Below are 72,089 nucleotides of genomic sequence, written 5' to 3' on the forward strand. Positions count from 1 at the left end.
CAGTTGCTGGCTTCTCTGGCATGATTTCTGTTGTCCATTCCCTTAGAACTGAAATCTTTTAAGAAACGTCTCCCTTTTTCTTCTTTTTTTTCCTTCCAACTATTCTCATTGGGAAACGGAGTCTTTACAACATAAAAAATAAACCTAGGACTGCCATAGACTAAGCTTTGGCTCTCTCCTTTTTTTCTGTGAGGTTTTTCTTTGGTGTTGGTGATGATAAAATACATTTGGTCATGTGCAATTACTCCTTTTCCTGAATTTATCTGGAGCTGCAGGGAATTTACTGGATTTCCCTGTGTCCCTGCAGGCATGCTAAACCTTATTTACTAGTTTCATCCTATATAACAGAAAACATGTGTTATCTCTTTAGACACCATAAAGTTCAGTTATATTTTTAATTTTGGGTGTGATAAATTCTTTCTTTCTTGATTGTTTCTCTTTTTTTTTTCCTTTCTTTGTCTTATAGTATTTTTTGGGGTGTGTGTGTTAAGTCATTGATAAAATTTTAATTTTTTTTACAATTCTGATACATTTTTGTCATTGCCTGGAATATGGTACCATTTACATTCCTTAAAATATCTAAAATATGAATCCATAAGTGAACTTTAAGAAAAAAAAAAAAAAAGACACAAACTAAAAAAAAAAAAAGACACAAAGCACAATCAATAATACGAGGGTGAAAAAAGGGGTAAAACAATTCCATAGAAATTCAGACTGGAATGTGAGTGCTAAGAAAAGTCTTTGGACAAATTCAACACAGATTTGGCCTCCAGGTCTGAGCTGGCAATTCCAGTAGAAGACCAGACCTCTACCCTGTGGTAAGGAGGTACAGAATAATGCCTCTTTGAATTAGTTTCAAAACGTTGCTGTGATGCAGACGAATTGCTCCTCAATGCTGGAGTGCAGTGCACCAACATAATAGCATATTGTTAAGTCACACTGCCATTAAAGGATATAGTTATTAATCAAATTAAGTCAAAACACAAAGCAAGTACAAATTAGTATCAGATGACACGTCTCACTGTGAGCAGAGGAGAAGGAATGGAGGGGACCTGCCATTTTAAAAGAAAACAATCTTTCATAAAACTAAAACAGAAGGTGAGGGAATATCCCACCATGCAGAAACTGGCAGCTGGTATGTGCTGTCTGGACAGTATTTGTCTTTAAATTTACATGACAGTCCTAAAATTCCACAGTGTAATTGGTGTCTTTTAGAAGCTTTGGCTGAACTCTGAATAGTGTTTGTTCCTGGAGATGTGGAAAGTGTTTACCAAGAAAGATAAAAGTACTTGAAATTTAAGGCATTCAATATTTTGTTCCTGCTGCAGATTTTGTCAGTGTAAATTTTAGCTTCAGAAGAAATGTTAATTCTCATTGAAAGATGATGTGGGGCTGGAGGGGATTTAGTTTACTATTTCCATAAATTTTGTAGAAATGTCTCATTTGTGGCTTGTGAAACTGATCCAAATATTGTGATTTGTGCATGATCTAGATAGCCTTTCCCAAAAAGAAGCAATGCACTTGTTCTGTGCAGCTCTGATAAGTGATTTCACATGAGCACATGGATTTACCCATCATTACATGTGTGTGGGTGTTCCCAAGAACCATAATATGCTTCAGCACTCCAAATTCTTCCAAGGACAGTTAAAATTGCTGAGTAGCTTATTGAAAACAGTGATACTTAGGGTGCCTAAAGGTAAGGTAACAACATTCAGGAGTGTATTGGATTAGGATTCTGCATTATGATGTTCAACCTTGCAGTAAATTTAGTTTCTCTATGGATCATCAGAAACAGACACAAAATGGAAGAGCAGCCTTCCACACAGGAGGAAAAGAGGCCTTTTCCTGCTCTATTTAGATGTTGTGTCTGCTGGGGCATTATTTACTTGGCCATCACAGCATAAGCTAACTTCAGAATGACTCTAAATTTTGCTTACACATAGGTTTGCATTTTTTCTCTCTGCTGTTTCGGTTTGGCACAGGACTGGTAGGTGGCTTTGTGAGTTACCTGTCAGTGCTGAAGTGTGTTTACCTCATTAACGATTCCTGAGTGTGAAAGTTTGTTTCCCTTCTGCTCTTGCTTCCTGAGTCTATGGTTTCCTCATCATCGTGACATTGCCAAGTGTGGTGCTAACGTAGTTCTTCTGCACCAGAGAATGTCATCACATGGGATTACAACCTTAAACAAAAGTCACAGCGGCGAGGCACTCAATCTCAGGTGGATTGCTTAAACAGTGCGTGTTTGTATTAGCTCAAATGTTAATATAGGCTGCTCTCTGCCATTATGTATTTGTTATGGGTGACAACACCTGGAGAATGTATCTTTCAGGACTGGGTGAAGAATAAACATGGGTCTGACTCAGTTCCATGCTAATAAATGCACTGGGATGCCACAGGGTTTGTAATTAGTCTGCTCACAAGGTAGATCCTGGTAGATGAAAGGGGTCTGCAAACAGGGACACAGCAGAAATTCTGGAGGGATATTTGTACATGATGATAACTGTTCCACTGAGTTGAACAGACTTTGTTCAATCACTAATGAATAACAAACCATCTCCTTCATGGGTTTTTGGTGATAACAAGGTAAAAGGGTGTATGTGTCATGATGCATGGAAACAAAAAAAGAGGATGGGGTTTCAGGGAGATTTGAAATCTTGGAAAGACACAATTCTAATAGGCTAAGATCTAGTAATCTTTGATCACACTGCTTTATGTCCTACAAAGGTCAGGACATCACTTACTTATACTATGGCTAAAATACAATGCAATGAGAAGGACTGGAAAGATGTTTCAAGGGTGTTATGTTGACAGCAAAGATTTGGAAATCTGAAGAAACAAAGGGCAGAAGGCTCCTGTCAGATAGATGTAGATTTCAACACATCGAGAGGCTGCTGTGCTGGTGGCTTTGAAACAGACTGAAACCCAACATGTGTACTTCAATCTTTGCTCAGTAGGAACGGGCTTAAAAAAACCCTTAAATTATTTTGCTTGTTTGAGGCTTGTATGGGAGAGAAATCCAGCAATTATTATAGGGTGTTAAACACAAATCAGCCCTCATGTAAACCCCCCTGAAGCAAGTAGAGCTGCACCTGTTTCAATCAGGGCTTCATCTGGTCTGTTGAAGGTGAATTTGAGGCCCACCAACACCTTTCAGATGGATCTACCATAAGTCAACAACAGATGATAACAACCTTCAACCCCACCAGCAAACAATCCACATTCCAGAAGTGTTCAGAGAGCCACACGGGAATACTGGGGAATAAAGCTGTTTTGAGAAAGAATGGGCTTTCCACAAGTAGCTGTGATTAGTTCTGAATGTTCACCCCATCAGTGAGCACAGTAATGCAGACATCTTTTCTATTGTATCTACAGAGATATGGGGGAGATACCAGAAGATTATACAAATTAAGGAGAATGAATGTGTGGTCACATATTAAGGCGATAATAGATTCAAAGAGCTGTTCCTGACTGTGTCTAGATGAAGCAATTCTGATGATGAACCTTAGTTAAAAACAGTTATCGAGATACAATCAGCTTTACACATTAAATATTCCAACCCCAAAAAGGAAACAAAACAGAATCAAAGCTTCTAATCAGTTTATGATCCAGAGATTTTGCCAACCAAACTTATTGGAAGAAGTAATGTAAACAGAAAGATGCAAGCAAAGTCAGTTAAGTGGAATTTAAGCTGTCAAGCTACACTGTAGAACTCCATTACCATATCTCCTCGCTTTTTTTTAATAGTATTCTCTGAAAAGCACTAGATGTAATAAAGTCAATTTAAAATTTGTTCTACCAATCTTTTGCATCTGTAATTTTCCCATTAAATGTAAATGCCCATGAGGCATGCTATTTGCATTACATTGCATTTACAGTCTTTAAAACAAACTATAAATCCCCTCCTTGTTTCATGTGATTGATGCTGTGTGTATAAATACCACCATAAACCTCAAAGGGGGCTAACAGTGACAGTAAATTAAAGTTTTCAAGTCTGGCAGCATCTCAGCACTTCAGCCCTTGATCTTCAGCAGCGTTGTTAACCCCCACCTCATTGCCCTCCTGAACTCACCTTTTCCCTCCCCCTCTCCTTTTTTCCCACCCCTTTTTCCCTATGCTGTCCTTACTCTGATTTCCTTGGGAAACACCTTTCCATCCATGCAGGCTGAACAGAATCAGGAATATGCTGTTAATTAAAAAGAGGCTGCAGCTGTTTACCAGATAGAGCCAGGTCTGAACTTTGCTGTCTTGGTGTATCTGGGCTTGAGACTCTCAGGCCATCTTGGCTTTGTAAACAATAGTCAGCCACAGCTCTTCTGATCATCCAGCACCATTCCAATAATTAACTGGCTTTTTGGGTGCTTTTTTCCCCCCTTCCCTTTCTCATTTCTGCTTTCCTTTCTCTGATGTGCTCTCAGACCACATGCAGAAGAAATTAAGAATTGAGAGAAATCTTCACCAAGATGGAGGAATGCATCATGTCACTATTCAGTTTTCTGCTTATATAGATAACCCCACTATTCCATATCAATTTTGCAATAAAATTGACCTTGATTTGATCCTGTTGAATCTTGTCTTTGAAAGATATCACCTTCTCTGATGGTATCTGCCAGTGTTAAGTAGGAGACACAATTTATGCCAAAATTATCTGAAAAACTTCATAGTGGGCCAAACCAAACATTATTACAGGTAAAATGCTTGCCTACCACCTCTATGGGTCTAGCTCTCCTTTTTTTCCTACCAGACCAAGAATTAACTCCTCAGCACTCCATACTGTAGTGACGGAAAAAATATTGCTTTTTTCTTAGAAAGAAAAGATATTTATGAGAGAATACTGGTGCTACCATAGAACATGTGCTTAGATCTCCATGGCAGAGGGAATTCTTCCCCAACTAGTGAAATGTTTTTGGCAAGACTTTAAAAGATTATGCTCAAAGTGGAAAGGGGAGGGGGAAAATAAAACAGGTAAAATCTGAATGGCAATGAGGATATTTAATTATTTTAGGTTACTAATCTCCACAAGAACCTCTGAGCATCCAGGAGCAGGTAGAGTGTTGCAGGTGGGTACTCTGTGGGATTTGCATAAATCTCAGGGGAAGGGAAGGCAGCTCTCCTATCACTTTTTTCTCCTACCCTTCACACTCAAGTGGCTCTTCCACTTAGGTGTGAGATTTCTATCCTGTCTATGGCTTTGTGAGGTGTTCTCTTCTGTAAGCCTCTCTATGCTATGACCTTTAGAAGTCAATGATATCCAAAGCCCTAACAGGCTTTATGAAATGGAGAGAATTACAACCAAAATGCTTTTCCTGTAGTGTTTCTGAAGACCATTAGGATTTGGTAAAAATTAGGAATGTGAATGATCATTTGGGTCACTAAAATGGCTGGGATACATATGGATATAAAGGGAATAGAAATTAACTGGAAGTTAATTTCTAAATTTGAGACCTGGAAGAGAAGAAGAGATGCATTTGTACTGAATTCCCATTAAAGCATATTTAACAGCTACAGAGGGTATATGTAATTTGTATTTTTCCTCAGGAAAAGTATGACATGCATGTCTTGAACATGGATAATGGTATTCAACAGTCTGCATCAAGCTGTGCAGAGCAATGACACAACAGGTGAAAAGTGATGGCTCTTCAGCTTCCTATAAACTGGATCTTCTTGGGCTTTATCTTGGAATTCAGTTATCCACAAGTCTGACAGCACCCAAAGGAAGCCACAGTGTTTCATGTCTTTGGACATGAAAGGGGTTTGGAGGTGTCCAGATCACATTAAACAAACCCAGGTTTATTCATGCTTTTGTCTGATATTAACATTTCACTAAACTTTGCCAAGTCTGGATTTGTAATAAGCCACCAAAGCAAGCCTGCCTGCCACAGCTTGGTCTTGAGAGCCATCTCTTCTCAATAACATCTTGGGAATGTTTTCTTTGGGTTGATAATTATCAGTTTGGTTTTCCCATGGTTTTGCTTTGAAGGAATTCCATTTAGCAGCATCCTGAGTGCAAGGGACCCTGCACAAGTCGGGGTATGTGTGGAACACCCTGGCAGAGGAGCTGGCCAGGAGCCTGGACACAGTGAGGTGTCAGTCTGTGGATCTTTATATATATGTGAAAAAATTATATCATTTATTGTTATATAATAACTATTTATTATAATTTTTTTATATATGGAAGGGTTGTTTTGATTGAGTCTCCTTCTAAAAATGTTAGAGTACTGGTCAGATATTAAAAATTGTTAAAAATACCATTGTTTTCATTCTGAATCACCCCCCTTTTAACCCTTTATGAGGGATCCCTGTGTCCCCTCTGCCTGTTTTGCCCTTTACTGTTCCTTCAAGTTACTTGGACACCCTGTTCTTTCAAAGTTATTACAGCAATTTGATTGCAGTCAGCTGTGTGATGCCTTCTGCAGTGGTCTGGGGACATGGTCCCTAATCTTATGAGGAAGTCACTGAATGGGTCTTTCAAACATCCCTTGATTTCCTTATTAGAGGGAGTTCACTCAAAGGCAGAAGCTCAGTGTGTGTCTTGCAGGTCATAGAAATAACTCAGGACATTCCTTCACCTAGAAATGAATCTCTTGAGAGCTCAGTTTACTGCAATCAGATTCAGATTTACAAAGCAAAATGAATAAAGCCCAATTTTGATACTACTAATATATAAACAATCACGCATCTATATATTTTAAATACACTTAAATTTCATTAGCAATGATTGTTTAGAGAAATATCATTACATTCCTGGGCTTGGGAGCCTTCTCCAGGGTTGTGAACAATCAAAGATTTATTTGAGCTTTCTGCACACTGGGAAATGAAGACACAGAATCTCATTATCATGTCTATTAAAAGGCAGAATCTGGGGTACATCTAAGAAAAGATGTATTACTTTTTAAACTGCACTGCAAACTGTGAAGTACTACAGGGACTTGAACTATTTAAAAATACTCTGGGCTTATGAGTAAGAAAAAATAGGGTCTCTTTCCCAAACAGTATAAAAATATCACACCATTAAATTCTGCTGTTATTACAGTCTTGGAAATATGATTGTATCTACTTTTGCTTGAAGCTGGTTTATCCCTGAGCTTGATGCTGGGGTCGAGGGACCGTGGAGGGCTACCAGAATGAGTTACTTAGGGGACAGTGCAGTGGGGGGGTATGAACAATGACCAGTTAAATTCTAGTTAACCCCAATTATAAACCTTCACCTTTGTTAATTAGATTAATTCATCAGCAGGCACTGTGCTTACAGTGTCTTGGAGGTGTGTGATCCAACATTTTCTCCATTCAGTAAGAGTTAAAATCTTTCATGTCACCAGTCTGTTGCACACAAATGGCCACACAATATATTACTGTAAAGGTAAAACTGGGTTAAGTTTACCTATAAATTAGAAGGTAACATTTATCCTAAGGATCCTTCTTAGAAGTGAAAAATTTGCCTTGCAAGCACTTTCTGTAGTTATTAAAGATCTCCAAGCTATGAATCTGAGAGCTTAATTAAAAGCAACAAAGACATGTCCAAGGAAGGAAAGAAAAGGGCTGAACAGCAGTATAGGCAACTCTCTTAGATTTTCAATTCTCAGTCTTTCCTTGATCAGTGCCCAATATTTTGCAAGCATTGATGCAGTGTCTTAACACACTGACCTCTGGAGACCTGAGTCCAGCCCAGGCCCCAGCTGATGGTAAATGGGTGGCCTTCCAGAGCTGAAAGGGTGCTTATATCTTTTGGTGCCCTGGTGGTCAAACTTCCATGTGGACTTCCCATCAGAGAAGCAAAGTTTATTTTACTGCAGGTGTGGAAAGCAAAGGGCAGCCTTGAACAGCACCTGCTTGGTCTGTGTTGGCTTGATAAATCTTTTTCACAAATGTGAGAGTGACTGACCATTTTTCACGCTAGCAAACACCACACAGTTAGTTTGCATAAACAGAGATGAGTTTTGCTCTCAGTCCCACATGTACAGTAAATTTACACTGATCCTAGTAAATACAGTGGGGGTAATTTCTAATTTGTATTTGTGAGCGGGTTGCATTTTGTCCAAGAAATACTTCCAACAGAATGACTTGATGTCATTTGCAGCTCTTTGTAAACTCTGTAACATCCCTATGAGGCAGATATATATCTAGAATATATGTAGAATGCTGCATATACAAAATATATATGCAATGTCATCATTTATCTTCCCATTTGAGAGAAAAATCTGTAGTGATAATATTCAAAGGAGCCCACAAGAAAACTATTTACCAAAAGAAGGATTTTTTTTTTTTTAAATCTTGAGAAATATTTAAGAACTGGCTACAAAAGAGTACAAAAGAGCACTGTGGATTATAAAACTGCTTTGCACTCTCCAGCAACGTCCAGGCACTTCCCTGTGTCTGCAAAGCAGGAGATTCTTTTAACTCTGGTTCTTCCTTTCTAATTGTGTGCATCAGTGTTGGATGGAGGTTTGCATTTTGGGGGAAGATCTTTTCTTGTCTCACCACCTGGGTGAAAGAATGTAGAAATCGCTGAGATTTGTACAAGAAGCCACATTTTGTGTTTGAAAGAGGGTTTGAAATGCAAAATGTTTTGGTATATGTCTATGAAAATGTGTATTTGCTTAAGAGATTGCTGCAGCACATTTCTGGCACTTTATTTCTCTACATTTCAACAGTTACTTGGTTTGGAATGTCTGGACTAAATTGAAATTAAAGGAAAGAATATCATCCTCACTTCACCTGAGAGGCAGGGAGCAGCTGAACTGGAATAAATGCAGGAAGAACATCTTAAAATTGTTACTCAAGGTAAACAGGAAATGGGTTTAGTCTTAATTAAGAACTATGTGTTTGTAGCTGTTGCAATTGCTCTGTATCAAATATCCAGAACACTGCCCCCTTTTTCAGACGCTAAGTAGTGATATTGTTCTGCTACCCTCTCCTTGAAAACCAAAAAGATCTTATGAGGCAAGCAAACAGAAATTCCAGATTATGGAAATTAATTAAAGCACACAATGCTGCCTTTCTCAACGTTCAGGCTCAACTAATTAGGGATTAGATTATTCAAGAGCAGCAGATCAATTAGGATTGCTTTCTATATAAAAAAAAAACAAACCACAAAAAAACCCTCTCAGTGAAATATAGTTACCTGTTGAAAAGTGAAAGAAATTGTGCCCAAGCACAATGCAGGGATCAAGGCACAATACTGCACGTTGACAAAATAAATTATGAAAACAATAATCATGTTTATCCAATCTCTTTGTGCAAAACTGTTATTTTGATTCTAGTGCCAGCTGTCTGAAACTTTAATTTAAGTGCTTGCTTGAGGCAAGACATTTGGGATACTAGTTTAGAATGTTTTATAGCCTAAGCAATATGTTTTACTAACATCAAATCCTATGATGATGATTTTAATGGTAACTATAATATGTTCAAGTGGGTTCCAGAGTGATCTTTGATTTTACCAGAATGCTTGCATGCCTAATGAACCCCGATATTTTTTGGCTTCATTAGCTGCCAGCTCCCCAGGAGACTTCTCTGCAGGAGGTGAGTACTTTGTATTTTAAAGGGAGACATACCAAGTAACACACTGCACTTTGCATTAGTGTCAAATGTATGTGTGTGCAATCTGGGGAAATGGTTACTGAAAGAATTCTCTCCACATTTCAGCAGTACAGAAAGACTGATAAAAATAAATACTTTGTAACGCTCTAAACTATCCCTTTCAGTGGCTGGTGCCTGTTTATGTGCATAGGAAGAGTACGTTATCCCTTGACTTGTGGTCTGAGACTCTTCTCCAAAATTCTGGGCTTTTTCCTACTTGTTCCAGAGGCATCAGGATTGCTGCAAGGGAGAATCCCACTGAACTCGATGGATAACCAGGATTCAATTACTTGTTCTCTGTGAGATGTCATTGCTCTTGAAACTCAGGCTCTTGAATTGCCCCCTCATCCCTCAACCCTTGTGCCTCAGTTTCCAGCAACACAACAGGGCTGAGCACACTGCAGGGGACCTGGGACCCCTGTAACCACTGGGCTCGTTGCCAGCACTGAGCACTTCCCAAAAGATTTGCTGCAAATAAAGGTTTGGAGGTTCTGCCCAGAGCAGCTGTGGCTGCCCCTGGATCCCTGGAAGTGTCCAAGGCCAGGATGGACAGGGCTTGGAGCCACCTGGGCTAGTGGAAGGTGTCCCTGCCCATGGCAGGGGGTGGGATGAGATGATCTTTAAGGTCCTTTCCAACCCAAACCATTCTGTGATTCCATGATTTTTTAATTTTTCATATATTCAGAGTGTTTTCTGAACCCACTCAAGTAGATGATGGAAATATTCTCAGTGGGTTTGTCTGCTCTCTACTAAAAAGCAACATGCTGGGTAAAAAAATATTGATGTATACTTTTTAACTAAAGGGATTCCAATCTAAAGGGATTTCCAAATCAAAAGGTTTCTTCAGGCTAAAGGTAGCATTCTGTGCTTTCTTTAGTTTTCATTCTTTTTTTTTTTTCTTCTAAGTTTACTTGTTTTGAATGAAATATATCCTTTTCAATGAGTTTTTTTGGCACTTTAACACATAGCCTAACCCAGAAATTAATGGCTTATAGAAATAACAGCTTTGAAAGGGATTTTTTTCAAGGAAGGAGAAGGATTTAATTTGCTACATGTTAACACTGATTCATTCATCTTTTATCAGAGCAAAACAACTATTTGTACTAATGTATATATTATATATGATTACACTGCACAGTATTTTTTCCCTTAACAGATCACATAATCTCACCGGTTCAAATATAAAACTATTTAATTCAAAATAATCAGTCCTGGATTTTTCTTTTTCTTTTTTTTTTTTTTTTTAATGAATATCCAGTTTGAAAAACTGTACTCTTAAATCATTTTAAATGCAAAGCAATTCTGGGTAAGTCTTAATAAGAGGAAAGTTTGGGCCTAGATCTCCTGGGTCTAATGCATTACCTGCACATGTAGCCTTCATGAAGCCATTAAGTTTTAAACTAATATTACATTCCACAACCTACAGCCTCTGGGCCATTTGCAACACTCTGGGATGATTTTTCTGGCCCATGACTTTCCTCTTCCTCTGTTTTTCCTGATGGCTCCTCACAGATCAGCTCAGAGCTACATGCATTGTTCAATAGAATTAGCAATTGGATCTCTGTTCCCAGCCTTTTATCTGTTTAACTGTTCCACTTTCTGACTAGATTTTTAACAGTTTCTTTCTAGTATTGCTCTTGAAACCAATTTTTCACTCTAAAAAATATTTGTCTTCTTCATCTTTTACATGTACAATATTTCATAGATTATTTACTCATTGCATATTCCTTTTACTGGTGGAAATTCTCTAGGAGAATTAAAACACGGACTTTACAATGCAGGTTATGTGGCTGTAACAGAATAATCCTAATTTGGAGTTAGATCATGTAATTTTCTTTTTTTTAATTGATTTATTTTCTTCTTTCTGATTTTGAGCAATGGACCTGAAACATGATCACACAGTTGGATGATTTCATTTGGAGAAAGTTAGGAAAGTGGTTTTGTACTGTTTTATTTATTTATTTTTACTGCTGATGACAAAAATATAGAACTGAATGAGAGGTTATTTCATTCAGCCAATTTGTTTTCTCTGATGGAAACCGAATGGTTCTAAGTCATCCTGGACTCCCTAGGTTTGACATCCATTGGACAACGTGGGTCATTTTTATTCCATTAGTGTTTGTTTCCATTGCAAAGAATCCTTTTCCTGCTCAAATTTATGTCAGAGATAATAATCTATGTCTTGTCACTTTTCACTATTAAGGGGCTGAACCAGTTGTGATATTAGTAAACATTTGATGTTCTTGTGGTTGCAACAAAGAAAGAGTTTATTCTATTTCCATCTAAGATTAGCGGATGCCATGTGGTTTTGAATATTTACTCTAAGTGGATTGACATGGCTTTTACAGCTGTAACTCCCAACTCATGAACTGTGATAAGGAGAAAATCTGTGAGGTCACCAGAAAATCACCACAGTCAAGATTTTTTCCACATCTAAGGCAAGGATGCTCTATACCAAGAAGAGACAATGGAGATGTGTTCACAGGGGATGTGGTTTAGTGGTGGGCTGGGCAGGGTCAGAATAATGGTTTAACTCAGTGACCTAAAAGGTCTGGTCCAACCTAAAGGATTCTATGACACTCTATATTTTGGGACAAAGCAAAGGAATTTGATGTAGCATAGAAAAGCTGTGCATGACAAGACCTGACAAAATGAGACAAAAAGCTCTAGCTGGATGTGATGCACTGGAGTTTAGACCCAAGTGTAGCAGCTCAGACCAGAACACCTCTAGGTCTTCTGTGCAAGGATGAAATTTTCCTTCTGTCTAGAAAAAAAATAAGCAAAGAAGTCCCATCAGGACTGGAAATCAGAAAATGGAAATGGAAAATCAGCTTACATGGAGAAAAAAATCTGGAAAGGTCCAGAATCAATGCTGCCAATGAGCAGAATTGTTTGGACAGTTGTATTTGGCCTTAAAATTATGACTTCAATTGAAGGCATCAAAAGCAGCAAAAAACCCTGCAACACCATACTCATTAGCTAGAAAAACTCCATTTGTGAACCTCTTGGTGAACACCAAAGGGAGTGCTGTAATTCTAGAAGATACCTCTTATTAAAATTTGTTTCAATACGTTTAAAATCCGTGTGAGTAAATGACACAGGAAGAACTAATTGAGGTTCTGCACTATACAAGAAGAGAAATCCCATTGCATTTTTATCCAGTATTCACTATGTGCTGAGCAGGACTTTGAGCACTGAATGCTGGCTGGGGATGCCTGGCAGCACAGACATTATTAACAAGGGTGAAATCCATGTGCAGTATTTCCTATTGCTTCTCAATTACCGGATTTAGTGAGCATCCAGAATACAGGACAAGAAGAGCAATAACTTTACAGGAAGTAAGGTGCAGATGTACCTGGAAATCCAAACAGTTCAATGCTGATCTGAGGTACAAGATCACCCATAAGCACTTGAGTACATATCCATCAGTACAGTACAAGTTCCTCATTACCCAATAAGATTTCTTCTTTTTGTTCCACTCCTGTAGATTCAGTAACTGCTTTTACAGTTTGCTTCACTGAACAGTGACAACAAATGTGTTGATTGTTGCAAAAAACATATATCTTAATATGCATTTTGTTCTTTTGCCTATATATTTCTGCTGAAAATCCATAACAGATAATAAAGAATGCTTTTTAAGCAAAAACACATCTTAAAGGCACCCTGTGAGCACAATTAGAAACATTTCCCATCATACAGCAAAGATAATGTATCCTAAATGCTCTTAATTTCATACATCTGTTATGCTCTGTCATGAAATTTTTTTCCCCTCCCAGGACAATTTTTGAAGGTTTCTGCCAATTTAATTCAATTTAAAGCTTTTAATGTCAGCTCAGCAGGTCATGCCACTTTCTCCACATTTGTATAAGGCTTAGGGAAGTCAGAAATATGACAAACACTTTTCATCAGTACCCTATATTCATGACAAATAGCCATTGCATCTTCCCCCACTGTTTGTTGAATAAATTTTGCAATTGTTGCTAATTTTGTGTCTCTTTAACATATACACAACACATGTGCATGTGCACACGTATGCAGCATCATTTTATCTGGTATTTTCTTAGGCCACAAGTCTTTCATATTGTTTTCAACACTGCAAAGTGTCTTCCTAATTCCCCTTCTTTCAAAATAGTTCTACAACTATTTTTTGAATTATTATTGAACAATAACTATAGATTAGTTTTGGACATTGTCTTGTAACTGTGCTCAAAGGATCTGACTGGATATTATTATTCATTTTTTTAAGAGTTATCAATTCTGCTTGCTGAACAATTTTCAAGTTCTGGAGCAAGTTAGATGGCTTAGAGTTATATGTGTCAGAAATCCATAATAACCAGGATATTACTATATTTTGTTCTGCTTCTATTACATTGCTACTGTGAAATTTGAACTCATTCACTGTATCTGTATCTGAGTAGTTGCACTGTCACTCAATAGCAGGAAAACACCCAAAATATTTCTTTTTTTGTCTTTGTGTGGAAAGAGTGGAAGGATGGGCATGCATATATGAGAAAAAATGCACTATTTGTAAATATGTGTATATATTACTATCGCTCTGTTTTTAATTTGAGAGAAGTTGTGTGATGTTCAGTATTTCACATGAAAAGAAAATTACCTGTCCTGTGGGGTGATATATTTAAAGAGACACTGCACTCTGACAGACCAGCTCCTGATTGTACACAAAATCAAAGAGTTTTTGGGTATTCCAGGCCTGGGAGAAGATGTTTATTCCAAGGAGGTGGTGATTCAGGGTTCCCTGCTGCTGAGAAGCCAGGTTTCCTCAGAGTGGTCACCACTGTCTGCTGAGACACCAGAACTGCTCCACTGGAAACTCTTTGCAGCCTTTGCTGACCAAAATTGCACGAACACGAGGAGCTTTCCTTTGCTAAGCCCCTGGTTTAGGATCACCACCTGACTGCAGAGAACCTTCCCCATCATCCTCACTGGCACCACCAGAGCCAAGCTGCTGCAATTCACAATAACATGCCCTCCAAGATCATATTTCTCTCTTGACCATGGGGATAAATGTTCAGAGTCAAAATTATCAGTGATTCCTGTGGCCCTGCTGTAACACACTGCTTTGCTTGAAGGCTGCATTCCAAAGATATTCCCAAAATAAGTCTCAAAGTTTCCTGCAAAGGCCAAGACTCAGCTTGTCTTGCATTAGACCAGCTTTTTTGGAGGTAGGACCACCACACACTCCTGAAATTAGGCTTATCCTCGAGATCAGGTTCACAGGCCTCACCTATCATTCCCTCAGATGTGTTTTTGTTTACTTGATTCTCAAAATGAATTTTCAGTTGCAGTTCTGAGATGCTGTACCAGTGGAGAATTGAGTTAACACAGGAACTGATTTATGGAGTCACAGTCAGCACCTCAACACTTGCCTTCATCCCCACATGGAATGTGGAGTCCTTGTTTCCTCAATGGCAGTTTGAAATATTGTGGAGATATTTTGTTTATGCATTGCCATTTGAAACAAAATATTTTTACTTTGTTGAAACAGAATTTCCAAGTTTGACTTTTCTGAGATGGCCCAAATAATTTCATTTTGTGACAATGAAATCCTGCACTGCAGTTTTCCTGGTGGTAAATAATCACCAGAATTTGTAAGTGCAGGGCTTGAGGCTACATTTCTCCAAAAGGACCAAGAAAAATGGCAGAAATAAATCTGCAGTGTCCCTGAGTTGTGTGACACTCCTCAGTGGGAGTATATACAGCATTAGTGCTCCAGCTAAATTCAGATGTAAATATCCTGACTGGGACAAACCAGTTTTCAAGAGATACATTGAGGTTTATGTCTGAAAATCTTCTGTGCCCCCCTCCCCATCAGCATAGCCTTTTACCCACATGTTTTGATTTTTATCAAGGTAAGAAAGTAAATTTCCAAAAAGGAATTTCATCACAGGTTTTGCTATAAACTGTTTCACTGTCACCCTTTGTGGTATAAAGAAGCTGAAACACATCAAGACTAGCTAGCAAAACAGTGAATCTGTTTTCCCAAGAGAATTAGTGGCCAGGGAAATAAAATCTAGGGGAGAATTTACATTCTCAAATACTGGGAAAAAATGTCTCAGAAACAGTTAATTCCATTACAAGAGCCTGGCCTTGCAGTCTGGGGAGATGGTCCTGTGCCTCATGACTGCACACCAGCTCTAACACTGCTACAATTGATCAGGAAAGCAGATTTAAAATATCGGTCTAAGGCTTTTCTAATTATCTTAAAATAATCGTTTCACCGCTTGAAACGAATAGAGTGACAAAGCAAACCTTCCAGGCTGCTCACCACACACTAACAGACACAGAATAATGACCCTAGAGAGCAGGCCAGCCCTTCTGATGCAGCATCCTCTGCTCTCAAAGACTAAAGTGACGTGTCCTCTGCTCTCCACGTGTTCCACGGACCGGGAATGAAGCCACATCACTTCTGACACAATCCCGAGAACGACACCTGTTCAGCACAGCCACCACCGAGGGACTTTCAGAGCCAGTCCCTTGCAGCTATGCAATCAAAGATCAGTTTTCAATGAAATATTACTTACTTGAATCAATGTTGTCTTGATTCTTCGTGAAGGGTGCAGCAGGCATAAAATGTGATATTGATTTCGGAGATGTAGCCTGGTCCTCTCTTCGTGGCCATTTCAAAAAATGCAAAGTATTTCTTTTCTTTCACACCACAGATCACGTCATCTTTACAAACTGGAGATCAAGGCCCTTTTATGTTGCCTCATATTTATCTCCTGCCCTTTTTTTCCTGTCCTCCTCTCTTCATCTTGCAGTTTTTCTTTCTCCTCCTTGAGTTTTTATTGCCTCTTCGGCTCTCCTCTTAGCTCCTGTTCTAATTTCTGCCTTTTTCCCTGCTCTCCTGAGTGCTTTTAGATTCTGATCTAATTTCTCATGTCTTCTCCCAGTGCTGCTCTCTCTCCTTTCTATCTTCCTGACCCTCACCTGTTCTCCTTTCTGCATCTCTGACTCCAACTCCGCTGCTCCCCTTACGATGCTCTGGCTCTGGATTTTCCTCCTCGTCGTTCCCCACATCGCTCTTGGGCTGTTTTTAGCACTCATTTCAATATAGTTTTCCCTGCTGTATGCACAAATACAATGTCCCAGCCTCTCATAATAATACATCTTTTTTCTAGGTTGCCTCCCATTTCCACGATTAGCATGCATATCTTTTTAATGAAAGCTGCAGAAACGACCAGGAACAAGGCTCCCTAAATATGTAATCTGTTGCTGCCAGCCTCCCATAATAGACAAGGGTTACTTTTTTTTTTTTTCCAGAAGCCAATATGAATTTAAGTCTATCCCACAGGTTTGGTTTAATTAATTTTGGAGCTAGAAAGGGGTCCAGACCAGAAATCATAAAGCCAAAACTGTCTCTCAGTGGTCTAGGGCATGAAAGAGGGAGGAATTAATATATTTTCCAGTTATATTTTGGAGCAGCAATTTTAGATAGAAAAACTACCATTTTCTGAATATAGTACTGGCTAGGTGACCAAAATTAATATTTCAGCAGTGAAAAGTGCCACAGAAACTTGACCAGCAGTTAAAACAGGCTGTGTCTGAAACAGCCTCCAATGCCAGCACTTCCCTGGTGCTCTGCAAGGTCTCAGAAGAAGGCTCATTATATCCTTGATATCCAAACCATGTTACTAAGCAGCTTGCCTGTTTTGCCAAGATTTGAGAACAATTCCTGCTTAGTTTTTTGAGAGCTGAAAAGATTGCAGTGCATAATGACTTGCCTACAAATATTCTGGCTGATGTGTTGACTGTCATCCCACACGCTCGGGGCTGATCGTATACATGGCAACGATTTGATACCATAATTGGATGAACCCAAAGCTTAGACTTAGGTCTACACTACAAATAGTTGTGGTTGCAAGCCTGAAATTCTCTTTCAATTACTTCATGTGTTATTTACTTAAGACATACTTTGAAAATAGTTACCAGTAAATTAATTCACTAAGGTCAACTTAGAAAAGGGCTTGTATGCCCTGTCAACATGTTTTGGTTTTTTTTCAGATTAAAAAATAAGTAACCATTAAAGTACAATATCTGATTAGACTATTTAAAAGAATATTTTAATATATTTATTTATATACAGGCCCCCTAAAACTAATATTAACCAGTCTTTCTTGCTTTCATCTTAAAATTCAATGGTTCTATTTATTTCCCATTGTATGACACCAAGTCCATCCATCATGGTCCAAGGAGTTCTGGCATTTTCATTTCGTACTCTGATTCCTCTTTTTTTCTGAGAGCAGAAACCTGTATTTCTGTCAGGATAGAGAAAAATAACATTGCTACATTAGAGATACTCCAGACATGGTTATGACTGTGGACATGAGTCTTCTGTGCAGAGAAGAAGTTCTTTGGCAGGCAGAAATCCAGGGTATCCCACTGGAGAATCTGATCCAAAGCCAAGCAGAAATGCCATCTAGGGCCTGATTGCTCCCAGCTTGGCTTTGACCCAGGAACATGCCCTTCTTCTGAACAGGAAATCAAGTTTTGGAAACAGATTTAAAAGGATGACAAATGACTCTAGACTTTTCTAATTTACATTTCACACAAGTTCTGTGGAAATCATTAGAGCTGCTCCTAATCCCAGTAGCAAAACTTCAAATCTCACACAGTTCTCCCAGAGTTACCTGTGTTTAGAGCAATGTGGCTCGACAATTTGGTTTAAGTTTTGTTTGACTAAGTCACAGAAGTATTTAGCCCAAATTAGTACATCCTGCAAGATGAAATGTGAAACCATGGCACAACACAGACACATTTCTCTTTCAAAGCCGTGTTTGGAAGAACTTAAGAACTTTGAACACTTTAAAGCTATTAAGTGGTCAGCTTTTGAGTTAGATTTGCCTTAGTACTGACATTGATCTCACAGGAATGCAGCAGTCTTTACCACAAATCCCGTGCTAAGGCTTTCCCTCTGTTGTTCCATGATGTCCATGTCCAGTACACGACTTCATGTGATTGACTAGGTGACAACTCACCCAGCCCTGCATCTCTAAACTGGAAGCTGTCTTCAGGAAGTTTTTGCTGAAAGAAATGTCACTTTTCAAAGAGTCTTCATTGGAAAATATTTTATTTTGCTATAAATGCCTTGAAGGAAGAATTCACATTCAGTAGAATCTAATATAACATGTCATTTTATATTCCAGCATTCCAGCAGGCAGAGGTAACATAGTTCAGTGAAAGCACACGTTTCTTCCAACACACCATTTAGATGAAATGGTGTGTATGTACATTTTATGTATTTTCTCTTTGGTTTGGTCTTTAAAAGATTTTTTTCAATTTACAAGCTTTAATTTTTCATAAATGTAACCACTTTTTCTTGGCAAATAGAAGGCTGAATGAAATTTACTGTAAGAGTATTCCTAGCTGTGTTAGGGTCAATCAAATTGCTCAGGAAAATATAGTTGGAGCTTTTGTGGTTTGGGCTAATTGGTGGTATTATTCATTGATATCAGCTTGATAATAATGTACATCTTAGACATCTGGAATTATTTCTACACCTTGGTAGGTAAGCTAGGAGATTGGAACCTGCAGACACCTTGAATTTAGGATAATACTGAAAATTATTCCAGATTTCAGATACATGCATATCTGAATCAGATGGTTCCTGTGTGTTTAGTCACGATAAATCCCGGGTCTGTACTAACTCAAACTAAGAGAAATCTGGAGATAGGCCATACATAAATACTTTATAGAGTGTTGTGTACACTAATTAATAAACACAATTTTCTAAGAGCTTGCTGAACCCTGAATAAACATTGTTTAAACAAATGGATGCAAATTATTAATAGAAACTGTAATCTCCCTCTACCTATTATTCTTACTGGGCCCTAACTACTTTGATACCAGAAGATTAGAAGAACAAAACCAAGTTAGCTTTGCCAAATAGGAAAATAAAATATTCCAAAGCACAAAAGAGATAATCTTAAATCTGAGGCCCTGTAGAAATAAAAGAATAACAAATCTTGTATTGCCCAAACCCTGTTGTTGAACTTCTAATGGTAAAATCTCTGCCTTCCACTAACTGTTAGATATTCCTGCATGACTGCAGTGTTGTTTTATGTATGTGAGCCAACCTCGCAATATAAGGTGACAAACAAAAAAGATGGAAAAATATATAAAATGGTTGAAAAAAAAAAAATAAAAAAAAAGCTCTACTTGCCACCTCAGGCTTTAAAACTCTTCTTACACACTTCAGCACGAAGTCTATTAAAGCGGAATATAGTGGAAATACAATATACAGCAATGAATGTCTCCAAACCAGCAATTTAGCGCTAAAGCTGAGGGCAGTTCTTATGCACCGACTTTTAATACCGAGACGATTTGTGGTCTCACAAAGTTCCTGCCTTGGGCAAGAATTGTGCTGTGCTCTAATAGGTCTAGTTTGTTGACTGTCAGAATAATGGAGAAATTGGTAGCAGAGGGCCTGAGCGCTGTAAACAGCTGAGATAATTAGAAGGTCTGTCAGGAGGAGAGTGAGGCTAAAGCAGTTTACGTTCTGTCACAGGGAGGAAAGTGTTCATTCAGAGGGCTGCTGGATAATGTGGGATATGATGTCTTGTGTCCTAGTGAGCTTGTCTGGAGATGGGGAAAAAGTGCTTCTCGTCAACTTAGTTGGCTTTCTCTACCCTCTTTCCTGCTGCAGGCTTGCAAGAGTTTATATTTCTTATTAATAAAATAATACATCTTGCGAGCAAAATGCTGACTTGCTGTTTTTTAAGCCAAGCTGCTGGGTTAATAGGATGCTCAGAGTCAAGCAGGGCAGTGCAGGGGGGCTGTGGAAGCTGCAAGGGTTGAAGGAAAGCATTTGTGAAGAGCAGTCATGAAAAGAGCTCTCTCCACACATCCCTCTCCTCCCAAAAAGAAAAATAAAACACAACAAAAAACAGCTGAGCGTATGGTTATGTCACCACCTTAAAGAGGATGCTCCTGTATAGACAGAGAAGTGTTCCATAAGTTGTTAACACGAGAATTCTGGTGCCTTAGCCAAGAAACTAGACAGTGGGAAGCTTAGCAATCTAGAAATTGCTGTGACTAAGCCTTTTCTAGGCAACGACATGCCTAGGGATGGAGTAAGCCAAAGATTTCAGGGCTGGTTTGTGGTTTTGGTTCTTAGTTTAGGGCCTGACTTCTGCAAAGATGGATGTTGGCTGTCTTCCACATAAAAAGTCTTAGTGTTCAGAGACTGGCTAGTTAAAAAGACAATCACTTGAAATTGGTGGTATTTCAAAAAATACAGAATTAGTACAGGAATATAATATAGTGCAGAGCGTTCAGAAGTGAGTAGGGAATGAGGTTGCTAAGGTTAAGATGTTAATGCTTAATAACAAGCAAATATTATTAAGTTTTGAGTTATAGTGAAACAGGGGGAGAGAGTGGGACAGGCACATGGCCAAGAGACCTTTGTCCTTCTCCTCGCTCTGCCTTTAACAAGTCACACATTAACTTTGCTCTCACACAAGGCTCTGTACCTCACCAAAGAGCCTTGGGGATCCATAGGTGTCAGATGATTTTCAAGTTGCTGTTTATGGATGCTGCCATTGCTTCCATCTCACGGGGTAGAACTGGGAAAACAGATTCTTGCACGCTGTTTTAATTTAATGTGGATTTCTCCAAGGATTACCACATTTTCCTGGGTCTGTGGGAAAGAGAGAGGCTAAACAGAGGGTAGGAGTGGATATTTTTAAAACTTGGACAGTCCAAAGCCACCACAGCAAGGAATATAAGGGACCTGGAACCGCTCAAGCATTACAGTGATACCGTTCAGACAGCAATATTTGGCATTGTTTCTCCTGCAACATCCACATCCCTCCTACTCCACCGCATTTTAGAGCAAGGGGCAGATAATTCTTTGCCATCAGTTTCTGCCCCTGGTTCCCACAGTCCTTCTGAAGACCTGAAGAGCTGCTGCTTTAATAATTCGGTTGTCTTTCTGACAGGGCTGGAGGAGTCTTTTTTAAGCTCCTGCAGCACTGTGGAGCAGCAGGCAGCAGACAGTGCATGATTGCACTGGGACTTCAGAGCAAACTCCAGCTCGCTGTCGGTGGCTGTGTGCCAGACAGCTCCGCCTGCAGAGAGCAAAGCCTTCCAGAAGGCTGAGCATCCAAAAAGGAGACTGTCAACATCCCCCTGAACAGTGAGTGGGGGGATCGCCACGGAAAAAGGGAGCAAGCTGGAAAATTGAGGCGTATGGGGAGAAGTGGCGTAAAAGGGCTAATTATCTTCCTATTCCCCTCGCGCGCCTATTAAAGACCACCGAAAATAGCATCTGCTTAAGGATGAGGATTTTTTTTTTTCCCGCCAGTTAAGTTAAATGGACATCCCACCTGTTGTTTGGTGAAGTGAGATCACTCAAGGAAGATGGAGTTGGCCAGAAGCCACCTCCTGACAGCGAGAGGCAGGTCTGAACAACAAAGTTTGGATCAAGATCTGAACTTCTCTCCCATCCAAATGTGCTTGGATCCGGAGGCTGGCTGACACCCATCTCTGCTACATCTACTCTGTGATTATGTGTGAATGGCCCTAGTGCTTCTCACTACACCCCATGTAATCACTTGCATTTGGGCATCATTCTGCAAGAAAATCTGCTGTCACGATGGCAAATGTGTGTGATGCTCTGCTGGATAGAGATTCACCCCTAACCCTCACAAGACATCAGTTTTCACCTGGGAACATGCTAACCGAGCTCTGCTGATGACAACTTCCATATTTACAGGTCTCATTATTAAGTCAGCTTGAACTCCAGGTTTAAATGGAGGATCCTTTCCCAAACTGGTATCAAAAGACTGCATGCTTGGCAGCCTGTGTGCATGTGCAGTGGGCCTGATCCTGGCTCCTCACATCTGGCTCCTGCCTGTGCAGCCCCTGGTACTTCAGCGGGATTGCTCCTGATCGGAATTTGATGAATACCATATTTTCCTATGTATCACCCACAGATTATCTATAAAAACTGTGATTCCTCAGCAGCGTGGTTTACAGGCATATGTAAGTTATGTGAGGGGAAGTTTACTCTGGGGCCCCCTCTTTCCCAGTAGTCCCATTGCCTCTAATTCCTGCTTTTGCTTCCTTGACCCCCAAGTCCCACTGCTGCAGAGTCCTCCCTACTTTGGGTTCTGCCCTGCCCTCTTCACCTCTGATTCTGTGTGGTTTGTGAGAAGCCATCTGGGGATGCATTTTCAAATGTCAATGCTTTTTAAGGAATACTCAATATATGCAAAAGAGCAAGCAAACTGTTTTTTTTCTTTCCTTATTTTTTTTTCTATTTATTTCTTTCTTTTTCTGTTTGCTCTCTGAAAAATAGAAGGAAAAAAAATTGAAGAGAAGTTTCAGTTTTCTGACTGAAATTGAATCTGGAAAAAACCCCATGCATTACATGAAATACTTCATTTATTTTTAGTTGAAAGTTATTAATTATTATGTTAAACTTTTAAAATGTAAGTTTGACCTTGTTCTAAAAATACCCTTCTGAAACAAAAAAAAAAAAAAAGAAATTATTTGTTTCAAGAATATTAAACCAAAAGATTCTGACTTTTTCTTTTTGTGGTCCCAGTAAGTTATTCAGGGTTTAACATGTATTCTGGGAACATGTTTCTCAGAAAAAAAAAAAAAAAAGCCTTTAAATCTACTCTTGATTAACATGAGGGAAGAGCTGAATCAGAGCCCCTGCATTTGAGGAATCATTTACTCACCCTTAAGGTGGGAAAAATGAACAGAGGTGAAATCCATAATAATTTTTGGCACAGAAGCTCCTTTTTGGGCAGTCACGTACACAGCTGTGATGAACTGCAGATAATGTCATGCATCTCACCCAAAGTCATACAGCAAATCCCTGGCAGAGCCAGGAGTACAAGGGCACCATGTGTGGCTCCCTGCTCTCTGCAGGAACCACTCATAAATGGTTGTTTTGTATAATTATGTGCAGATAGTCTATAACCAAAAGTATGATTTTCACTTTGTATTGTGTTCTTTCCAAATTTTTTTTAAAAATGAGGGCTGCATGTAGAAATCGTGGTGGATGCCCTCTGTTGACCTTCAACCAAAAATGTGGTCTTGTTTCTTTGGAAAGTTATCCAATAACTTCTGACCTCATATATACTTCAGCTACTGTCAGAAGAAAAAGGCAATAAATAGTGCTATGCAAAGAAAACAAAATGATTATCCTACAACCTAATAAGCAATTACAAAGGGCAAATTACTTTTACCCTCAGTAATTTTCTGCCATTAGATAATTAACATCAGAAGTATTAATGATTATTTTAACAAATTACCATATAATTATAATGTGTTTCTTCATTTAGCCCTACATATTGTACAAATCCTTCTAAGATTTGTCTATTAATTGAAAATACATTATTTACTGGTTTAGCTGAGTAACAACCCACACTGGTAACTAAACCCATTAAAGAAATCCTGAACTGGTTGTAACTGGCTGTCACCCTGTGGTCACCTGAGCAATTCTTAGTGGATGCAAGTGTCACTGACCAGGCTCAAATTAAGGCTCAAATGGAAAACTGTAATGGGTCACAATATTCACTGGGGTCACAGACCCAGAAATGTCACGTCTCTGACTTGTGCTAACTTCAGCTGGAGTGAAGGCTGAGAGTGGAACAAATGCACTCAGGAGTTTACAGGGCCAGCACATGCTGGTGGCAATGCTGCTTCTTAGATTAATTAATTTCATAACATTTCCATAATACAGTTTTACTTAGTGTACTTTTCATAATCTAATTTTAGTTGAATTGCTTTGCACAATCTGCTCAAAATGTGTTTACGATTCAGAATTGTTAGAGTCCCCTTTTCATTTTTTGCTCAGCTGCCTTTGTAAAATCTGCCTAAATTGGTGAAATAAATTAGGGGAATGCTGCCAAAACTGGGTTTTGTACTATCCTAACATTCAAACCAATTCACTTGGGCCAGGTTTTTCAGCACTTCCCATGAATCTTCTCTTAGATGTACATGAACAGGAACATGACTGGAAAAGTGAGCTTCAGGAGCGTGATAGAGATTTTTCTGTGGGAAGAGGATTTTGTATGTGGGGGCGGGTTTGGGAAGCTGGTTCCAAATCACCCATTTCCAATTTGGGAACAGATATGGCCCATGTGACCTAAGCATCTTGTCAAGACAGCTTGAATTTGAAATTATGAATGTGCATGTGGATGAGCTGCAGACCAAAAGGGCTCACATCTATGTGAATAGCCTGGAATTCACCCTTGGGCAAAAGGCTGGGAGAAAGCTTGGAAAACTTGGCTCATGTGAGATACAAATCCTACAGCTTTCCTATGACTCCCTTGGACAGTGTCAGTGGTATGTACAACATACACATGTAAAAAAATTCATGATCCCCTTCTGACAATTCCTGAAGAGGGAAATTATTTGGAATAAATTATTCATTACAAAACTACTCAGCTTTGGCAACAAATCTGCAGGTTAAGGGAGAAGGGGAGCTATTCTCTCTGCAATGGTGTGTTACAAGCATTCTCTGCTTTAGAAGCTTTAGCTTTGTGAACAGTTGATGATATCCTGGCTCTTTCTTCATTTCTGTGCCTTTTGGGAGCTCCACTAAGATTCTTCCTCTTGAGAACCCTGTCCTTCACAGGACTCAGGATCCAGAGGGACAAAGCAGGGTTATTGCTGTTTAAAAAAAAAAATATTGTGTTTCCTAGGAAAGACAGATTCCAGCTCAGGTTTCCTCACACCTTGATAATCCTTGTACTAATACAATTTTCTGCCCCAGGTCCCTCATTCCTGCAGTGTGCTTTTCTGTGTGTAGGTAAAAGCAGAGAAAAAAGACCATCCAAGGACTTTTCAGCAGCACCTCTGGAATAATCATAATAAAATATGAATTTCAGCCATGGTTTTCTTGCTTCTTGTGTAAAAGACTTGAGTTTCTGCCATGTTTACAGTTAATAATATAGGGATACAAGGAATGAAGCTCAAGATTGAGCACATCAGCATGAAGGGTGTGGAGTCTAATCCTTGTTCCACTAAGATCTGTGGCCCAACTTCCACTCTCTAGGCAGGGTAGGACAACACTCCAGATATCACTGGCCATTCATTTTCATGGATATCGAACTTTTCTTTTTTTAATTAAAAAGAATGATTTTTTTTCCTCCTCCTGCCATTTCCAGCTGCCTGAACAGCCATGATGACACCTTACAAAGTTGCCATTACATTAGTGATATTAGTATTAATCACACGTTGCTTGATACTGTAATTGAATAGTTTTTACACAGATGATATTAACTGATAAAATATGGCATCCTCATGAGAAAACATTACCTTGAAATATTAGTGTTATAATATGTTAATTTCTATGGAGGATCCGAGTACAGATATATGAGGAGATGTAAATTTCCAGCACTTCTGCTGACAATTTCCATGTCAACATAATTCTTAGGAATTCATACTCACTATTTTGTGATGACTTATATGATGATGTATAACAACTTAAGGGGCTTTAAAATGCAGTATTTTGACTAATGCAGGTTGGTAAATAGCAGGCAGGACTGTTTCTTCCTCTCGATTCTGGGAAGGCTGACGCAAACCCTTGGTATGGCCAGGAAGTCACCAAACCTCAATGTTCAATCCCAAAGCAGGGGCTCAGATGGCTCTGGGCACTTTGAAGCTGCATTTAGCTGTTAGAGTAAAGGTTTTTATACCACAAAATTGGGGTTTTATAGAATAATAATGAAGAAAAACAAAAAAAGGAGAAAACAGTAGGTGGTTAGTCCAGCATGTCTGGCAGAAACTGGATTTTGGCTTGGTAAACATAGTCCAGACAGTTTACCCCAGCTGTAGACACCTAGTTCTGATCTTATTTTTCCTGAATCCTTACTCCTGAGAAAAGTTGAACCTTTCTGTGTATTTATTAGGATAAACTAAAGTGAGCTGTGCCAGGGCCCTGAACTCCTGGACAGAAAACACAAGGCCCCTGCACACTGCCTCGTTAATAACTCATTGTTCAGGGAGAGTTTACACCAAGACAGTTCCTCTTGCTTTGTTGGCTTCTCTTTTAACACCACTGAGCTCCTCAAGAAACAATCTGGAACAAGACAAGAACCTGAGAGTGGAGAGGGACACCCCAAAGATGGGAGAGATGACAGCAAGAGAGGTTCTTGCATCCATAAAGAGGCAGCTAACCTGGCTGCTTGCTCTCTCTTGGGCTAATCTGAATTAATTGGTGCTATTTGTGCCTTTGATACTCAAATGCAGGGCCTGGGGGTGGGAGTTCTCATGAAACAAGTGGCCACTTGGGAGAGCCGTCCCAGGTCCAATCATGTCATGGGCTCATTTGTCTCCCACAGTAATTCACTACTCACTTCAGTCACTTTAAATGTAAAACAGCTGCTGCTGCTTAGCCCTCTTTTAAGGTACCTAACCAGCAGCTTTAAACCAATCCTGAATGGGTCCCATCCCATAATAGTCTCCCTCACAGTGATCATTTGGAAACAATTAACCCTTGATTCAAGATCCTCTTAAAGAATCCTTTTCCAGGCTCTTCTCTGCTGTGGTCCATTTCGTCCTTGCCTTGTCCCTTGCATGGGAACAGCTTTATCCTTTGGGATTACTGGGGTTTGTGCAGCAGTAACCACTTCTGTGTACCTGGGAGGGCAGCTGTGTGGGTTTTGGGCCAACCCCATCTTCACTGAAGAAAGTTGAAGGTATCACATAAAACAGACTAGTGCTTTATTAAAAAAAGAAAAAAAAAAAAAAAAAGAAAATATTTGTTTCCTCTCTTTGTTTCTCCTCCCGCAGTACCTGGGGGTCTTGTTCGCTTCACATGTGTTTGGCACGGCTGCTACCCCTTGCCTCACTCAGTCTCTGGTGATATGATGAACTGGAGATTAATCTGTTTTAAGGGGAAGCATCTGGCTTTGAGCTAATAAAATATCAATTTGTAACAGGGAGGAAAAGGCTCAGCGAGAGGTCTGCATGCTTAGGGCTTTGAGACCCAATTTGATTCGGGAGTTTAATGCCACTTGTGAATTTTAGGCTGTGCTCCGAGCACTTCAAAACCTTTCTCCATGCAGTGGTCTCAACTTTCTCCAGTAGTCCAGTGTTTTCAGACCTTTGCTGCTGTTGGGGGTATCTCCCAGCTCTGAGCCCTGCAGGGCTGCCCCCTCCAGGCACCCCCAGCTCTGCCTTTTCCTAATGGCTCTGCGGCCAGATGTGGCGGCCCCTCGCTGGGATGTCAAACTGGCAACACCCTTGATCCAGGCAGACAGACACTCCATAGCCAACTTCTGGAAAGCCTCCCCCCGCACTGGCCAGCTCTGACACAAACCAGCTGAGGACATTGCAATGCCAGAAAGTGTTACAGCTGGGCTGCCTGACAGATTGGCAGCGCACACGCTGATTTGGGGACTGTATTTGGGGGCCCGCGAAGTACTCACTGTCCAGGCACCGAGCCACTAATCACAGTTTACATTAGGCAATCAGATACTTTTCAACTACTGAATGATCTGCTGTTTGCCCCCCTTTTTTCACCTTACAGGACCCTGTGTGTATATACAGTACCTCGGTGCTCCACATCTGCATCATGTTTTGAGCCGAATCTAATGCACAGCTACCACCCTCAGCTCAGGCAGCCTCAAGGAGCCCAAATCACTGCTGCTTTCCTTTCTCCTCCCGCTCCCCCAGCCTGACTTTTGCCTGTTTCTGTGCTGAATCACTTGGTTCATTTAACCTGGGGGTTACCTAGTCATGGAAAAATCCTACAGCACTCCCTATAAAGAGAAAGGCTTCTCATCATTCTGTAGGATTTTGTCAGCATATAGAATCCTACAAGTGGCTTTAGACACAGCTCCAGAGACCAGATCTTCCCTGAAAACAATAGATTTTGGAGCTGTTTTTCTGGCATGCTGCTGGCTTAGTCACTTTTACATTAGAAGTGTTTCATTAGGAATGAATCCACGTCAGCCCCACGTGCCAATTCTGATCCCTGCCTTGGCCCAGCCACCATGCTGGAGATCTATGTTCCTGTAAGATAAGTGTGCCATGGCTGGATGGCTAATGAATATGGCCTCATTTACAATAAGAAGGACTTAGACCTGGCTACGACCCAGAGGTTCTATTCCAAAGAAATGCTGACATTTCGGAAAACCTGGGTCCCTGTCAGAATGAATAGCTGAAATTTTTATCTTTTCCAAGCCAAAAAAAAAAGGTGCTCTGAAAAATGTGCACAGTATTAAAATGTTAAAAACCAGTTAGGTGCCAATTTAAGGAAAATATGTAAACACAGAACATGAAAATTCATATTTTAATAAAAACATTTAAGTGAAATTAACAGAAACGTTTTGATGTTGGTAAAATGAGATATCATAACTTCTCAACAAGTTTTTTTGTCCCAGCTGATCTATTCCTATGGAAATGTTTTGATTTTGATGAAACTGTATAGTTCCCACTGATAATTATTTTGTAAAAAGGAAGAAAACAAATTGCATCATGTGGGAGAGACACAAACTTTTCCTGCTGAAGAGGGATTTATCACCAGTATCTAAATAAGCTCCTAACCCTCCCAAGTTTGCTTGTGGAGAGTCAGCTCTTGGGGTTCAAGCAGAGCAGAAAGGTGCTTTAATGGTTCAACAAATGCTAAACTGTGCTTTGTTGGGTTAATATTTCCCTCTTCACTCTTCCTTCACAGACATTGCAACCAATCTTTGCCCATTTTGGGCAAATTTCCCTAAGTAAAAGGTGCAAACACGGCTGCTTACTCACCTTTCTGAAGATCTGCTCTTACATAAAGCACTGGTAAGCACCAATTAACCTTCTTTCCCAATTCCTGTGTGTAAACACTCTGCTGATGTGAAGTGGGCACCCACACTGTGGTGCAGATACACGAAAAAGAACAGGGTTTATTTTGGAGACTGTCGTTTTATGGTTCCAGGGTAGAGCTGAACACTGTTTCTTTCCTTCCATGGTGAATTTGGGATGCAACAACCAACAAACATCTCTGATGACAAAATGGGAGAGGAAAAGGCTGTGGATGATAAATAATAAACAGGTAAATACAGTGTATAACTGGGGAGGCACCGTGTGCAAGCACACACACACTTAGAGTCTGAACTAGAGCAGAGTGGACTTGAAAGATGTTATTATGCATTCAGGCAACTTCAATGTGCCACTAATAAAATTAAGTGTTGGAACATAAATGTTTTAATTTTAGTGCGAATGCTCCAAGCAATACCCCCTCCTGCACCCTTCTTTCCCACCCCCAGCACAGACTAATCCATTTAGAGACAAATTTACATTTTATTTCTCCAAACCCTATTAGCATTAATATAAAGGTCAGCACTGAAAAGGCAGCTTCAGAAGCTAATGTGCCAGTGTGCTGTGCTCTGTGACCAGATGAGGGCACGTGGGTCTCTCACCCACTGAGTCTGACAAGAATTTGTAATTTAAGAGGGCGGTCCTCCTCTCCCAACATGCCCATAGCTCATGGAGATGATCAGGTCACCCTCTGGAAACCAAATGGGACTGCTTTTCCTGATATCAGAAGGGGCAAAGGGGAAGAAATCACTCTGTGAAAAGCCTTCCATGCCATGGAAAAGGCTATATATTACATATATTGACAATACTTAAAGGCTTTTGGGGAAAACAACATTAATTTTGGAAAAAAATTCAGCTTTAACAGGGACGTGCTTTAGGTGTCCCTTATTGGGGATTTTATTAAGGGACTATGTGGGGTGCAAACAGTGCTGGTTGGGATGTTTGGCCTCTCAGCCCATCTTTGCTTCTGATGGTGTCCAAAATGTCCATCAAGAGCATCCCTGTAGCTGAGTGGTGATGTCAGAGCCTTGAAGAGAAAATTAGTCTGGTTTCAGAAGTGCAAAATATCTCTATGAGAACTCTATGAGCTTGATGTGGTTTGAGGCTTGGTTCCAGCTGAAAACTCCGCCCTGGGAAAAAGCTGAATAACCCAGACTAATCCTATTGAATGTACTGGGCCTTCTTCTGTGTATAAAATTACTTATGTGCTAATTTTTCAGAGGACCCAAGCCAAGGATATTGACAAAGCATGCTGGACATCTAATTGACTCATGGCTTTGTGTCTAAATCATGTGAATTTCATCTCAAGTTTCAAACAGATGTTTGGTCTGAAATCCTCAGACTTAAACAGGAATGAAGTCAGCTTCATGTCCTGGATCAAGATCCTGTGAAATTCCTATTTTTGTATAATCACAAAGCAAATGCCAAGGTAAAGCTGAGTGGTCCAAATTAACATCATTCCTCCAGGCAAACTACATCATCCATTACATTTTTTTTTCCGCCCTTATGCTTGTGGGGTCTTCTTCCTCCTACTGCTACTACTGTTACTACTAATCTGACATTAAAAGCTAAAGATTTCTTCTTTAAAGCCCCTAAAAAATAATAAATCTCATGCCCCAAAAAAGCTCTCAAGCTCCTCTAGGCCGAGCTGTCTAACTCAAGGATAAACTGATAGAGCAGGTGGAGATGCCAAATGTCATTAAGTTTGCCAGAGCCCAGCTCTGAGGAACACAAAGGTGAGAAGTATATTCCACAACAAATGACCCCTGACCGGGAGCTCCCTGCTACCAGTCCCCCTCGCTTTTAAATTAAACCAGTAAGCCTACTTGAGTGTCTAGCTTGTTTCATTTGATTCCACTCCAGGGGAAATGCAGCCTCTCAATTAAAGCTTTTAGAGTTTCACATGTGAAACCGAGGCGTGGAGGCTCCTGGAGCTCATGTGGAGGACTGAGGCAAGAGATGTGAGTTCAATTTCTGCCCTTGCTACAAGGAATGGGCATATTGTTTCACCTCATGCCTCAGTTTCCTTTCCTTATAAATGTGCACGCCCAAAAGGCACTTTTGAAAAATCCAGGTGGAAATATGTGTAGTGTGTCTTTTGCTTGTACATTTTGACAGTGTTTCAGCATCTTCTTGAATTCTCAGGGTTGTATTAATGATCTTCATTTAATTCACTTTTCAAACAGCAAACCATAAATAATCAATAGAAAAGCCCAGATGTGCCTCCATAGGTGAGGGCTGCAGGAACGCCATCGTTTTCATACCATCACACAGGCAGACATTTGGAAGATTAGGGGCTGCTGAATGCATTGCTGGGGATCAGCACAAAGTTATTTGCAGTTGTTTCTGTAGTGGTGTTGCTTGGGGAGGAAATTCACAGTATGTCTTGCTGCCTGCCCAGCTCCCAGCCACGCACCCTGGCACCCTGCTGGGGGGTGCTAATGCCCTGTGCCATGCCAGAAGACATGGAAATTAATTAAGTGGCTAAACACTTGCTCTGTGTTTGTTTCAGTCCTGTTATGGTTTGGATTTATATATATATATATAAATAATTTAAATCTATTCACAACTTTTTTGATAGGGCCACAAATAGCTTCCGTGCATAGCAAAACATAAAGCTGGGTATTTGTGGGCTCACTTTACATGAGTTGGGATGGAAAGATAAGATGGAGATTAGGGTCTCTAATTCATACACTCATATTAATTAACACAAAGATCCTGTTTTCAGGGGACAGAAGCAAACCTTTAGTAGTATGCATTTAATCCCATAGTCTCCAGGAAGGAATGGTTCTGCCCTTCCTTATCTAACTTCCAGGGTCAGGTGTATGATTTCTTCTCATTTTTGGAGAAAAAAGGGACAGTACAACTTTCATTCTTAGCCTGATTTCCTACAGGAGCGACTTTTACCTGATCTCCCAGTGCCTGCATGGTTGGATGAGCATTTCTGCTCCTCTGCCAGTCGATTCTTGGTAATTTTGAATCTGTCAGGAAATTTCATGTTGGTTTAAAAGAGAAAACTTTTTAAATCCTTCAAATTTGATAAAAAAAACAGATAGGCAGACTTGTGAAGCTCTGATAATGCCCCCAGTGAGGGACAGACCCCAACATGTGGTCAGTACAGATCTACCAGAGAATTCACACCAGAGAACCCCTGCCAATGCTTTGCTCACAGGCAAAACTTCAGCTGGTATTTCCAGCTTCTTGCATGTCAGAGTCTCCAAGGACAGCCTTTGATGCCACAGAAAACCAAGTGGTTCTACTTTTGTTAGCTATTTGTTGCTTGGATGGAGAGTTTCACTGAGAAAGAAAAAACTGGGGAAGCTGATTCCAACTAAAAAGTTGAATTTTGCCAACAGATGACAGGAAAACAACTACATGAACTTCCATGGTTACTGATTCACCTTGCCATTAATATCACAATCAGATCTCCCCAGGCATCATCATGTAGAGAAGGTTGGAGGATTTTACTGCTTTGAGCTTTGTGTTTTAAATCTTTGCTGATATTCCTGTTAGAGCTGAAAGAGAAGTTTACATTACTGATGATGGGTAAATCTCATAAAGCTTCAGGTAGGAGTTTGATTCGATTTGATTAGGTTTGATTAGGGAGACAGGATTTCCAGTGCTGTGCCAACACAATCAGAACTTCCTTGATTTTTAAAATGTCTAAAATTTTGGATGGCAAACTCAAGAAATAAGGATTTGCCTTGGAGATTCCATTTAGTTGTTTTCCTTTCGGCAGGTCGTGGGAAAGTACTTATCTTATGGATGTTTTTGTTCCTTTGTTTTTTCTAAAGTTAATTGAGCCCAAGCCCCCAGTAGAAGTAGCTGACTGTTGGTTTTATGGACCACATCTGCACAGTATGGGCAGAGCCTTCCAGTCCTGTAGACCTGTTCAGCTGTACAGAAGTCAACGGAGCCACAATAAACGTGGAAACTCTGCTGCGAATGTGTCCCCTAACGCCCACTACAGCTCTCAAAGACTGGCCCAGCTTTACTGAGTGCAAAACTAGGAATGAGCACTTTTTTAGGCACCAGTTTATTAGTTGGCTGTTAGAAACCTGGTTGGGAATTTGGAGAGAAGAATCTGTGGGTTCTTAGGGTGAGAATGTTCAGGGGTGTCCTGAGGATTTCTTTTGACAGAGGTTTGAATTGCTCTTCACTGTAATTGAAACACCTAGGAGTGACTTTACATCTAATTTAGATCAGATGGGGAAGGTGCAAGGGGTAGCCCTCAGCAGTTCCAGACAAGATGATTTTTGATTCAGTAAACCCAAACCTGTATCTTTTAGTTTCATAGTTTCATGGTGACCTACACTTTGCAAACACGTGGGTCCCCACGATGACATCTGAACAGGGATAATGTGGCTCTGGAGAAATAAAGAAAACCAGACACCCTGCAGTGAGGAAGACACCAAATTAAAACTCTTTCAAGAAATCTTTCACTTCCTATTTGTTAAATCACTCGTTTTGTAAATGTCTTTGCTGTTGGTGCTACTACATTTAATATGATCAATAGTCTTATTCTCTAGTGTTCCCCCAATTGACTGGTTGAAGATGCCAGTAAGGAGAGAAAGGGGGTGGGATGTGGAGTGAGGGGGCTGGGAGGAGGAAACTGTACTTGATCCTTATGGAAGTCAGTTAAAATTAATTGGAAAAAGCTTTTAAAGACCTAAGATGAAGACCAAATGTATCTCAGACCTGCGGCCTCATCCCCGACACTGAATGCGAAGGTCATTGCAAAGCTGTAGATTTATGCGGAAGGCTTGGGTGATGGAAAATGAGACAAAAGCATTTGGATTTTATTATTCCATTTACTCTGACCCTGGGCCATAAAGGGTTTGGAGAGCCTGTTTTATGTATTCAGCTGGTTGCCACACTGACAAGCATTTGGAGCCACTTAAATAAACCACCCCAACCCACAGCTGCAACAACACCATATCAAATACAGGTTAGAGTTGAAATGTAGAGCCAGCAGCACAGCGTCTCCAGCAGGTGCATGTGGAGTGTTTTTTCACCCCCTTGGTTTTGGAATAGTTCCCTTATTTATCTATCAGCTTTGATTTAAAGACCATTTAATCACCAGTAAAACTCCAGGTTAGAGCATGCACGCACACACAGACACTGACACACGTGAGATGCTTTCTGCTGCTCCTCCTAATTCCTGGTTTTTCATGGGACTAACACAGAGTTTGAAAATCTCATGTTTTGGGCCCAAAACAGGCAATTCTGTCCTAAGTGCCCCTTTCCCAGGTTGTTCTATACACACATACTGAATCTCTCTGATTCCTGGCAGGCACCACCGCTTCGGAGAAACAAGAGACAGGAAAGAGTAATGTATGGAGAGGGGGAGAGGGAAAGAGGGTTTTGCTCAGGAAGAGGGGAAAATAGAGCATGTGTTTGGACTGATGACAGCAAAACTAGGTATCCAGGCGTGCTGGGAAAAGGGAAAAGGCAGACAGTCAACTGCACATCCAGTCACTCAGAAATCAGTGGGAAACCTAATATCGAGTTTCTTAATGTGTCTTGCATGCTGAATGTGTAACGTGTTGAAACTCTCCTGTGGGCTGCAGGATGTCTTGTGCCTATGTTAGGGTGTAGAGTTAAGCTTAAGTAATCCACAGACATTCAGATTTTCTAAAGAATTCGTTTTCACCCTGCCTGCCCCTCTTTTGTTCCAATTTTCCATTAATTTTGTGTGATTGTTCATGCTCTGGCTCTCAAATGGCAATATCACCAGTGTGGATGCAAGTTCTTCTGAAAACTGCTACATTTGCTCACACAAGCCAAGTTGCTCATTTATTAGATTTAAGGAAAGCAATTCACCTCTAAATAGGGATCACAACTACTCAGGGCAAAACATTGAGTAGCCAAGAGAATCTGAAAAAATGGCAAAAGAGTATGTCAAATACATTTGAGTAACAAAGCAATTCCAATCTCCTCTCAATAACCCACTAGCTGGAGAAAGAGGCTAATTTATGTGCTGTGAATTTTGCACTCAGCCTCTTCCTAGAGGCTATTCTTTCAGGAGAGAGTTGAAACACATGATGGCTGGGATGAAATGTTGGAAAAGACTGCACTGCTGTAGTGGGTGTTTTCTAATCTTGTGTAGATGAGCACAAGACAATGGTTTGTAGGACTTTTAATTCCTAAATTCACATTTTCTGTAGTTTATTTTCCTCCGCAGCATGTTTCCATAGGGATCAAACTGAATTCTCCTAACCAACACCAATACATACAGTCATGTATTACTAGGAATATATATGACAAAAGCTAGGGTAGCCAGGACATCTTGCAGTCTTTTAATTTATTCTTATTTTGTGTTATTCATATTTAATTTTGAGTGTCAGGCTTTGCCTAATCTACATATCAATCTAGGATAAAATAGGAACTGATAATGTTTAACAAAATTCAAGGCCTCTTTTCAAATTAAGTGTCTCTCATGAGAATGAAAGGACAACAATACCAATTCTCACTTTCATAAAGGAAGAGAACGCAGTCAGCCCCATCTTAACCTTGAAGATAATGTTGCATGACAGACAGCTCTCCTTTGTAGTAGATGCAAACCCAAACTAGAAATCCCAACCTTTATTGCTCTCCTGCTTCAGGAGGGAACAATAATCTGAAACTTTGCTTGGTAAAATCAACAGGGGTTTTTAATGGCCCGAGAGCTGCTCTGTTTTGTAGGGTTTGTGGTGTGACCATGAAAGCCGAGGGTGTCCTGGCATGGCTGTCAGATACCTGGACACAGCTGTCCACACCTGAGGCTGTCACCCTTCAGTGGAAAGGGAGCACTGAGTCTCACCCTGACACAGGCAGAGCAGATGAACTGAGCTCTAGAAATGCCCTTTTCCCTGACTGCAGCAGGGTGTGAGCACGATGAGATCAGATGTAGACATCTACCTTATAGACATGTAAAGCTCCAGGAGACAAATCCCAGGCGTGCTCACCTCGATCAGCTCTTTGCCATGGCAAGGGCTGGGTTTGCCTCTCCCTTCCGCTCTCTGCCTAGAGCAGGCAACAGCTCTGTCTCTTGATTTCTGAAATGTTCCCATTTAATTAATGTCACCGGGCTCAGCCCAGAAATATGTGAATGAAATATAATTGTGTGGGCTAGAAAGAGAGTAGAAGGAGATGAACTGAGGGTCTGTCCTGGCCTTCGACTCAGAGCAACTGAACCTGAGCCAAATGTTGTGCAGAGCTGTTATCTGCAACATAATGTGGGTGAACTCCTGATCCAAACTGCTAAGGGGAGCCCAAACCCCAGGGCTCAGCTTTTTATTCAGTAATTATTGATGCAGTCTCAATATTCAGCATTGGAGCAAACTAATTTGGAGGCCTAATCATCCTACATTTGAAAATGGGAAATGAATTAAAAACAATTCCTATTTACTTATACATGATAATTAATCTTACCGGATTAAGAAGACCTGATACCTTAAGTGCTTCACTGAGGAGATTCCTCTGTGTTTTATGGACATTTAATGTCAGAACTGAATGGAAACTAGATGTTTTTTCCATGTTAAAATTTTCTAAATGTAAGTTGCAAAATGATCTGACAAACAAAAATTTGTAATCTTGAGCAAAAGCCACTCCAAATGGAATCATTGTTGGATCTGAGGCTTTCTCACTGAAATATTGAAAACTTTCTATTTAAAGCTAATAGCTGCAGCATAAAAAAATGTGCAAATCCAGTCTTCAATCAGATAATGTCTATGTTTCCATGATGCTAGCAGGAGTTGGGACAAGTTGCTGAGGCTGATAACCTGCAGTCAGACCTGTGATACTAGAGAAAGAGAGCTGGAAATGTTTCCCTTTGCTTGTTAAAACTTGAAATCTTCCATAAGACACTGACATGGACCAAAGTAAAGAATGAAATGATAACCAGATCTGGATGGTTTCCAGCATCCAGAATTGGTTCCTTTCTGTCTAGCCTAATCCCATTTAGGTTGCACTGATAGGGAAAGTGCTGGTGTATAACAAAACTGGCAGTCCCAGCCATGTCCTTCCAGCCAAATATTGCAGAGTTTCATTCACTGTGGTATCTCTAATGGTCACAGAAGCAGGTGAGAAAGATGGGAGGAATGAGCTGAGTCCAGCAATTCCCATATTGTTGTGTGGAAAACTGGGGTCATTTGGCTCACAATCACTGCTGCTTGTCCAGGGTTACATGAGTCAGAAAGCAAGCCAGCATAAGAACATAATATCACAGAATATATTGGCCTGCTTAATTCAAAAGAAAAAAAAAATAACCACATGTATAGAGATTCCTGCTGATCAGTAACTTTCACTGAAATTGGGACAGTTGCATTTTAATTGACTTTTTCCCTTACAGCGTTGCATTGGGAAATCAGCTCTGATATACTCGAAGCAAGGTGGAAAACAGTTGAACTCTTGTCAGATTTCTGTAGAGATCAGATGGTATTTATTTGCTGTGGTGCTCTCCTGGGCTAGATTCAAACTCAGGTTCTGCAGATTACAAGGAAAATCTTTGGAGCCTCAGATGGATTTTATGCTGACTAAATTTAGAAATATTAGCAATTAAACCTGAAGCTGGGTTCCTTTTTCTTGGCATTCCTATGAAATGTTGCATTAAGGAGAGAACAGGGTGAAAATAAGAGCTGGTGGACTAAGGAGGAGGATAAAAGATTCATGAATATTTCTGCTAATAAAAAGTGCTGAGCTTGGCCTATTTGATTCATGGGGTCACATTATGCATTATTTTTGAGTATTCAGATGACCTCCAGGAATTTGTAAAGCTTTCATAAAAGTAGAGAATTTCTTGATATTTTAGCCCCAAGTATGCTTTTAAAGAGCACCAATCTCATACAGACACAACTTAATTCCAATTGTAGAGAAAATATTGTTGTTTGCAGTATTAAAATCATAGGCTATATTATCAGAGCAGATACAATTTATTTTTTTTTGCTCTTTTCTAGGAGAAAGTGCAAGGGCTTAATTTGTTTTGAGGATGTTTGCTGTTTATTGTCACAATTAATTTAAAAATTGACAGCAGGCATCTAAGGAGGAGGCGGAAGTGATGCATAGGAACTGGGTAAGCAGTCACATCACTGGCTTGATCAATAGCCACAGCCAAAATGGTTTGGAATGCCCCATCACCTGCAAATAATTTCTACCAAGTTTCCATGAACCTTTCCAAATAACAAAAACACTTGCAGAAAATCAGAAGCTCTTTTAAAGCTGATTTTTGGTGGAAATATGAAAGGAAAAAATAGTCACAAATATTACTGTGAAAAAGGAAGGCAAGGAGGAGGAAATCCCAGCCTGGTTGCCTGTCACATAACTTTGTGAAATACTTTTTCTCTTTTTAGGTCCTCCAGCCAAATGCAGGCCCTGAACAAAACCCAGCCCTCTTGAGCAAACTGCTTCCTAGCTGCAAGCATGGTGACCATTCCTGCAAACAAAGAGAGAGGAAAATATGTAAATTTAAACAAATTCACAATTCTTTTTCCTCAGAAAAAAAAGCTTTCATGTTATTTGAAATAGCCAGACTGCTAGAGTAATGTTCTTACATATAAATGGAAATCCTTTTTGATATTTACACTACTGATTTCTGCACTTTCTTTAATCTCTGCTTTCAAATTAATAGACAATAACATCAGATTCCTTCCTTGGCTCACTCAGCACTTGTGCATATTTACCCAAGTGTCTAGAGTGGAGATTGTACACATATCTCTAATCCACCTGCCTATGTTAGTTAAAAGCCCAGATAAAATCAGCAGCACTTAAATCTTAACCTTTTAAGTCTGAAATGTTTTTAAAGTCTGGGCTCATGGCAACTCCACTGAAGATGGGAGGGGGGAGAGGTGGAAGTTGAATTTAAAACATTTCACAGCTAAAACTATTGTTTCTTTCCAGTGAAAACTCAGCTCAGGAGTCCCACAAGAGTGTTACTCTGAGAACATTAGTAATGCTGACCAGCTCATAAAGTTTGCAGCAGTGTTGAGTGCTCCAAGCCTCCTACAGTCAACTTCATTTTCTGTCTCGTCAATACACGGCTCCCGAAAACCTCAGCAAGCAACAGAGAAACTCCAGGAGTGTGAGCTGTGATATCTGGCACTCTCCTTCCCCATCTTTGCCTTTTGTTTCAGTGTTTGGCTCTGGACCTTTCAGAGGCCACTGAGTGATTTAACACCTGGATGGCCCCGGGATAACAAAGATACTCTAACAGTGTGTTATGCTCCCTTCTTCCTGAAATAGTTTCAAGTCTCTTGTTGGCTTCCCTCAGGAGCTGGGCCTGAGCGAACAGATGCACCTATTCCTTAGGGAATGAATAGTTTGTTTATGTAGAAGAGATGAATGGGGCAGTAAGGGCGTCTAGGTCAGTTATTTAGCATGAAAAAAGCCATCAGGATCACCCCGCGGTATTGCCCTAGGAAGTTTGGAGCAGCTGAGTACAAAGGTGTACACACATCCTCCTCCAGCGCCCCTCGGGGAGCACTTTAATTAGGAAGGAGGGCAAATGACTTGGGCTGCTGTGTGTGGAGGTATGGAGACAGGCTGTCCCAGCCCGTGTCCCCGGGGACAGAGCAGGGGATGGCACTGCAAGCTCTGGGTGTTCTCTGGGCACCCCTCAATCCGTTCCACTTCTCCCCGTGTCACACATCTCTTACATTGAGGCCCAAGCATTAAGGACTTTTTTTTCTTTTTGTTTACCCCCAAGCTAACACTGAGGGAAAGGGCTAGCTGGGAACATGGATGGGGAAATATGTGTGCATCTTTCTTTCTGCTCATCTCTTTTTCTCTCAATCTACCCTCAACAAGGGTGCCTATAGAATATAGCATAATGCTGCATTGTTGGGTTAGGGATTTAATTTCACTCCATCACAAGCTACCATCGGAGCCCCTGTCATTGCAATTTGTCACACTTTTTTGTGTGCTATATCTCACTGAAGTCACATCTCCTCCTCAGCCCGTTGCATAATCTCCTAGTCTGGAACAAAGCTGTCCAACATAATGAAAGAGGTGAAATCAGGGAAGGGAAAGTCAATGGTTACTGTTATCACTATAGAACCCGCTCCCACTGGCTCTGCAGGTTCAGTCACACCATGCAAAACAGAGTAAGAAGGACATGCTGTGTGTGTGTGTGTCTTTTTTTTTTTAAAGCCTGTTTATTGAACCTACAGGCAGCACCATTGGCCGCTGAGAGATGTAATCCCATTCCCTCCCGCAGACCACCAGCCATAAAGAGGCTGCGGGATGTCCCACTGGCCCACCAGGGAGTTGAGAGCCTCCAAAATAGATATCACAGGGAAAGAAGTGAAGAAATCAGTTTGCTTTAAAGGAGGAGATTGACTCACGTCTCAGGCTAAACCCACAATAAAGTTGTACTTAGGGAAAAGACCCTAAAAAGGCAGAATGAAGACAGAATGGAGTGCTTGAAAGGAAAAAAATGAACATCTGCCAAAATAAGCAGGATTTTGTTTTCTATAGGAGGGTGGTCAAGGACTCTGTTATGTGTTGAAGGCTGAATTTCAAAATCTAAGCTGCTTTAAGCTTGTGGGGAATGACACGGTGGTTCATGAGGCACTGCACACCTTGCTGCACTGCTTCAACCAGGACCTCAGTGTCCTCCCTGCATTGCTCCTGGGGCTCTGTAATGGTGTCCTCATCTTCTCACTCAATTCAAATATTAGAAATTTGAATGAGTTTAAGATTCACTTACTGTGACCTCACCATACATATTGATCCTGAAAAGGCAACTTGTATACTTGGGAAAAGGGAATTCATGAAGTCCTCTGTGCTGTTCCTGTTGCTGTCCTATGGAAGGGAAGGGAGCAGTCTGAGATAGATAACTGGTTCATAGAACAATATTCTTTTTGTTCTTCCTCACTGGTGCTGCCACTGTGCCTGCTCAGAACTGGTGTAAATTTTGGTCGCTCCAGACTCTCAGAATTGAAATAGCTGGGAAAACACTTTGCCAGGCTAGAGTTCACAGGCAAAATGATTTGCAGTTGCAGCTTTCAAGACCTGGCAACAGAGTTATTTTGAAAATGTGTTTTGAGGGCTCCTTAAGAAATGTAAATAATGTCCTCTATGAGGAATTTAAATTTTTTCAAGAGGCTAAAAAAAAAAAAAAAAAAATCTGAAATGTGAATTATTAATGGCTTTGGTTGCTCTTATATTCTAATTTCTGTTAAAGGTTATTTTTTTTTTTTAAATGGAAAAATTGTATTTTGGCTGAAACTTTGGCCCCAGTTTTTGATCAGCACTGAACACTGTCCTTTCACATTAAATAAAGAGAAAGTATAAAGTATTCACAAGACATGTATCAATTTGACATCAGTGTAACATTTCTTAAGTGGCTCATTCAGGAGTGAAGCCCATGACTAACAGGCAAATGGCAGTGAGATACAAGGAGAGATGGTTTTACAAAGGAGAGCAATAAGAAAGGAAAATGTTACACTGTTTGCACCGTGTGTTTTATAAGGAAGATCAGGGTAACAATGAGTCACTATGGAAAGGATTTATTGGGCTATGGAGCTAAAAGTCTGTAAAGATTAAAATTCTGATGGGGTTTGGATGGGGAATTGTTTCTGAGGTTAGTTTTATCCTGCACACTGTCCAAGTTATTAATCCCCTTGTGTTCCCTAAGCTGGGTAACTGGTGTCGATATGCTCCCCGGGCCAATTTCAGGCACGCCGGCCCACAGGCTGGTGTAATATTTCTCCAGGCGAATCCCTGGGTGGTCTTGTCTTGTCTTGTGAAGAGTGAGAAGCAGATAGCAGGAGACTTTCAAGATTGCTGTTGCAGGCATCAGTCTTTGAGTGGAAAATAATCCACCTGGAAGGACAGTGCCTTGGTGAGGAGGGGCGGCCAGCGCTCGATTGGGAGATAAGTTACACGCTGAAATGTTTGCGAGGAAGGTGCAATTTGTCAGGGAGAGGCGAGGCTGGCGATCCAGGCTCTCTGGTGTCTGTTAGCATCTGCCACTCGCATCCACTTGCAGTTTCCCGGGAGCTGCTGAGCCCTGGCAAGCAGAACACTTCACTGCCTCAAAAGCAGGTGACTGGCATCAGCCTGCAGCTAACCCCTGTGACAAAGCCCAGGGATGTGATGACTAGCTGCAGAAGGTGTCTAGTGTCCAGCTTTCCTCAGGGATGGCCGTAGGATGTCTTTGCAGTGTAAAAACACAAAGGGAGAGAAACTGGGACAATCCCAACTGAAAACAAAGTAGGCAGGGGAAGCACGGTGTGAAATTCCCATCTCCAGGGTTGATATCAACCACTTTTTCCTCGTGTTGTGGATGCTGAGATGCTCTTGGAGCAGATATTTTAGTTTGGGCAATGTGTTCCTACAGGCAGCAGGAAGGAGTGCTGCCTCAGGATTTTGCATGGAAGAAGCCAGGGGAGCCCCTTCGTGCTAATCCCACGGTGTCTCTGAACTCCCAAGGAGACTGATCTTAAATCTGGCCCCTAAAGACAGATGCTTCAAGTCAGATTCACCATGGTTGAAAGTTTTTCCAAGGATGTTCCCCCCTGGTGCTTTGTAAACCAGGAGAGAATATCGTGTGTCACGGAGAAGAGCATGATATTATCACTAGGCATTAGTTTTAACGAAGAGGAATTTGGTGAATTTGTCACTCCCCTGCGTAGTTCTTCTGGTTTTGTGTTGTTATAGCAGTTTACATAGAGTAAGGAGATAGGATGGAACTGAAATCCCCTTTTTATTTTTGTTGTTGAAAACCTTTTTATGAGGGAAGGGCACAAGATGTTCATAGCTCAAGCTTGATTTGGATAAAGCAGCCCACTGTCTGAAGTTATCCAAATTACATCTGCTTCTGTTAGGACAATGAGTCAGGAGATTTATAACATGTCTATTTTCCCACCCAGCTGGAACTACCACTGGAAGATTTTTGTGTGTGGGTCTGGCATAGTCAGCTCTGATCCCATCTGGAGTGAGTGAGTGAGTGAGTGAGTGAGTGAGTGAATGAGTAAAATGCACCTGAGTGGGAAACAATTTTACTGAACTTTTCAGGACACTGAACCACAACACCAGAGACTGAGACCTAAGGGTTCTCAAGAACAATCTCTTATTTGCTCCAATAAAGGCAGTCCTGGACTGCCAGGATACAGGCACAGAGGAGACATAGTGACTACCCTAGAATTCAAAGGACAGAGAAAACTTTATCAAGTTTTGCATAAGAATGAGCATGTGCCTGAACTGTACCTTTATTTTCTATCCTCAGGCAAGTGTAGCTTGCACAAAAATGCATGGATCTTCCACAGAAGAGTTGCTTTTCTTAATTCTTGTTATGCATGTGCATTAACCTCAATTTACAGATCTAAATTAGGCAGTCTGACAAATGTGGTGCCATTAGCTACAGCCCTTCAAAGACTACTTGTAAATTGGAATATCATATGTTATTCTACCAAGACCATCTCCAATGTTAAAATCCCTCTGTTAAAATCTCTCCCTGGCAAGGATTCTCCAGTAATTTCTCAGAGCCAAACACCATCTTTTTATGCTGCCTGGGTAGTATTCATTAACATGAATTAATGGAAAAAATCTGGGCCTTTACTACAAAATGATCTCTTAACAATTTGAAAAATCATGTCAAACATAAAGTTTGAAGCCTGATTTATCAGCATCCTGTAATGGATGTTGCATAGCTCTTAAAACAAGTTGCTGTCTCTGTGTAACAACATCATTCTGCCTTCTTCTGGATGGGCAAATGAAAATTGTTTGAGCTGAGCTTTGTGTAGAGGATTCACTTCAGAAAACGAGAAAAATAAAGGATGGCAGAAAACTTCACTGCTGATCAGCAGATCTTTACAATGCCATAATCTGTTCCTGTTTCTAGGTGTTTTATGTGGTAATAATGATGAGGATTTGTTTGGTGTTTTGCTCGGGAGCTTGGTCGGGTCCTAATGGCACTAAAGTCCCATCAGGATTTTAGGACACGGATTCCTCCTCTGCAAAAACCAGCCAATATGACCTAGGCAAATCACTTCTGATCAGGTTTTCAGTAGTTCTTCAGCAAGTTCTTATAAGTGCTTAAGCAGGTTAAGTGCCCAAATCCTATTAATTTAGTTTTGAAAAGCTGGCCTTTAGTCTCTCTAACACATATTTTCATAGGTATTTATGATCCCAGCTACCTCAGAGGACTTGCCCCTCTGTGTCTTCAGGAAAAGATGGATAATAGCACAATCCTAACTACCAGGGAAGCTGGCAGGACATGTACATTAAAGATGACACAGAAATAATTTAGGCTGCTTGATCTCACAGCTGTATTTACATGGCCTAATTCTCTTCCCATGAACTCTTTTGAAATAAATGGAAATGCAGTGGTCATAAAACTGGTGTCACCAGAAAATGAATGTTATGATGTGATATGATGATCAGAGGAGAAATGGGTACAGATCCTGAGGGACCTCTTATTCAGAGAGGGCTTTTTTCTGTTGGACAAGTGTTGAGGTACATGAGGATGGAACCCCTTCTTCCTTCTTCTCTTTTGACATGACTGTGGAGACAAATCAAGGCTGGATTTTGCAGAAACACTTCTAAAGCCACTATGTAAACCAGTTTAAATACCAAAATGAACCTGGTATTCCTCTTACCTACCCCTCTATTCCTGAGGCAAAATGAGCACAAGCACTTTGGTTGTGAAAGCTGGGAATTTGCACTCCAGGAAATAGCTGAACATTAATGACATTCAGCATGTATGGAAGCATATATTTTATAGGAAACCACATTGGTTACGCTTGAGAAATCTTTCTAGGACAGCCATTGCCCTGAGACTTATGCATCTGCATAAAGTCTGCTACATTAGAAACTGAACAGAATGGCCAGTCTCTCCCACGGTCTTAAGTTAACACTTTTCCTTTTGTCTGGGGCACCCTTTTCTAAACTTGAAATCCAATTGGCCAACAATTAAAGCCAATTAGCACGTGAGGAAAATAAACCGCAGAGCCCGCTTCTATGTGTTTCCCGGGCTGATAGAAAGCCCAGTTAGCTCAAGGCATTAGCATAGTTCAGGATCGGGCGAGGCACACAGCACAGAGTAGTTGGCTTAAAGTATTAGACGCCTGCGATAGCGCCCCGGCTGAGCGGCACTGTTATTCTGGGCTCACAGCTGCCAAACATTCTTGACAGGAGATGAGGCAGATGTCCAAGGACAATCAAAGAGAGAAGAAAGTTTAAGCCAACGTTTGCCTATCTCATATTCTCTACTTGATCCTCTCCTCAAAGACAAGGCACAGCTGTTGCACTTCAAGGTCTATCTGGCTGAACCCAGCAACTCCTCCCTTTCTCCCTCCTGGCCTGCCTGAGCTTTCTGTGTGCTGGACTTTGGCAACCTACCAGACCTCATTAACTCCTAACAGGACAATTCATGACATTAAATGGGTTTTATTTAATCTTTTTGTATGTCTGTGAGTATCTGAGAACAATTCTGCCGCATACTAATTGCACAAAAACGCGGTGGATTATAATTATGTGCACATTGCCCACCAGTCTACATGGGATCACCCTGGGCCACAAGAACAAGCACTGTAACATTAACAAGGTGATTTGTTATAGCTGTGATGGCAAAGGTGATACAAAAACAGCAGACAAAGGTGTTTCACAGACAAAGGCATCAAGGAGCTCGGTCATTTTTGCTCTCACTGATGAATAAAAATACAAGAACCGTTGTGATAATGAACACAGTGAATGATGGCAGGTGTATTAGTAAAAACACAAATGTCATATCTATTGCTTCCAGCCCATCACAACAATTTATCCCACTCAGACCATGCTTTCTGCAGCCCTCATTTCTGCCTGACATTTTGATTTGGTCAGGGAGCAAGCTGTGGGCCAGGTTTTGTGATGATCAGGTCAATTCCTACCTTTGTTTCTTTTTTTTAGCCCTGAGTCCCACAGCAGTTACTCCCTCACGTGATGTGGGACGCACATCTGCCATCTGGCCCTATCAGATGGGGATACCTCCAGTTCAGTCCCATAGTATCCACATGACAAAGGAATATATGGCATTTTAGGACCCCCAAACTGGATCTCATTGGCCTACAGGAATAGACTAGGACATGAAAAAGCAAGGCTCTGCCACTAGCTTACTCTGTGGCCTTCAGCAAATCATTTATTTCACAGTTCATTCTGAGCCAATACATGGGAATAATAACATCTAGATCCATTTCAAAAACGCTGTGAGACTGCTAGAGGAAAGGAATTGGCTAACTTCAAAGTACTACTATTATTAACTGAATACAGATCTGTGGAAAAGATGTAGCTGTCCAGTTTAATTCAAGTAGCCAGCTGAAGTTTCTGGTCCAAAAATATGGAGAGTTTGGTTTAGATATTCCAAGTGTTAGGTTAAGTAATGGAAGTTTCTCAAAAAATATAACTTAATGTTTTCAGTTTTAAAAAATTTTTACATGTGGAAATCCTTTTTGTACAGGCAGAGTTTCAATTATGAGCAAAAAGAGGCAAAGATTTTGCTCCCCAAAACAAAACTGGAGTTCGAAGGAGCAATCCTACAACATATTTGTATGCCCATAGTGGGTGGAGTGGTTCTTCCTCAAATTTAGTAAAGAATCACAAGACTGAGCATCCAGCAGTTGTAGAAAATGCTTTTTTACCTATTATTCTTTCTACCCAGTACTATTACTGCCTTCTGCCCTTCACCCACTGGTTTGTCCATTCCCCCTGCTGCTCTTGCTCTCGGCACCATGAGCTGCACAAGCAGGAGACACAGCAGACACTGAGCCCACCACGCACTTGACAGCAGCTCTGTGAGGAAATGTGAAGAAATGTGAAATGTGTCCTTTCCACGAGGGACAGGCACATGGCTGAGAGGGCTGGGAATGACTCTGCTCCACCAGCAACCTTCCACAGACTGAGCCCCAGCAGCCCCAGCTTGGGAGCTGACACATTTGCTTAGACCATGACCGTGGTTCCCGTGCCTCATCTGGCAGGCAGCAACTGGTTAAATTGTGGCAAAGGGATCACTTTCAATTCTGTGACTATATCCATAACATAATCTGGGATTTCAAAGGAGCCTTGGGCAATCAGCATCTCCCACCGCTTTACTGTGGGCTTTGCATGTCTCCATCCCTTGGGGTCTCAGTTATAATTCCTAGCATAAAATAATGTCAAAAACTATTTTGAATGTCTCCTAAATGTAATAAAAATCTATCCCTGAAGAGTCATCAGTGACTGGTCTCTGTGTGCCAAATTTAATTTTCAGTGTAGGGAGGAGAGGAATGAAAACAAACAATCCCTTAAACAATGACATTGGGATCTGAATGTGCTGTGCCTCCCAAACCATCCAAAATCAAACACAAAAGGATGCAAAGCATTCCCAAATGCCTTCCCTTCACTTCTCTTCTCACAGCAACTCCAGTGGACTAAAGCCTTTGACTTGAGAACAAACTTATGGCCACAGCGGTGATTTGGCTGCTCTTTCTCACTCCAGCAACCTTTCTCCATCTCTCTCCAATGTGTTTGCAGCAGTCTGGATTTATTTTTTGGCTATTTCAGGTCCATCAGAAGCTTAAGGGGTGAATGTGAGGAGGCCTGTGTGAAGAGGGACCTTGTCTGGCAGGGTTTTAGGGCCCAGGCTGTGGTTTGCTCTGTGCTGCTGCGCTGTGGGACAGAGCATGTCAGACATTGGTGCCACCCTCCTCAGAGGCAGCTGGGGTTGTTGCATGCTCAGGATCCCAGGAAAAAAATGGAAAAAGCATCATGAAACCTCATGAAATAAGAGCAGCAAGAGCAGCAGTGCAGTAAAACTGATGCATGTGCTACCAGCAGGCTGGGAGAATTAGGGTGCAACATTTTTGCCCGACTTTCAGCTGGCTGAGGGAGGGCCAGCTTCACAGCTACTGCCACTCTTTGCTCAAGGCTAAGAGGAATTTGGCAGCTGAAGGCCTGTCCTCTCACATTAATTAAAAACCCCATTTATTCTGTGTGATTTAGTGCTATGAGAGACATTAGGAAGCAGAAGCTAACTAGTACTTGAAAAGTTGCTTAGGTCTATGCTGCTAAAGATATTTAGGCACCTAAGCTGCTTCAGAAAGATTTTTCAAAAATGCCAGGATGATTCATTTCTATTAATTTCAATAAGAGGCAGTTAAATGGTGCATTTATTTGTCACTGCCTAACTGCTTAAAAATTGGATGGTGCTGACTCTGAAGATTTAGGAGCCCTGGCTCTTCACCAGAGCCAAAATCCCATGAAGCAACCATCATTTTCCCTGTCCAAAACTCCCTATATTTTGGGGGCTGTTTGCTGTGTCTGTCCAGGTCTTTTACTGCTGTTTCCACTTTAAAGGCAGCTGTATTTTAGTGCCTGGGAAGGATTTGCTGTTTACACGTGGCCAGACCATGCTTAAGGCTTTTTAAATATTAAAGAAATGGAGAAGCTGAAGTTGCCCTGCGGCTTCATGTCCACCATCCCTCAGCCCAGGTGTGAGTCCCCACGAGTCCCCACAGTAAGGGTGGCCTGATGAAGTGCTGATTTTGATGACATATGTTTAAAGAAGTAAAAATTAAATACTGACACTTTTTACACTCAGATGGAGTGCTTGGGTTTGCCTGACATATTTTCTTTTGTTTTTTTTTGGGCTGCGCTTTCAAGGCATGAGCAAGTGCCTAGAATGCAGAGATGGCTCTGGAAAGGGCAGAGCTCCCCACACACAGTGGTACACTAGAATGGATCAGGAGGAATCTCAGCTGCTGACTTGGCTGGGAAACAGCAGTTGAGGGTTGCAATTCTGTCTTTAGATAGTGTCCCAGGGCTGGGAGCCAGCAGCTTGGGGTGGGGAGCTGCTAAGTTGTGTCACTCTTGTCTTGTGAGGGCATGACATGAAATTGATTCTTTCTGTGCCCGAGAGGAGGAAAACACAGTGGCAGTCACTGTGGGAGGGCACACATCCCAGTCCAGCAGCAGAGAGGCTGTCTCAGGTGTCTCTCCTCTCTGCAGAGACAGCAGGGAAGGCAGCCAGGGTGGCTCACATCGACATTCAGTTGCACGGAGTCGGTCAAGCAGAGCAAAACACAAGGAAAATCTTTCTCCAGGTCCCCAGCTGGGTTTGCCCTGACACTACCCCACCTTGTTTGAGGAAGGCAAGAGTCTGGTTACTACGAGCACTTTTTGTTCATTAAACCTGAGCTGCAAGAACTAATTTGCCTTTTGGGCAAGGTTGCTGAACACAAAGCTGTGCCTTGTCCCGCTCGCACGACGTGTCTGTGCGGGCGCTCGCCCAGCGCATCCGGCACCGCAGCGCTTCCAGCACCTCGGAGCTGGCAAAGGCCGTGCCTTGACTGCTGTGCAAAGCAAGGTCCTGATTTTCCTGGCCCACTGTGAGAGCTTTTGTCTGGAAGACAGCAGCGCTTCACGTTTGCTCCCTCACCTGAATTTTGCTGGTGCCAAGGCAGGTAGCAGTGAAGCACAGAGTGTTTTATCGTGACAGTCCCGCTGCTCCTTTCAGTGTGGAAGGAAACCTTGGATAACCCTTCCCAAGGAAGCAAAGCAGCCCACACTGCTGCCTCCATAAGGGCTTGCACCCATCAAGGACGTCAGACCCTGGCAGGTAAAGCCACTTTTGCTGGGGAGGCCACTCTCAGGCAGACCTGGCCTTTCAAACCCAGATGGCAACAACTTTGAGACTGAAATCTCTTGCTGCCCCACGGAGAAAGAGCAAAAGGAAGTTTACAAAAGGCCCATATGTGTCTGAGTCATTTTAAGCAGCTCAGGTACCGACACACCTCTTCCTTATCCAGAAACCTCCTCAGGGGAAGAAGGAGAGACATATGTTTGGCCTCTGCAGCAAGCTCTTATCTTGGCAGGAGAAAGCTATTGATGTTCATGTTTCACATTTCTGGCGCCCAAAACAGGTTCTGATGTTTAAAATGAGGCAGCGGTGGAACCTGTTTTAAATATGTAACAGTCTCAGAAAGGAGCAGTCTAATCACTTCATTATCCAACACAGCAGAAAATGGTTTCAAACCCAAACTTGGGAGAGGGGGGCTTAGAGAAACCTTCCCCAACAAGACATTGCCAGCATTAACCCTGGTATTTATTGCTCATTTTAACTATGGTGCACAGCAAGCATTTTCTCAGCCTTACATTGCAAGAATATATAATTCATATGCTTAATATTTAGTCTCAGCTCTCCTTGCATGTTACAGAGCTGGAGACTGTTTGTGTGTTTGCTATATATCAGTTGACACCTCGGTAAAATCTTTATATTGAATGCCTTTGGCAACTATATGCCAAATAATAGCATTACCATTTGTAATTTTCTTAGCTGCAGCTTTCCTGTAAGCTTTGCTCTATGCATTACAAGTAGGAAGGATTTAAAGAGCTTTATTGGTTCTCAAGTCTTCCTAATGACCTTTCCACGCTTTTGTAAGTCAAAATAACTTTTTTTTTTGCCTTGTCTCCTTGTGCATTTTCAAGTAAAACAGCGAGAGCTCTCAAGTAAATAAGTAAGAAAATCAGGTAACCAGTGTCTCTGCCCCAGCTTTAACTCTCTCTTCCCCCTCTCTTACTTCACAATCAGAATCCCCTGGTGTCACTCACAGATTCTGTTGACTCTTGTCTTGCAGATGCTTTTCTTCCCTCACTCATCTTCAGATCTGCTCATTATATTAGCTATGCTGGAAAAAGAAATAGAAAAGACCCCGTGAAAGATCGGGGCCCAGCGGTGCTAAGCACTGTACAAATAACACAAAGGCTGTCCTTGCCTCGGGACTCGCCGTGCAGGATTTAGACAATATGCCACCGGGGAATAAATCAATAAATGGAAAGGAGAGGAGATATGTTTATACCTGTTAATGATTATGTGGAGTTTCAAGAGCCGTATTATTTTCTTCTTTTATAAATTCTGCTTGTTTTCACTGAAAATATCTCCGTGCTTCCCTGAATTGTCGGCTTTTGTTGTGTCTTCTCCATTATGGGCTGTGAACTTCTCAGACCTGGGACTGTGTGCTGTTCTTGTTTAGTTAGCACCAGGTACATTTACAGGGTTGTGTATTTGCTTAATAAAAATAAATAACCAGCAGAAGTTCCAAGCTAAGAATTACTCCAGACACAGCATTTTCCTTATTGCTTTGTCTTGTGGAAAACAAAGTACATTTTATCCTACGTTTATCATGTAGCTTATGTGGTACTTTTCATTTTGATGTATGGCACACTTTCTAATGTGTCTCCCCTCATGTCTCTTTATTACTAAAGTGTTTCGGTGGAAAAGTATATTACAAACAAATAAATAACTTTCAACTACTGTCACTAGTCTAGCGAGAGAGCCACAGGCACAGGCTAGTTGGGTCCATTCATTACAAAGCCTTATCCATGACTTCACAGATATCTTTTTATTTTTATTTTAATGAATGCCTCTCACAGTTTTGTCCTAGCAAATATTCCTTTCCAGTTTTTATTTTCATCTATCCTTCCAAAGCGATACTCAACCCACTTCAAGACACCTCAGAAACAAAAGAAAATTCAGGCTAGTTTCCCCAAAAAGTTGTTGGGTCTTGTTGAGGGTAGGGGAAAGGAGAAGGAGCAGAGAGGGAGAATGGGAGCTGGGCTGTTGGCTTGAATCTCTTGGTGTTTTTTCAGGGAGGGATGGGAACAGTGACCACTGCTGTTGCAATGAGCCCCTTTTATGCCCATGATATTTTCCACTCTGGATAGCAACTGCTGCCTATGTCACATCATCAGTGAACCTGGTTTTCTGGGGCTCTGAGGGCACAGCACCCATCAGCCATGGTGCAGGTGGCACCTTTGCTCAGGCTCAGCCTGTGCTGAGCTTACAGAAGCCCAGATTCAGCCTCAGTTTTGAAACAAGCTGAGAACCAAGAGTTTGGAAGTGAAGGAATTGTGTACCATGGTTTGTTGGGGTGGGCAGCTGGATTGGCAACCTTGACTGGTGTTATTTGCAGTCTGGTTGGGGCACAACAATGAGCTAGCCATTGGTATCCAGGGCCTAAACATAATGAAAATGAGTTTAAATGTATGAAACTCTCTTTGTCCAGTTAGGAATGAAAGACAAAATCACGGCTGAAACATAGCACCTGCAAACCTTCATTAGTAGCACAAACCTGTTCTTGGTAACACAATAAAGGAGCAGGGGCAGGAGGGTGCAGGTTGCACACACAAGAAAGCTCTGTACTCAGCAGGGACAGGATCCCACCCCACCCCTGCTCTCCACCATCACCCTCCTGCTCTGAAGCCACAAATGTGCCTGAGGTTGTTTTACATGGGCCGGGTTGTACATGCAAAACTCCACGACAAGCCTATTAAAAGTGTGTTAAATTGCAATGCTCCTGTTTAGACTCTTTCACCAAGATGTGGGCACTAATTTATGGCAGCTGCTGGATCACAAACCTATGGATGAATTGAAGAAGAGAAGGAGTTAGGCAAAGGAAAACAGAGAAGATGGCATGGTAATTCCTTTGGTCAGTCTGAAGCCTAGGAATATCTGTTTGTTTGGCTTTGAACACTTTCTATGAAAATACAGTTAGAAAATAATTCCTTTAGCTCCATCCCCTCTGCTCCCTGCCCCAGCCCAATTGTGTGAAAAAGCAGCTTTTCCATAAACAGATTTTACTATATCAGAGTCAAATTTTACTACATCATTATAGGAGTGTTCCACTGGGTAATATGACTGGCTGCCCTATCAGAAGACCAGTGCTAATGCCATAGTGAAAACATGCCATCACACTTCCCCAATAAAAACTTTTATTGTATCCCAGCGCACATTAAAAACAACACTAACTGCATTAATACATTGTAATTTACTTTTGTATTATGGAGCAAATGACAAACCTGGTGCTAATGAGGTCATATTTTCCATTACCCCAATGCAAACTCTTGGTTAATCCGGTCCTTGGAGATTTCCACGTGGAACTTGGGAGCACTTGTGTGTGCACAGGTATGCACAGACACACACAGGGTGCACGTGCTGGTAAGGGATGCTTCCATTGTCAGATGAGGTGGCAGAATATGATTTTATTTTAAACTACTGCTTTTGAAACAAACAATTTTAATTGCTCTGACATTTGCATTTTGTTCACAAGGCAGTCTTTAACAAAAAAAAATATATAAGTGATCCCATCACTGATGGTGCCTTTTACTTTTGAAGCCTCTTTCACACTGTGGTGAACAGAAATGCAATTCTTCTGTGTTGCAGAAGATGAGGCTGAATGGATTCTTTAGGGATTGCTTATATTTCAAGTGCAATTATTTAGAAAGCTGTAAGCTTTCCGTTTTATTTTGTCATGAGCGGAATGTTAGAAGAAAACTCATTTCTCAGGAGATATGGATGATTCTTTATTTCTAAACTTCCTGTGGTGTTTTCTTAATGATGCTATTAAATGATTAAGCTTTTCTTTTATAAATTAAATCACCAAAATGAAATCATTAAGGCTCTCTCAGTTTTATTAAGCATAGTTATTTGCCGTCATGTGTAAATTCACTTAAGTAATCATCTACACTATCTGCTTTAAAACTGTGTTGGCAGCACCACGGGGAAAGTCAGTTCAGCATGGTGGATGGAGATATCCGGCTCTCCTCATTTCAGAGGGCTCAAAATACACTGATGAGAGAGAAGAATGTGTTTATATGAGGAAAGCAAAGCAATGCCAAGGGTTTAGTGAATGACAGATCCCAATTTCTGGCACTGCAGCCAGTCCCTGGTAGGCACTTACTCTGCCTCTGGGGCTTATGCTGTGCAAAGAGTAACGTGGGGCTGCTCACAGGTGTAGCCTCCTCCCTTCCAGGGGACACAGAACTGGGGGCTCCATCGAGTCACATTAGTTAGAAAATTACTTTGTCTTTATTTTCCCTCCAGTATCTTCTCTTCCTTTCCCTCTGTTTCTCTTCTCTGCTCTCTGCTATTTGTTCTTGCCACATCTTAGTCTCTGCTGATGAATTAGTCTGTTGCTCAGGGAGAAAATTGATCTTCACTCTTACAGAAGTTGCAGGACAAGTTATGCTTAGTTCAGGCTGTGGTATTTTGCTAGCCTGTGCTAGGATGTGATGTAGTTGGTACTGAGTATATAGACTTGAACTGCAGCTGCAGAAACTGGGACTCTCACTGGTATTTACATTTAAAGCATTCCCTTTAGCTCTTAAAACCACTGTTCATTTTCAGTGATGTTTTATCAGGGAGTTCCACTTTCTGGAAAGATTAAAAGGAGAAAGGATGGGAGATACTTTCAGAGGAGAGGAGAAAACTGTATTTTTGTTACCTTGCACTGCAACTTGTGGATGCTGTCAGGACAGAAGAGATGAGGGAAACTCACGTGGTGACAGCAGTATCCCAGGTACTCTGCCATGTGCCTAGGACAGGTAGGAATTATCCAGAGTGAAGCAGCTGAGGGAGGTGCAGTTTGCTCTGCTGCAATGGGACAATTTGATATTCTCTTAGGGCTGTCAAAGGCCAGACTCCTGTCCCAGCCCATGGAGCAGGCTTTGCTTTTGGCTGTCCCTCCTCTGGTCACTGGAGAATGTGGAGAGAACGGGGAGGCTCAGTACTCGAGTTTGGAACATGCTCAGAGGTTCACAGTCACAGGGACAATGTCCCTCTAGAGCAATCAGACGTGGATTTCATCTTTTTTCTTTTTTTTTGTTTTTTTTTTAACCTACTGAAATTGTGAAATGTAAAACCAGGGAGAAATTATTTTCCCCCTCATGTTACTTTCAAATTAATTAGTAAGTGTGCCCAAAATCCTTTCTGCATGTGGTCACTTTATCAGCTTCCTGTCAAACAAATAAGAAATATTTTCTATTTACTTAAAATATTTTCAGAAAACTACTTGTAAGTGATTCCATGGAAGCATTCCTGAGGTGATTATATCCATTGACCTGCATTTTCAATTGCAGAAGGTGATAAAAATAAAGGAATTTCAGAATAATAATAAAAAAAATCCCCCTGAACAAAAAGTAGGTGTTTAAAATGTATTGAGTGCAAATTTTCCTCAGATTAATTTTTTTCTGTGGTTCTTTCTGCTCTTGATCATTAGTTTGACAAATCTGAGAGATATTTGCAGAATAATTTTTTACGGAGAAACTTGATTATTTTTTGCTATTACTGTTGACTAATTTTGTTATTCCTGATGAGGAATTTTTGGATCTAATATGCCTCGTCAACTTAAGATTCTTTGCCTGAGCTTTGCCTCTTTTCCTTCACAAAGTTTCTTATTTACTCAGATTTCTCAGGGAACCAAACACTCAGGAGCAAATAAATAGCTCTCAGTTGATGGTAATGTTAATAAATAAAACCTAATTTACATTGTAAATCTATTTATGCATATATATTTATTCATATACTTATAAATAAATACTTATATGTTGTTAACACATATCTGTTAGAACTTTAAAATACTCTAAAATATATGAAGTGCTTTTAAATTTGATGTGGAAGCATATTAAAACAAATGAAAGTCAGTAGTAAATCTGGGACAACATTATTGCAAACCTGATGCAGATATCTCTGTTTTTTGCAGAGAAGCCTTTCTGTCAGAGTAGTTCTGGCTGAATTTTCAATGAAAGAATTTAAACTACAGCAACAGTAAATTTTTTGACTTGACAGAAAACATTGTTATATAGACAAATAACTGGCATGCCAGTAAATAAATGGAGCACATTTTCCAAACATCAATAGATGCCTGGGCAAAAGCTATTTTAACAGGAACAGATTTTTTTTTTGTGTGTGTGTGCAGTGGCTCCTGTGTAGTGTTTGGAAAATGTACCCATATGTCTACTCACAAATAATGTTCACCTGTAAGGAAATGCACACCAGGTTTATGGATGCTATTGAGTATTCCCAGTCCTACCACTATGAATAATGATGCTTACATGCCCTCAGACATGAAAAATGCTCATCTGAATGCAGTGAAATAGCCTGACATACAGATTGTTGACATTATTTTTTAAAGAAGTATTCACATGTGGAGTTGATGGCATTACCCCAGCCATGTGCCAGTGGAAGGAAGAGTTTTGGGAACTTAGCAGAAAGCCAGTTGTCAAGGTTGGCTCCAAAGCACCCAGGGGAGAGCAGCAAGGGAGGAGATTTGGATTCCCCAGGGTGGGCAATTGCTCACTGCCTGTGAGACAGGCTGCAGGGCCTTAGGCAAATAACTTTGCTGCCTGTTGCCTCTTTTACCCCATTTGTAAGAGCTGACTGGGTATAATTATGTATCTGTTGCTTTAGAAGATAAATTAGTTCATATTTGCAAAGCAGGCGGAGGGAGGAAAAAAAATGCGCAAGTTACCTCTGGTCTTTTCACTCCTCTTTTTACCAACTGCCCCTTGAAATTGCTTTCCTTTGCTAGGAGGAGATTAAGAAATGCAAGCTGCTGTTCCCTCCTGACATACAATGTTCCTCTGAGCATTAAAATGCGCTGACCTTTGGAGCAAGGGTGGCTGGTGCAAGCCGGAGAGACTCAGGGAAGGCAGGGGAAAGTTCTGCACCAGGTACAACAGGTACCAATTTGGTTTGCTGTGCCTGCATCCACATTTTGTCAGTGGATTTGAGCCCTGGATCGTGTGTTGCTAGGCGGATACTATTTTCAAACGTTTAAGGAAAGCTTTTGAGTGTAATGTGCACTTCTCTCCTTCAACATTTAAAGACTGCAGCAGTGGGAGAGGCATGCGGCATATCTGTAAAAGCCTGAAAGCTGATGAAATCTCAGTTAGATCTGTTATCTCCCAATGCTTTAAAGGTCTTCAGCTGGGAGATTAAAGAACAAGGTTACTGTGACAATTTGTTTACACGCAGGGAGAGATTAAGATCTCGTTGAAAAGGAATAAAAATAACATCATCTTGAGCTGTCACAGCATGAAACCCATTGTAATCAACACTGGTCTGATTTCAGGGATAATTTAAGACCAATTTATTATCTTAATTAAAAATAAGAAGAAGGGAGAATTCAGTGTTTCAGAAGCCAGTTGGACTGCTAAACCAGATGCCTCTGGAGTATCTACATTTTACACAATCAGAAACTTTAAAGGTGTTCTGAAAGGGAAGCCAAAACCAGATGATACGAGCATTTCAGCCTATCTTAATAAACATTGGTTTAATCATGCAGTTAACCACAGAAAAAAAACCCCCAAAATTCCCAAGCACACTAAAATAATGAACACAGAAAACATCTCTTTGCAAAGTCTGTTCTGATCCTGTGTGAAGCAGGTGAAAACGAAATAAACACATGCATAGAACCCCCTTTGATTATGTTTCATGCATATAGTTTAGCTGCTTAGTTACGATAATAAGATCATGCTGAATATTCCTCATAACTGCTGTTCTTTAAATTTAAAATCCTTGAGTTCCTGGTATCCAAATAAATGCACAAGCAATTCAGAGTTCCGTGAAGGGCTTTCTATGTTTCACAGGCATTTGATAACAACCACTACTTAAAAAAGAAAAAAATGTTGTTTCTAATTTGTAATTTGTGTAAAGTAGAAAAATCCTTAGCTCTCCAAATACAGTGGCAGTGGGAGAAAAAATAAAAGACTAAATGGATTTGCCTGGACTGTTTTTCTGGTGCTTTTGCACTTGTTTTTAGCAAACATTCATATGGTTATTTCTATCTTGCATGCTCACAAAAAGCAACTTTAAATTTGTTTTTCATGATCATTCGCCCTTGGAAGCTGATGATATAAATTGCTATATGCTCACCCAGCTGGTGGAAGAAGATCAGGTGACTCAAATGGCAGAGCTCCTGGCACAAATAACAAATTTTAAAGGCATCTAGGGAAAAGGAAATTTGCCACAAGTGTATCTTCTACATGGAATTTGAATCAAATCTGACGAAGAGTGTTTGCAGATTTCTCCCTTGGAGAAAATGGGTGGGATAAATTAGTCACTGCAATTTTCCCAGATCTCCTGTCCCTGCAGGTCCAACCCACTGGACAATCCTCTGTGAACCATTGTGAGACTCTGAAGCAGACTCAGACCTGGGTAAAGTAGAAAGCTGAATCCAGGATCATCACAGCCAGAAAAAGGGGTTTGCTGGTGAGAATTCAGTACAAAATAAGAAGGTCTTGAGGTGGTTTTGATGGGAATCCCAGTGCACCAAGGCTGGCAGGCTGTCCTGTCTGCTTCCAAAGAGGAAGACTTTAGAGCCAGCTGCTGCTCCAGTGTTTCATTACCCATAGCTAAAAGTTTTACCTGGGGAATTACTCAGATGTCAAAATAGGGGTCTCCACTGCTATCTAAAACCTCTTATGAGACTTCACCAAATCTAGAGCCTCATCTCAATGGGAGCAAGCCTCCCACAGGTCCCTTACTATATTTGCCAGCCTGACTTGGATGTCCTTGGGTCCCTAAACTGACAATAAATATTTATATGCAAGCACCTGAGTATTCCCCCTAATCTGAATCCTTCCTACACTTTACTTTCTAGCCTAGCCAGTAGAGCTCTGGAGGGCAGATTTTTTCCATCTTTCATCTTTTAAATTTCTGAATACCCTCAGTTCAAACAACTGTGTTCATTTGGTCTCTTTCTACAGGTCAGAGTTCTGCTCTCCCTCTAAACCTGTCCCCAGCCAGGGTTGCATGGGCTGGAGGTCACCCAGGAGTCTGGCAGGCAGAACTCTCACTTATGTATGCTAAAGTCACTTTTGTATTGTCCACAGCATCATAACAGTGTTCTCTTTAACTTGGGATCTGCTCAATTCCTCACAAACTGTAATGAGGAATCACCACTTGTCTCACTCTCTATTTGTGTACCTTGCTCCTACTCAGACCTGGACTCTGAAATTGCCCATAGGGCCTGGCACTCCATTTCTCCCCCCACAATTTATCAATAACTCTTTGAATTTCTCTCCTTCTTCCCAGTGAGCTTGCTGCCCTCCCCAGCTCCGTGTGCTCTGAACAGTTAATACACATATTCTTTATTTCACCAACTAAGGAACACGGTCCAAGGACTGAGCCCAGGGGGACCCTGCTCAGTATCACTTTTCATTTTGACCCCTGATACATTACCTCTGCAATCCCCATGCTTCAGACATGCTTTTCTACATGGTCCTTTCATCCACTTGCCCCTCTTGGAGAGTAATTTTCCTGGAGATTTGGGGTGTGGTGGAAAGGCACAGATTTCAAAGCCACATGTCACTTTACCCCAGCAGAGGATCTGACTGTTTATTTCCCCTCTCCCATTGAATTCCTTTGTGCTGGTGCCCTGTGTATAAAGGCAATATGAATAACCCTGAGCCATGTGGAGGGGGAGGTTTCTGTGACTCACACTACCATGCTTTTTTCTTCCCCCTTTGGTGCTGTATTTCCTAGTGCATGTCCTCACTCCTGGCTCTCACCACAAAAGGCAGCAACAATCAACCAAACCTCCGAGTGAGTAATCTGCTCACAAAGAGCCCTTTGAGCTCACAAAGTAGTTGCAGGAGGAAACGTCCCACTGGGGAACCAGGTGGACAGCAAACATTCGCTTTCCATTACAAATGAGTTCAAGGGAAATGGAGTCACCCCAGCATGGGATGCCAAATCCGTATCCAAAGCTACTTCCCACCATCCACGCTAAACATGCTTCCCTTTCTCTGGCTCCCCATCTCCCCTCCTTGTTTACAAACACGTTTACAAGTACTTGATAGGTGACCTTATTTACTTAGTAACCTGTGGATTCATTTATCTTGAAATTAGCAGGTAATGAACTGGAAACCCTCAACAACCCTCCCACTAATTAACATGATAATAAGATTGTTTTGCTACAGAGGTACAATTAGCATGTATGAGCTAGAGGGGGAGAAAGATCAATAAAATGTCTGAAGGGTACTAGGAACCAGTCTCAAGAAGAGAACAAAAGAAAAGAGCTTTATGGGGTTACAGCAGCAGCAAAGACTTACAGACCTGGTGCTTTAAAGATATCCAGAGCAGTGGTCCTCTTGCCACTAGATTGCCTGCAAGGCTGGGAGGAGCTACCTGTATCCCATCCTGTTTACTATTCAGAGCAGATTAGGGATGTATCAAGGGTGTTCCAGTGGAAAGGTTAAAACTTGTGGAGAAAAAAAACCCTAAAGTTTGGGAAAAGTCCAAAACATATATATGGCATGTGTGCACAAAACAATGCAGGTGTTGTGTGGTGAAAGGGAATGATGTGGTGCCCATAATCATGAAAAGGGCTCCAGCATTTTGTGTTGAGAATCCCCTCTTTGCCATGCACTTGACTTTAAGGAGATTATTTGGGTAATTAGTGCTTAAACATAAATGTTTGCAGGATCATGCATTTACACAGGGAACTGAATTGGAAATGGTGAGAAAAAAATTGCAGAACAGTTTTAATGGACTCTCTTGGCTAAGTCAGATCAGTTTGAGTGGGGGGAGTTAGGGCAAACTCATGTGAGAGGGTGATGTGCAGTTAGAGAGCCAATTTTGACAGCCAGGAACCTGTGTCTCCTAAAATCCCTGATCAGGGGAGAGCAAGGTGCACCAAAGCAGGGCTATTCCTTCCCAGAGCAAGGAATATGAAGGAAATGGAAGGATGTTTTCTTTCTGGCATTCATATTTGCTTGTCTGCTAATGCATTTCCACCTACATGGACTGGATCCATGACTGTGTTGAGGAGAGAGGAGAGATGCACATCTGAGATGTAGGATATGGTTAGAGGCAAACATGGCACAGGATTTAATGGGCTAATGGGGAAGAAAGAGTATGGGGCTACAATCACGTTAGTCTCTCTGTATCTTGTGAGTAAATCTGTGTGAGTAAATCCATATCTAATATTGAAAATAAAGTATAAACTAAATATCGACAGTAAAGTACAAACTAGCCCTCCAGCACTGGGTGCATTGTCTGATGTCAAGCTGAAGAGCCAGCAACCTGTACTACTGCCCTCTTATCCAGATATTGCTGGATAAACAAAGAACTTGGCCTTTCAGCTTGAAGCAGCTTGGTTTAAAGCTCTTCACGTCTTCGTTAAACTCATTTTTTTTTATAAGTTCCCGTAGGTATTGGCTCCTCTACACAAAGCCATATTTTGCCCCAGATGACTTGGGAAATGAGATCATTCACAGTTGCTTGACGTAAATGGGAGGTGCTGAAGGCTCAAATCTGCCCCCAAGCTCTTTCCCTCACATCTGGCTTAACCCCACATCTGTCCTCCCCATCTGTACTGACGCCTTCTGTCACCTCCCAAAGCTTACACTGCGCAGCACATTTCAGCACAGAAACTGCAGAGGAATTTGGGACACTTGTGTGTCTGGAATACAAGTCTTCAGGTACCACTGACAACTCCTGTGAATATTTTACCATGCGTGTGATTTTTGAGTGAATGTTATTCATCAGTCATTTGAGCTCACAGAATATTGTCTCATGGCATTCTTTGGAGTGCGAAAGAGGAAGGAAAACTATTAATTACTTTTGATTGACATTTTCCATTTGTGTGTGTGTGTGTAGGGGGGGGTTGTTGTGCGTTTTTTTCATAGAACCTCAGGTTTGAATTGGGTAAACTGACACCTTGCAATCTGATCTGACAGCCCTGCTTTGTGTGGGAGTTTGTACGACTCCAAAATTTCAGCTGTGAGACTTTCTGCGTGAGCAGTCGTTTTATTAGAAGTTTTGACACCTCTCCTAGCAGGGATCAGTGCCCGCTGTGTGAACGGAAACACCAAAAAGAGCATTGTGTGATGCAGAGTGGGAAGGGAATAAAAGAAGTTCTGTACCCAATAGCTGAAATTAGCTCAGATAAAGATCTTTGAAGACCTTCAAAGTAATAATAGTGAGACATTAGGGCCATCCCACTGTAATTATTGTCACGGATTTGTATTGTAGTTTAAAAATCACAGAATGCCCACACAGTTTTGTTGGATTTTGTTTCTCACTCTGAATCTGCCTGTTTTCTGTGATTTTATCTGTTTATTATCTTTTCTTGTAAGAGGAGAGCAACATCTTTGGTTTGTTCCAGCTCTTGTGGATTGAGATTTGCAAGTGTTTTGTTAGTGCCTGGCTCTGAAACTCTTGTCTGTGCCTGAATGGGGTACAGCAGCTGCCTCGAGTGGCCCAGAGCTCACTGCTTCTATGGATTGTGTCCACTTCTGCTGCAACTGATAGCACAGATGGAAGAGGAACTGAAAAGACACTGTTGACTACAGGATTTTGCATTTCATAAAGAAACAACTTCACAAGTGTCCTGCATCCATGTGGGGTGCAGCTGGGTAAAGGGAGTTGCTGAAGTGAGAAACACATCGAGCAGAGAGTGACTGAAGTAAACAAAGTGAAATGCAGGGATGTGGATGAGAAGTGTAAAGGGGCTGCACCTCGAGAGACTGATACAGCCCTGGGAGTAATGCACAGACAGCTCCTCTAAACCCTCTCTACTCTTTTTATTTGTCCTCTTTAGCTAAAAGGTTTTTTCTTTTGTGTTTGCCCGAACATGATCTTGTGTGGGAAAGTCATAAGAACTAGTTACATCTGAAATTTCCTGTCTTTCTACCGTGTCCCTGCCATACCCTTCCCATTAACTGGGGGCTTTTGGGACAAATTTTGGACAGGGGAAATGCAAAACCCCCCATGATTCATTGTGGAAACTAGGCTGAGGGTTTTGTGGGGAGAAAGAAGGCTGATTTTTTTTTCCTGCTCCCACTCACCTGCCCTCAGCTAGGTTGATAAATACCTGTGAAACATTCGCTAGAAAAGTTCCTAGGAGTTCATTGTAATGAGCAATCCTTCTGGCCTAGATTTGTATCTTCCTTGAGAATAGGTGTAATTTTAGATCTGCTTTGCAAGCTCTTTTTTTTCTTTTCCCCCTTTTCTTTCCAATACTCCTCAGTACAATAGGAATCTTGTCCCATGGTGTGAAGCCCCTGCAGAGTTATAAAATTGTGTCACCTTCCCTGCCTCCCTTATAAGTTACTCTAAGTGACACTATTAAAAAGAAAAACCACAGGATCTCCTGGGATCAAAACAATGTCCTGTTGTTATCTTAACACAACTCCGTTTGGCTTTTTTGGCTTTTACCTTTCATTTCCTACAGCTCTGTGCAAGCAGAGCTTGCCTTGCATTGTGCTCCATTCCATGCATGCATTTTCTCAGAGAAGATGCTTTTATTTCTGAAGGATATGCTGGGTGGCCAGAGGTTTCAGATTTCTTCAGCAGGGATTCATCTCTTCCAGGAAGGGGGAGGATGGAGTGAACAGGCCAGCGGAGAAACTTTCATCTCTGTGCAAGAAGGGAGGAGAGACTTAGATGCTCATCACCTCCTCAGACGAAGATTTAAGCTCAAGTATTAACTAATAAACTCCCTATCCCGTAGGAGTTGAGATGGGGGGTGTGGGGGAGGGAATGGATTGAACATGTGTGAGTTTCCCACTTTGAACAGGAGTTTTGGTGGCCTGGAAAATGTAATGTGTTTTCCCTTGCAGATGCTCTGGAGTGTGACTCACAAGCCTTTGCAGCTCGGACAGCTTTGCAGAGTGAGCTACCAGCAACCTCTTCATCCTTCAGGTTACATCGTTGAATAAACTCACGGTAACTCATTCCTCAGAGCAACCATCCATTGCCAGAGAGTTGCTGCATTTGGTGTTTTCACACTTGCTTCCCATCTGTTAACAACAGCAGGAGTTACCTGTGCACTATCAGGTGTAAAACCCCAGCTCCAGAAAACATCTACATGTTACACACCCCGAAGTCTATTTGCATGTGTGATGTGTCAAGTCACATTTTCTATGTTACACATTCCTGCAATCTGCTTTTATTTGTAACTCAAAGATCCTGCTATTATATATTATTATAACTTGGGGATGAAACTCTTCCTAATACTAACTTGCACTTATTGTTTTTGACCCAAAAGCCCACAAAGTGCCTGACAAATGCTAAATGGTTTTACCAGAGACCCTGGAGGTCATTAATTATAGTTATATTCATTTTGCACACATGCTAAGTGGGGGTTTCAGTAGTTTGTACTAGAGCATGTGGTGACTTGCTGGAGTCAAGTGGAGTGAAGTAGAGATAAGCCTCAAAGTTTTCTCATAATCTACAAAATTTCCCTATGAAGAGTCTAATGTGAGCCATTCAGCTCATGTACTTGGGGGCTGGCCATGGAGCAAAGAACTAATTTTCTTGGGAAAAGAAATTTTATTTTTTCCCCAATTTTCTTACCAGGGACCTGCAATTACACAGCTGAGAGTCTGTCAGCACCCTAGAGCTATCCTGTGGCACAAAGCTGCCCAGCATTCCCACCCTTCAGTGCATGTCCAGCGCTGCTCTTTTTGTGAGGGAGGAAGGCACTGCAAAACTTAGGTGCCAAAGGGTCTTTGAAATGAGGAGGAGGAAGCAGGCTCAGCACTATCTGCACTTTGGGTGTTGAGCTGTGGGTTTTAACCCTGGGAGGAGAAGAGCTGTAGAAGCATCCCCCATTTTTATGGAATCACAGGGTGAGTTTGGTTTGAAAGGGACTTGAAAGATCATCTGGGTCTAACCCCTCTGCCAGGGATGGTGCATCCACAGCTTCTCTGGGCAGCCTATTCCAGTGTCTAACCACTCTCTGAGTAAGAAACTTCCTAACATCTAATCAAAATCTATCTTCTTTTAGCTTAAAACCATTCCCCTTATCTATCACAGTCTGTCTCTATAACAAGTCACTCTCCCTCTCTTTTTTTTTAAGTACTGGAAGGCCACAACAAGGTCTGCCCGAGCCTTCTCATCTCCATGCTGAGCAACTCCAGCTTTTTGTCTGATGTGTTGTCCAGATGCTGGAAAAGGCAGCAACCTGAAGAAGCAGTGTTTTGCAGACAATCTCATCTCTTCCTGTTACAAACAGTTTTATCCTCTTAATTGCCAGTGGTCACTGGAAATCCTTGCTGTCCTGTGCTGTCCTGGCTCCTGGCTGGACACCACCATATCAGACCAGCCTTTGCAGCAGCCAAGGCAGAGAGGGGAGCATAGTCTGGCCCCTTGCTTGCACACAAAATCTTGTTATGTGTCTCTACCATTGTCCCTTTTACCTTTCTGTGACATTTCTGAATGTTTTGAGGTTGCTTTTTAATTTTTTTTTATTGTTTATTTTAATTAAACATGACTAAACAATGATTCTCTGAGTGGGAATCATTCTTCCTAATAACCACAGTGTGCATGCTAACTACACTAAAAATAAATCTTGTCTTTGACTAGTTAAAAATTGCAGTGATTTGTTGATGCTTTTTACCTGTCACTAGTAAGATATAAATATAAATAAGTAGAATTACATTTAAAATATCCATCACTTCACATATGGAGAGTGGCAATGAGTGGGCTGTAATAATAAAATATACTTTATAAGTGTCATAATCATTCAGACACCAGGAACTTATAAGCCACAGATCTGACGTTCAGATGATGAATTGTGATTTTGTTTTAAAAGCCAGGCATGTCAACTCCATGTGCATATTGGGAATTGTAGTTCAAGTGACCTCTGCTAAAACGCTGACCTTAACAATGACTTTGTTTTACATTTCCCAGAAACTTTTTAAGTAGGTGTGATACTTTCCAAATGCAGTTGTTGCACTAATGCTTATATAAAGTAATTTAAAATATATTTGACACCTTTGTTGTGCTCATATATTATATGGCACAGAAAATGAGATTCAGTGAATGGCTTAAAATTAATTCTATTTTGGGCTTTTGGTAACATCATAAACCCCTTGAGGTTCACCTGTGTGACATATGATATCACTGATAAGATGATATTCTTCTAAAACTCTGCAGCTCATCAATTCTTGCATGCAATAAATAAATACATTAGATATACATACGAATGAGTGTTTGTATTGGTGAGTATGAAAGTGGATTAGAAAACACTCAAGGGAGTGCAGGGATCTTAAAGCTGATGGAGGAAGGTTGATTCAGTGGACTTCAGAGACCTGGATTCTGCTCCCCTCTCTGCTGCGAGTTCCTCCTGTGTGACCTTGGACATGCTGTTTAAACCCAAGTCCTAAAAGTATTTATTCCCCTGATTCCTGACGAGAGGCCTGATTCATGCTGATTTCAGCAGGAATTTAAGATCTGAAAAGGAACTGAGCACTAAAATCCCTTGAAAGATCAGGGTTAAGTTTCTTGGGGGCTTAACAAAGATGGAGATCCTGCTATTTCACAGGGACTTTGCTTGGGTGAGAGCATAAAGGATCATAAGGCAGCATGGTCCTGGTAGTTGTACAAATGTGTGAAGTGCTGTTTCTGATTCCCTGTGAATAGCTGCATGCACTGTATAAATGTAATTATAGTCATATCAAATGAAAACACAATTAAGTTCCAGAATTGGAGCTGATTGGCATAACAAAGCTGAGATTTACTGCTTCCTTCACCAGACCAGTGCAGGTTCTAACACAAATCATGCCTCTTAGCCTTCAATTTGATAAACTTTCAGCTATTTTGACATGTAGAGCCAACTGCAGCCTACTCCATCCTGACAAAAAGAGCCTAACAAATGGATTTTCAGTCACCCACTGAACAGAGCTAGATGACAGATCTACATGAAATCCTTTTTGGAGAGAAGGCAGCCTTTTAACTTGATTGATGAAATTATATCTAAATCTAGTAGATTTGGGACTTCAAAGGCATTTTTGCCTACTTAGGGCATCCCAGATGAAGGGAGTATGCTATTTGTACCAAACTCCCATGCTCAAGTGGTTTGCAAATTGACCCCTTTGTAATAGGTTAAAGGTTCCGCGCAAGATAACGGTGGTTCATTTTGATTAATTATGTCAGGGAATTAATGTATGATTACTAACTTTTAGCAGACCCTGCTCTTTCTGACCTCGAGCTGCTTGTTTGTGTGGCTGGTTGTAATTTTCGACCAATGGGTTACGAGAGGTCACTGTGTGGTCAGCATATTTTAAACAAAGAAAAGGGAGGTGGGGAAGGGGGAGCAGAGAAACAGCAATCTCAGATCAGAGTGGGTGGACTACAGTTTACTGGCCTGACAGGGGAGATTTGTTGAGTGTTTTAACAGTAGATTTTTATACATTTACCCTTTCCAATAAAATATTCTTCTGAAGAGCTGAGAGAGTGGCCTGGAAAGATGTTGGGAGGATAATTTAACAGTTGAATGTTAAGCCTATAATTGCACTTCATACTGGTTTCAATAGTAGAGAACCTTGTTAAAAAATAAATTGGTCAATGTTGTGTTTAGCGCTTGGATTGGCTGGGAGTGAGGCTGAAAGCTTCTGATTAAGCCAATGCCTGGGAAATGCTGCTTACAAATTTCTTAACCAATCACTGAGGAGATAGCAAAGGTTGATAAAACAAGGGTTTGTGGGGATTTAGCTACATTTCATATTTTAAACCCTTGGCTGAGTACATGAAGCCATCTGAGAGCTTCTAAAGACTAGAAAGGAAATATGTGAGACCCAATCCTGTACAAATCTCAGCCCGCTGAATCAACTGTATTCACTGTGCTCAGTGTGGGATTGAATGGAATTGCTCATGCTGAAAGAGAAGACTGTGCCTAGGTCTTCACAGGACATTAGCTATACTATGAAAATCATGGGTAGATGGAGGGTGTAGGAGCCTTAAATTCCTCCAGTCCTTGCAGAAATGTGTGGTTTGATTCTGGCAGAGATCTGCAGCCAGCAGGACATCAGCAGGTACTTTTAAAGCAGCTAAAGCAGGACGTGAGTTAGAGAGCTGCTGCGTGCTAAAAGCCACTGAAACCCGGGATGTTTATCACTTGTGAAAATCAAGTAATACTGCAGGGCTTAAATACACATAGAATTAAGCAACAAACAGCAAATGTTAAAACAAAATTGCTACTATCTTACCTGGGCCTCACTCCTCTGTTAAAAATGGGTCTAAAATGCCTGTGTTGTTTGTAGGAACACGGAGAGGCTTTTCATTCATGTTGGCACTGTGCTTTATGGTCCTTAGATGAAAGGCACTACTGATGCTTAAAGAATGATTATTATTGTAATACTTACTCTAAGAACAATAGGCACATTTGTTTTATTTTCCACCAAGCCCGTTCAAACACCAGGGTGTCCAATTAAGAATAAGGGCTGGGACTTTGATGAAACTTTTCCAGTTTGTTTTGGAAACATCAGTTTTGCTGTACTCTTGGTTGCACCTCTTTGCCTACATGGGGTTTTGTATCTGGCTTTGGATTTCCTTAATTTTGTTATTCCTTGCAAAAAATGTGCTCTTGCCAAACTATCTTTTGCATTTTAAGTGAGAACACTATAAACAAATTTTGTAAGAGGAGAAACAGATAGTATCTGAATAAAAATATGTGGTATTAGTTGGGCCAGGAAAGTACATTTAGAGCTAAAAACATGTGAAATTTTCAGGGGGGAGGAATCTGAAGGAAAAAAAGAGATGGGAAAGGCAAGGACAGTGAATATGATGATAAGGTTGTGTACAGACTTAGAGACAAGAGTTATGTCAAAGAAGAGAGAGGTAAAGAAAAAAGAAACATTTGAAGTTTTATATATTTACATATAAACCCGCATGTCTGTTATGGTTTGCTAAAATTGCCTGGGTCTTCTGCAAATCACCCCATACAAAAAGGGAAGACAAGCAATAAGACTCAAGATTTGTTTAACAGGCAGTGGGAAAACAAATCTCAGACAGGACTTGAAGGCTGAGCTGTTATAATCAGTTGGCAGAGGACTGATCTTTGCTGATTGCCCTGCAGCTTTTTCCAGCCAACCCACGCTAAGCACATTTCAAACTGGTGTCTCTTGCCACTTAGCAAAGAAAGGAAAGGCTTGTGCCAGGCTGACAATTCCTTAATCCAGTGTCCTGTTCACAGAGGGAGCAAGGAACTGATACTTTAGGCATCCTGACCTTACTCCATGAGTGACAACCAGAAATTCAGTTTCCTCGTCCCTGCTTTGATTATTAGTTGCAATTGCCGCTTGAGCTCTTAATTTAATGGAAAGTCTCACAGCTGCTGTCAGAGCATGGATATCATTATTATTTACTTATTTAGCCATTTTACAGCAGTGTTGGGGATCTCAGGCAGGTCACTGTACACACGTTTACTAAATGACAATCCCGCCTCAAATTATTTACAATCAAAACTGTTGATTCAGGGAAGTACTTGTGCATACATATTCTTCCAGGAATCACAAAAGCACATGTTAATTTGCTGTCATATATAGATGAAAACTTTCTTCAGTGCTTCTGTGTCCAGAATTAAGTCCTGAGCCGAAAACATAACAAGCTGTGGGAAAATAAAGTAGCAGAAGTAAGGATTTTGGGACGTACTAGCAGTGTTGGAACACTTTCAGACGGGTTTTATAAGAAAATGAGATTTATGCAATCATGTTTTCTGTCAATCTACCAATAATAACACTTAAACTTGGACAATGTTAACCACCCTTGGCAGAAGGATGGGTAGCTCTGGATTAAACATAGGTCTGTGGGCAGAAGCACAAAGCCTGCAGTTTATCCAGCTCCCAAAATGCCTCCGGTGCTGGAGCTTTCATGGTACCCAGCTGCTCATGGTGGAGCTCTGGGGTAAAACAACACAGGCACAACCATGCTTTTAGCCACATAAGCACCTACCCTGCAGAAAGGTCAAATATCAGGTTTTTGAAATTCCACTTCCCAGGGAACCACTGGCATATTTGTTCCTGAGCATAAGGGAATGAGTTTCTCAGACCTCTGAAAGCGAAGGGAATTTGGTGCTGCTTCCTATGGAGAAAGGATCATACCCTGTTACACAGCCTGTAGGGACAGAAAATATGTGTTTCCTTTGCTAATAGGGGAAAACAAAGCAAATTAGGAGCAACAATCTTTGGGTCTGGCAGAGAATATGCCAGGTATTAGTTGCTTTTTACATGTTTGTACATCAGAGACTTGGAATTTTCCTGCTCCTGTGTGTGCCCAGGGTTTTGGTGCTTGTACATGCTCTGATTAAAGACCAATTCTGAACAATGCTCATTAATTGAATGATCTTAATAAGCACATGGGGGGGATTGTCTTTACTGTATAGACACAGACAATGCTACATGCTTCAACATGAAACATAATTAGGGTGTGCAGTAAAATAACGGGGTGAGGGGGAAGGGGACATTTTTTAAAAAATGAGCACAGAGGTGACTTCCAACAAAACTTCAAAACCAGCTTGGCTAACAATGAACATAGCCCCATTCTTTTTAATCATCAACAAAATCTATCACACATGTTCTTTCAAGTAAAGTTTATTAGAAAGAAATTGCTACTAGAGAACCACATGTGAGCTCTGACTTGGCAAGGTCAGGCCAGGGCAATAAACCCTTGAACTTTACAAATATGCAAAGCTGACATAAATAACAAATTAAACCCAGCCAGGTGTAGAGCTGCAGTGGAGCTGCTTGCCAGAAAGATTCAAACTCTGGCCAGCGTGACCTCTGTTAGCTTGTGTGGAAAGCAGGGGCTTATCTCCTCGGCTTGTTGTCCATTAGGGTTCGTACCTGTGGGCTCAGGTCACCTTCTTCTCATTAGCTTAGAAAAATTATATCACTTCATTAGAGGTGTTTGTTCAGCTTCTGAGTGTCCCCAGGCATTTGGATGTGTTGCTGGGTGAGTGTTGATTTTGTCAGAGCTGCAGACTCTGGGTGTTTTGGGTCCTCTCTTAGGGACAAGCCAGCAAGAGAGAGTGTGGAGATTCCTCTGCTGCAGGATTTGGTGAGGTAGGATAGGGAGGAGAAGACTACAGGACTATGAAGAGGTTCTTCGTTCACTATATAAGGTGAAAAATGCCTGGTTAGAAGAAGTCTGGCCAATAATAAACATAAATGAACCACAAGCTGGCTGGCTGGCCCTGTGAGCCTCTGAGAGTGGCTGCTCGTGTGGCTCACAGAGTCACACATCACCCGAGAGCTATTTTGGATCGAGCTCTAAGTGGTGCTTTAGAAAAAGGAGCCGATCCTTGCACCAATTTTAGACATATCTGTTGTAAATTCTCTGTGTAATCAGGACTTCATTAGAGGTGTAATTGTCACTGCAATCAATCACTGTATCATTCTGAGCATCACTGACAGATTTCCAGAGGCATTCAGCTGCAGATACACCATCTCAGTGGGGTTTTCAAATGTCTCTTAAGCGCATTAAGCACCTAACTCCCACTGAATGCTCAAGGGGTTTTTAAAATCCCACTATGTGTCTCTCTATATCTTGCCCTTAAACAAGTGCTTAATTTTAAGTGCAGGTAGTTTCACTGATGTGTGTAGCACTCCTCGTGTGGTTAAACATGTGCTAAATGTGCAGTTAAACCATGGCCATAATGGGTGGGGGAGGAATTTGGTGAAAACATACAGTGCTTTAAATATAAATGTTTCACTATCACACCTTAATTTTTGGATACTGGTTTGAGGCAGAAGCAGTGAAAAAAAGTCTCTTTAGACTTGAAAATTGAGGAAATTTGTTCTGAGAAGCACAAAAAGGGAATAATATGGCACACTGGGGCATGATGTTCTACAGAATCCCTTTACAAGTGTAACCAGACTTTACAATCTTTGCCGTGAGAATTGCTTTGACTTTTTTTTTTCAAATGCAAAGCCAGACCTCTTACAAAAACACACCTCGAGAGGCAATACTCTGTAGTGACTACTGAGCTCTTGTGTCCTCTTGAACAACACGTTTCACCTCTCTGTGCTTCTCTTTTCCCTCCCACTGTCTTTACTATTTATATTATAAGAACTCTGGGGCAGGGACAGTCTCTGTGTTTGCATAGCTCTCTCCATAATGGTGTTGTGTCTCTGCTGGGATCGCCCAGTGCTGTCGTTAGTAAAATCTAGTGACTATCTTGCATAATAAAAAAAAACCCTTTAGGAGTAGGAAATTGGAAAAAAGCCCCGGGTCT

General features: G+C 41.1%; 2 long non-coding RNA genes across 2 annotated transcripts; one reads left to right on the top strand and one right to left on the bottom strand.

Annotated features, from left to right (window-relative positions):
* The first annotated feature begins 29,278 nt into the window (after positions 1-29,278).
* On the top strand, positions 29,279-39,294 carry LOC131583326 (uncharacterized). Its single transcript, XR_009278493.1, has 3 exons — positions 29,279-29,340; positions 38,688-38,796; positions 39,235-39,294. It is a non-coding gene; the product is annotated as an uncharacterized LOC131583326 (long non-coding RNA).
* Positions 38,695-51,268, bottom strand: LOC131583325 (uncharacterized). Its single transcript, XR_009278492.1, has 3 exons — positions 51,147-51,268; positions 50,899-50,975; positions 38,695-38,770 (listed from the first exon to the last, which is right to left on the bottom strand). It is a non-coding gene; the product is annotated as an uncharacterized LOC131583325 (long non-coding RNA).
* Positions 51,269-72,089: the final 20,821 nt, after the last annotated feature.

The sequence above is a fragment of the Poecile atricapillus genome, chromosome 11 (genome assembly GCF_030490865.1).
Source record: "Poecile atricapillus isolate bPoeAtr1 chromosome 11, bPoeAtr1.hap1, whole genome shotgun sequence".
Classification (NCBI taxonomy): Eukaryota; Metazoa; Chordata; class Aves; order Passeriformes; family Paridae; genus Poecile; species Poecile atricapillus.